Consider the following 72,089-nt stretch of genomic DNA (forward strand, 5'->3'; position numbering starts at 1 on the left):
GATAATTAGATTCTGGGTATGCATTCTCAGCCAGAATTACACACAAGTGACAATATTTCCTTCTCAAGTTATCTCACCCAAAAGCAGACATCCATTTGCACCCATCGATCTTTTTTTTAGGTGGTCAGGGTACTATCTAGTTCCTGTTCTTTATAAAGTTACTATTCTTCTTTAGCAATTGATTAGCCAACTGAGGAGAGATAACTCTCAGACTACAGAAGTATCCTGCTCTGATTTAAACTTCTCTTTAGATTTTAGTATGCATTGCTGCTTCATACCTGATCCAATCTTTACTAAGATGGTTGAGAATGATTTTTTTTTTTTCCAATCGCATGCTGTTGATGTTTATAGATTGATCTTCTATCCAGCAACTTTACTTATTTTTTAGTTCTGCTGGTGTGGAATGCCTCATGGATATTTCCAAATTAATAGTCCTATTGTGGAATGTGTATTAATTCAGATCTTCCTCTGGGTCATTGAGGGGTAAATTCCTAACTCAGTTTTAAGTTCCTCGTGCCCATTTTTTTTTCCTCTTTCAAGCTTAACTGTGCTTTAATTACATTTTACCCTGTGTGTCAAGACGTCTCTAGCAGGGAGACAGTCTGTAATAGTTCACTTCACCCAGATGCAAAAAACAAAAATCTAGACCAGAGTTACTAAAAAGGGCTGGTCCTAGGCAAAAAAGAAAAAGAAAAAAAAGTTTCTAACAGAATATAAATCATATACTTCTTTCTTTATTGAGACAGTCTTACCAAGAAAAAAAAAGTCACCTTATCTAAAAAGCATACCTAGGAATGGGATTGATTTACATTCTTGTGTAAGCTCCTTATATCAACAGTCCATAGGCCATAGTTTGAGTAGCAAAGTCTGGATAGTTCATTTGACAGATGAAGCAATGTTTCCATCCTGAACAATTCTGTGTGGTTCAAGAGTTGCCCCATGTGTAGAGAAGCAATTAGTCAATATTTATTAATGATTTAATGCTATGCAAAGAGTGGCAGATGAACTGCTCCTGAGATAAATCCAAGATAAGCTCTTATAATTGAAGGCAAAATGTATTTTCTACACAATACTTCTATTTAGGAGTACAGGCTCCATCTACTCTAATACTGTCCTGTATATGATTTTCAACTTCCTGTCCTACCAGAGCTGAAATTTCAACCATCAGAATGAGAGGAAGGTGATTTTTTTCCCCATGCATTACAACTGAACCATTTGGTAAAGAGATTTTTTAAATGCATAAAGCAATTTAACTTATCGTTAAAGTAGAGAGATTTCTAGGTACCTTTAATTAAGGAAAAGAGAGCATTTAAATCAATAAATACAAAAGGTTTTATATTTTTTGAAATTTCACCAGGTAAAATAAACATGAATTATTTTATTAGAAAATATACCTGTTACAAAAATTTTAAATAAATAAGTTGCTGCCACAAAATTGCAACATAATACACAGTTTACTTTTTCTGTTACCCTCAGTAAAGGGAAATAATGTAAGAGTGATGATATGGGTAAAAGTAAACAGAGCAAAGAGGAGTGAAAAAAGATATGAGGGAAAGGAGATTTAGAGAGAGTAATAGAAAAAGTGCTTTCTTAAATGAGTTAGTCATATGAGGTCACCAAGAGGAACATCTTCTTCGACTAAGTTTCTACAATGAGAACCACATCATTTGGATGACTTCATTGTCTTGGTGTCTTCAAGCCAGGGGTACAGGAGATGCTCATATTCTCGACACAAAGGCACCATCAGCAAGGTTTCGCTGTCCCACACTGGACCAGAAGAATCATGGAGTGATGGTCTTAACCCTGGATGGAGGAGTGCTCCCTCCCACTTGTCTACACTGGGACAGCAGGGAGCCAAAACGCTGGCATCTGGCGGCCAGCTTCAACTGCTACCAAGAAGGCTCAAAGACAATGGTCAACTCAGGCTTTTCTTCTTGAAGTATTTCTAATGCACATTTTGTATCATAATTGAAATACATTCCACACAACCTGTAAAAAGCAAAAGAGAGCCTTGGGTTCTACTCTTCAAATAACACTCTCAGAGTTGTTTTGTTTTGTTTTGTTTTGTTTGTTTGTTTGTTTTTGCCTAATAAATCTCATCTCCTTACTTCCCTTAACCTAACACACTTCTAAGGTCTCTGATGCTACACTTCATGCCAAATATTGTTTCTGTTATATTTTTAACCTTCAAGTTTGGAAATGTTTCAACATATGTAAATTTAGAGAAAATAGTATAAGGGATCCCCATATGCCTATTACCCAGATTTGACAATTAATAACTCATGGCCAATCTTGTTTTATCTATTGCCCCCCTACTCCTCACATCAATGGATATTACAAACACAGCATTTCATACATCTATAAATATTTAACTATGTGACACTAAATGAAGCCTTTTTAAAACACAACCACAATGCCATTTTCACACTGTAAAAAGTTAACAATTGGGTGTCTCAGTGGGTTAAGCACCCAACTCTTGATTTTGGCTCAGGTCAGGATCTCACAGTTCATGAGTTTGAGCCCCGTGTCAGGCTCTGTGTTGACAGTGTGGAGCCTACTTGGGATTCTCACCCTCTCCCTGCCCCTCCCTGGCTCAAGCTCTCTCTTTCTCTCTCAAAATAAATAAACTTAAAAAAATTTTTTTTTACGTTAACAATTTCTTATTATCAACATATGTCCAATCAGTGTTTAAATTTCCTCAACTGACTGATACACTTTTATATGTTCATTGAATCAGGAGCCATATGAAGCTCACACATTGCAGCCTCTAAAGTGTTCTTTGATACATTCTTCCCCCTTTTTATTTTTGTAAGTTTCCCTTGCAACTTAGCTAAGAAATCATACCATTTGTCCTGCATCATTTCTAACAACCTTGATTTGGTTGTGTTATGAACTCGATGTTTGTATTTCTCCAAAATTCATACACGGAAGCCCTAATTCTCAATGTGATGGTATTTGGAAATAGGGCCGTTGGGATATAATTAGGGTTAGATAAGGTCATGGGGGTAGGCCCTCATGATGGTATCACTGCCTTTATGATAAGAGATGCACACACTCTGTCTCCCTGTCCCTGCCTTGCTCTCTTTCTGCCATATAAGGACACAGGAAGAAGGCAGCCCTCTGTAAGCCTAGAAGAAAGCTCTCACTAGAAGTGGAATTACTTGGCACTGTGATCTTAGATTTTCCATATTCTAAAACTGTGAGAAATAAATGCCTGTTTGTTTAAGGCAGCCTGAGCTAATGAGATAGGTTGATTGGATCCATGGGCTTTTCAGCCTATTTGAAGCTTGTCCCTTACCTCCAGAGTGTCCTTCTGGGGTGGGTCAGGACTCCACATACAGTAATGTCCCTGGCTTCATCCTGACATATCCTACACTTTGTTCCTCTATTTATCTTAGCTCTGAGAATGTTGGCTTTCCTTCAGTAAACATGCTCCACTGTGTCTGCATAAGGATGTAATGCTGATCCAAACTTCTGTTTATTCAAACTTGCATTCCAGTTGGTTCTTAGCCTTGAGGTCATGAACAAGAACAGAAGTCCTTGTTATAATATAGAATTTATATTACTTGGTAAGATATAGATAATAAATGAAAAAGAAAATGATATAGCATGTAAGTATTCTGCTGAAATGATATAGCGTGTATGTATGCTGCTGATTAATACTACAGAGGAAAATAAGAAAAAAAAGGCAAAAACAAGAAGGATATGCTGATCTGTTCTTTTCATTAGGATGGTCAGAGACAGACACGTAGAAGACCTTTAGGCAGAGAATTTAAGGATACATGGAAACAAGACATGTGGATATCAAAGGAGAGAGAGTTCTAGGCAGAAGATGCAGCACATGAAAAGGTGACAGTATTTTTTCAAAACTGCAAAGATATCAGTGGAGCACAAAGAACAAGTATTAGGAGAAGATGAATTTGCAGAAGCAACAGGAGCCGGATCACATGAGGCCTTACACAATACCATGAGTTTGTGGATCTTGAAATGTGATAGGAAGTCACTAGAGCATGTTGGTAGGAATGATATGATCACTGATTCATTTTTTTTAATGTTTGTTTGTTTGTTTAGAGACAGAGAAAGAGAGCAAGCAAGCAAGGGAGGTGCAGAGAGAGGGAGGGAGAGAGAATCCCAAGCAGGTTCCACACTGTCAGCACAGAGCCTGAGGTGGGGCTTGATCCCACAAACCATGAGATCATGACCTGGGCCAAAATCAAGAGTCAGATGCTTAACTGACTGAGCCACCCAGGTGCCCCTGACTCATGTTTTAGTTGCACCCTCCAACTGCCATGGTAAGAATACTACATGCAGAGGAGCCTGGCAGAATGCCACCAAAACAATCCAGATAAGAGGGGACAATGGCTTGAACCAGGGTACAAGTCATGAAGTTGGCAAGAAGAGATCAACAAGCAGGTATGTTATGAAAGAAGAGCTATTAGGACATGCCAACACGTTGGACATGTGCATAAGAAAAAGGTGTCAAAGGTGACACAAGATTTCTTTTTTGGCCTGAGCAATTCACAATGAGTAAGCGTTGGTGGAGATGGGAAAGAAGCAGGTGTTAGATGGGGTGGGAGGTATAATGCAGGTTTGAATTTGGACATGTAAAGTTTAGGTTTATTAGACAAATGGAAAGTCAGACTAGCGTTTGGACATGGAATTCATGCAGGTATAAATTGGGTGACACAGGACATATACGATAAAGCCAGAAGACTAGATGATGCAAACACAAGATAGAGTTTAGAGAAGAAAAATTAGCTCAATGATTGCATCCTGGGGATGCAGCATGTGCAGGTCAGGTTGATAAAGAGAATCCGCAAAGGAGACTGAGCAGAAACAGCTCATGAAGTAGAAGAAAATCCAGGGTGTTGCCTCTAAAGCAAAGTGAGGGAAATGTCTTCAGTGGAGACTGTGATTGTCCTGACTGACCAAGGTAGGAGACTCACTAGGGAGTTCTTACTCAAGAGGTAATGAGTGATATTACTAATAAGGAAACCCAACACAATGCAGATGAACTGACGTCTGTGGAATTTCCAATCTTGCTGATTCTGAAACTCTCTTTCCATTTGGAAGTCTTCAGAAACAAGACCTACAACACCCCACTGTGCAAAGACCTTGGCAATTACAGTGAACCATGGACTCCTCCAGTTCTGCAAAGTCCAGTCCCTTGCATAGCCATGTAATTCTATTTGGCAACTTTCATTGGGGCTTGGGTTTCTTTCAGGAAAATGAATGGAAACTCTTTTCACACTGAACTGAAACTTGATTTTCAAAGTTAATGTCTGCATAAAGTCTGGATGAAGTTAAATATGTGATTCATGACTCACATGCCTTATGAAAAAAAAAAACCTCAGTCTGAGTACAAATGAAGTCCTCCCAGGTTTTGATAACTGGTCAACCTGTCCTTTGTACTCTGAACCCCACCACATGAATCCCTGAAGAGCACACTTACTTCAGGCGTTTCAGGAGGCAGCCCTGCTGCCTCAGCACCTCACAGAGTAGCATGACTCCCAGATCACCAAGGTCATTGTTGCCTAGGCTCAGGTCCCGCAGGCTCTGGTTGGAGGTCAGAAGTGTGGAAAGGTCCCAGCAACAGTGTGAGGTGAGACTACAGTTGTCCAATCTGCAAGAAACAGGGTGATTTAAAGAAAATGTCCCCTTAGCCATCCCAGCAGGTGCCCCAGATCTCAGCCTGAAATGTTTCAAATGCACAAAAAGCACAGGATTAACAAACTTAGAATAATCTTCTGTGCCTGTGGTTATTCTTCTTTCCTTTTCAGATGATAGTATTTTTTTCCAGTCTACTGGATTGTGCAGATCAAATTAGGAATAGTAGTTTGTGAATTGATTTTTCCCCAATTCTATGCCTCTCCCTAAATTTCCCTAAAACACAAGTGTCATATCTTTCTATTCTTTTGTGGTGAAATCCACAAATCCAAATCCAGTATTTACCTTTACAGCACTGAGAAGTAGAATTCTTCCCAGGTGCATGATCCTGTAACAAGCCAAACCTTAGGAGAACATCATTACTTCTCAGGTACAAATCATTCTATCATTACCCCCCCCACACACACACATACACACCTTAGCCACCATGCATCCACATCATTGTAATAAGCTAAGGGACTGGGGCACCTGGGTGGCTCAGTTGCTTAAGCCGCCCTTTGTTTCAGCTCAGGTCATGATCTCACAGTGTGTGAGTTCAAGTCCCACATTGGGAGTTCAAGCTGCACTGGCAGTGCAAAGCCTGCTTGTGATCCTTTCTCTCCCTCTCTTTCTGCCTTTCTCTCACTCAAAAATAAATAAGCAAAAATTAAAAAAAAAAAAAAAAGCTAAGGGACTTACTCCAATATCTGAAGCTTGCAGCTGGGGTGCAAGAGGCCCTCACAGAGTAGCTTCACCCCCGTGTCTCCAAGAGCATTGCCCCTTAGGTAAAGGTGTGTGAGTTTCTGGTTAGTGCTGAGCACTGAAGACAGAGCTGGACAGCAACCTGATGTAAGTCCAGAATTCATCAACCTGGAGAAGGAACAAGGAAAAGAGTCATCAGTGTTCAGACTTCCTTGAACATTGCACAGCTACCTCACCAGAGGAATCTCTTCTTATCTAAAAAGCTACATCCTTCAACTTCAAGATGAGGAGCCAGCATCTTGGATACAATCTGAGGAGCACATGACTCTTTGTCTCTGGCCCCATAAAAGAGAGAAATAATAGTCTCAGCAGATGCTTGGCTGGGACCAGTAGAAGAGACAGAGCAAAAGCAAATTAATCCAGATTCCTTCCACATCCTTCTTCCTTCTTATGCATATTCCCTCTGCCATGCATGCTCCCTACCACCACATCTTCAAGAAATACATCCCAGGTTGTCTGTCACTGATAATTCCTACCACATTGCACAGACTTGCCTTATTTGACTCTCACATTAACTGAGCAAGTTAGCAGTGCCACAGTAACCATTATGTATCTGTTACAGATCAGAAATCTTAGGTTTATCAAAGCATATGTTTCTCTTAGGGTCAAAGAGCAAGCGTTCAGTGGATGGGGGACCTAGACTTAAGCCTTCTAGTGCCATCTCACCTCTGTTGCCCCTTCTGTCCATATTCTTCTTACTTCTGATTTGGAAGGAGTCTCTCAGAGAATAAAGCTCTAAATTTGCATTACACTCAGTGGGATTAAGATTTTTGGTGTACTACACTTGGGTCAAGTTGAACATATTCTATCACCAACACAAGCATGAGGGCTTTGAAGTAGAGAGCTACATCACTCCAGCATAGAAGCTCAGAGGGTGGTATACAGTATACAGAAAGCCACATATGCTAGGGCCTCAACAAAACCTTGACTTAAGAACATCTCATGCAATCATATTCTTTCCTTCCACAATCCTTAACAATGACATGCCTTTAAGCTCCAAGATGTCTTAGAATCAGGAAAAATAGAAACATATAAAGTAGCATGAGCAGGTGATCAAAAGAAAACAGAAGTACTTGTTTTCCCAGTCAAGGATGAATCATAATTTTTTTTTAATTTTTTTTTCAATGTTTATTTATTTTTGGGACAGAGAGAGACAGAGCATGAACAGGGGAGGGGCAGAGAAAGAGGGAGACACAGAATCAGAAACAGGCTCCGAGCCATCAGCCCAGAGCCTGACGCGGGGCTCGAACTCACGGAGTGCGAGATCGTGACCTGGCTGAAGTCGGACGCTTAACCGACTGTGCCACCCAGGCGCCCCAAGGATGAATCATAATTTAAAAAATAGAATAAGCAAGACAAAGAAGGGAATGAAGCCCAAAATGGAGGAGTAAAAACAAAACAAAACAAACAAACAAACAAAAGGCAAGTTCTGAGGGGCTTCTAGTGAGTTAAGAATGGCCAGTTAAGAATAATTTTATCAGATGGACTCTATTTAACATGTACAAGGGATTTGCAGGATTATTGGCTGTTCTGAACTGAATGTTTGTGTCATCTCAGAATCATATGTTGAAATCTTAATCCTCAATGTGATAGTATTAGAAAGTATGGCCTTTAAGGGGTAAATAGGTCTTGAGGGTATAGTCTTCATGATGGGATTAGCACCTTTGTAAAACAGACCCCAGAGAGTTCCCATGCCTCTACTGCCATGTGAGGACACACCAGGAAGGTGGCTGTCTGAAAGCCAGGAAGAGAGCTCTTACCAGAAATCAGATGATCTACAAGCACCTTGATCTTGGGCTTCCAGGATCCAGAACTTTGAACATAAATGTTTGTTGTTTGAGTCACCCAGAAAATGGTATTTTTGTTACAGTAGCCTGAACAGACTAAGACACTGGAAAAGATGAACAACATTCCAGAAGACTGAAGATAGTCATCCAAAAAGAAAGGAAAGACCATTTGAAAGTTACAAAATGGCAAGCTTTGCCATCCTCCCCAGAAAAGGATTAGAAAAGATATGAAACAGATGTTTGAGGAGCAGTGCACCATGAAGTGACAACAGTTACAAGCACAGGATGATTTTGTTGAGAATGAGTCACATATGAATTGTCAAAACATTGATAATATTGGTAACATTGAGACTGAGTGATGGGTACGTGGAGTGCATAATAAAATGTTTAGTCAATTGAACACCCAATTCTACCAACCAATCCACTTGATTCAACAGATGTAACAAACTTTGTATGTACATCTTGGTATCAAGCAATCCATTCAACTAAGTTCTACATTCACTGGGCACAGATATTTTGCCATGTACTATATTGTTAAATTATTGGGTTTTTTTAAATTTTTTTAAAAACATTTATTTTTCACGGAAAGAGAGAGAGACAAAGTGTAAGTGGGGGAAGTGCAGACAGAGATGGAGACACAGAATCCGAAGCAAGCTCCAGGCTCTGGGCTGTCAGCACAGAGCCTGATTCAGGGCTCAAACCCACAAACTATGAGATCATGACCTGAGCCGAAGTCTGACACTCAACCAACTGAACCACCCAGGTGCTCCTGTCTTTTTTTTTTTTTTAATTTACTAATGATATGCCTTAGGTTATAAATATGTGTTCCAAAAAATATTGAAGTAAATTTAACATTTATTGAGGGTTTACTATATGTTTTGCCAAGACAATGACTTTAAACAGGATTATCACATTGAATTACTACAAAACCAAGATACAGGTATTGTTTTTATCCTTATTTTTAAATGGAAAAGCTGAGTAACAGGGAAATTACTTGAAGAATAAGAAGAAGCTTCTTAGATGGACTGTGAGGGTGGGAGGGTATTTTGCATACAGGCAAAAGGAAGGCAGTAAGCAAGAGGAGGAAGGGTGGAAGAGGCCAGGTTCCTAAAACTAAAAACAAATTCAATATGACTCAAAATGGAGTGAACGGTGTGTTAGGTGAAAGGGCAGAAACAGTGATCTAGAGCTGGTCACAGATAGTTTCGTGTACCATGCAAAGAAACACAAACTTTGGAGGTTTTTGCTTTTGTTTTTGTTTTAAATAAATGACTCAATATTAGCAAATCTGTATTTTAGAAAACTCCTCTGGTGTTTGTCAAAAGAAAAAAGAAGGCAGAAGGAACTGAAAGTAAAGAAAATTGAGGATTTTCCTCTGTTTATTGGCTGATCAGCCTCTGGAAAGTGCCACTGTTCAACAAGGCAGTAAAGAAAGGACAGGCAGGCGACAAAGGGATGAGGGTGGGGAGTAAGTAATAAAAATTAAAGAATTTTGCAAATGCTTACCTTGTGGCAGTTGTGTAATATTGGGGGTAGGGGGTGCAAAATGCAACCAGAGATAAAGTTCTAAAGTTCAAGATATTTGGCTATGCCTAACAAAATATAAAATGCCTACAAGTGTTCCCTCATTAATTACACGTATAGGTATCCATCACAAAAGAAATATCTACACATACATAAAGTTATATAAACAAGTATTTTTTTCAGGGACGCCTGGGTGGCTAAGTCAGTGAAGCATCCGACTTTGGCTCAGGTCGTGTCTCACAGTTTGTGTGTTTGGGCCCCGTGGGGGCCTCTATGCTGACAGCTCAGAGCTTGGAGCCTGCTTCAGATTATGTGTCTCCCTCTCTCTCTGCCCTTCCCCTGCTCATGCTCTGTCTCTCTCTCTCTCAAAAATAAATTGAAAACATATTTTAAAAAATTTTAAAAAACAAATATGTTTTTCATAGTTACTTGTAATAGTAAAAAGGGAAAAATTCATCCAAAGGTTCACTATTCAATAAGAACTTAAATAAATCACTATAATGAATATTATGTAATATTATGCCCAAATCTATAGATCTGTATATACCAGCATGGCAATAAATCCCTGATAAATTTAAGAAGAAATAATAAGAAACCATTCATATTATGATTCTGGTTTTGACAGATAGTATTATGGGTTGAATTATGTTCCCCAAAACCTTATATGCTGGAGTGTGAACCCCCAGTACCTCAGAATGTGACCTTATTTTAAAATAAGGTCATTGAAGATGCAATTGGTTAAGAGGAAGTCAAGAAAGTGAGCCATATTTCAACCTGACTGGTACCTTCTATATCTATAACAGGGAAATTTGGATACAAAGACACACACCAACACAGAGACAATACCATGTAGAGATGAAAGCTAAGAGGTGATGCATTTGTAAGCCCAGGATGTGGAACATTGCCAGCAAACCAGCAGAAACTGAAAGAGATGTATGAAATTGATTCTTCATCACAGCCCTAGGAGGAACAAACTCTGCCAACATTGGGATCTTGGACTAGTAGCCTATACTGCTGGAAGACAATAGATTGTGGTTGGAACATTCACACCAACTACAGCAGAATACACATTCTTTTCACATGTACACAGAGCATTTTCTAAAATAGATCATATGTTAGGCCACAAAACAAGTCTTAGCAAATTCAAAAAGACTGAAATAATGCCAAGTATCTTTTCTGACCACAATGGTATGAAAGTACAAATCAGTAACAGGAGAACAACTGAAAATCCAAGAATACAAGGAAATCAAATAACACTCTCCTGAACAGCCAACAGGTTTAAAAAATTTGCTGGAGAAATTTAAAAAAAAATAAGAAGAAAGAAAAACAAAACAAGAAAAACAAAAATGGAAACACAACATACCAAAACTTACAAAATATGGCAAAATCTGTTCTATTCCAAAAGTTTTTAGCTATAAATGAATATATCAAGAAAATTGAGTGATCCTAAAAAAATTTAACTTCACATATCAAGGAACTAGAATAAGAACAAACTGAATCCAAAGTTACCAAGAGGTGGGGCACCTGGGTGGCTCAGTTGGTTAGGCGACAGACTTCGGCTCAGGTCATGATCTCACAGTTTGTGAGTTCAAGCCCCGCGTTGGGCTCTGTGCTGACAGCTCAGAATCTGGAGCCTGCTTCAGATTCTGTGTGCCTTCCCCTCTCTCCACCCCTCCTCTGCTCATGCTCTGTGTCTCAATAATAAATAAATGTTAAAAAAATTTAAAAAAAAATTAAACTTCAAAGTTACCAAGAGGAATAAAATAAAAAGATTAGAGAGAAATAAAAAAAAATAGAAAACAGGAAAACAATAAAAAAAGATGAACAAAACAAGAGTTGGTTCTTTGAAAAGATAAACAAAATTGATAAACCTTTAGCTAGACAAACCAAGAAAAAATGAGAGAACCCAAATCAACAGCATTATAATTGAAAGAGGAGACATTACAACTGACACCACAGAAATATAAAGGAGCATTAGAGGCTACTATGAAAAACTATACCCAATAAAATGGACAACTTAGAAGAAATGGAAAAATTCTTGAAACATCCAACTTACCAAAACTGAACCAAGAAGAAATAGAAAATCTGAACAGATCAGCTACTACTAAGGAGATTGAAATAGTAATCAAAAAACTCCCAACAAAAAAAGGCTTAGGACCAGATAGCTGCATTGATGAATTTTGTCATCATTTAAAGAATTAGCAGCAATCCTTCTCAAACTTTCCCAATCAGAGAAACTCATTTTTGACGCTAGTATTACCCTGATACCAAACTACATAGGATACTACAAGAAAACCACAAGCCAATATTCTTCATGAATTTAGATGCAAAAATTCTCAACAAAATAATAGTAAACTGAATTCAGCAGCACATGTAAAGTATTATTCACCAAGTCAAGTGGAATTTATCCCTGGGATGACAGAATGGTTTCACATATGCAAATCAATAAATGTGATAAATTAGAGCAATAAAATAAGAGACAATTTGATTTTCTCAATAGAAGAAAAAACATTTAACAAAATTCAACATCCATTCAAGATTAAAAAACTTTTGCCAAATTAGGCATATAAGAAATGTATCACAACATAATAAAGGCTATATATAACAAGCCCATAGCTAACATCATAGTCAATGGTGAAAAATTGAAACCCTTTCCACTGTGATCAGGGACAAGAAAAGAGTGCCCACTCTTTGCATTCTTATTCACCTAATACTCAAAATCCTAGTCAGAACAAGCAGACAACAAAAATAAATAGAAGGTATCAGAATTAGAAAGGAAAAGAGAGATTTTACTCTATTTACATATGATGTGATTTTATATATATATATATATATATATATATATATATATATAAAACAAAAGATTCAACCAAAAAAAAAAATTAGACCTAACCAAAGTTGCAGGGTAGAAAATTTACATACAGAAAAAATAACCCAGAGGACCGGGAAGATGGTGGTGTAGGAGGATGCTGGGCTCACCACATCCTGCTGATCACTGAGATTCCACCCACATCTGCCGAATTTACCCAGAAAATCACCAGAAGACTAGCAGAACAGACTCTCTGGAGCCAAGCTTAGATGGGAGGCCCAAGGAAGAGGGGCCCCTCCGGAAGCAGACCACCAAAGGCAAAGTGAGCTGAGGCTGCTCCTCCCACCACTGTGCCCCTTGCAGATCCACCCCAGATAATAGGCCAGATCCCAGCTAAGCAGCACCACAAGACTGGCAGTGTGCAAGCAGCCCAGACAGAGGCCTCACCACCCCACAGTGAGTCCTGCCCCTGGGAGAGGGGAAGATAAGGTACACACCAGTCTGACAGTGACCCTAGCGGTGAGCTGGGGGCAGACATCAGGTCTGACTATGGCCCCGCCCACCAACCAACACAAGTTACTCCAGACAGCATGGGGGAAGAGCCCTGCAGTTCCCCGCCACTCCAGGGACTATCCAAAATGACAAAACAGAAGACTATTCCTCAAAAGAAATTCCAGGAACTAGCGACAGCTAACGAACTGATCAAAAACGATTTAAGCAATGTAACAGAAAATGAATTTAAAATAATAGTCATAAAATTAATCGCTGGGCTTGAAAAAAGTATAGAGGACAGCAGAGAATCTATTACTACAGAGATCAAGAGACTAAGAAACAGTCAGGAGGAGCTAAAAAATGCTATAAATGAGCTGCAAAATAAAACAGAGGCAAGCACAGCTCGGATTGAAGAGGCAGAGGAGAGAATAGGTGAATTAGAAGATAAAACTATGGAAAAAGAAGAAGCTGAGAAAAAAAGAGATAAAAAAAATCCAGGAGTATGAGGGGAGACTTAGAGAACTAAGTGACATAATTAAACAAAATAATATATGCATAATTGGGATTCCAGAGGACGAAAAGAGAGGGAAAGGTGTTGATGGTGTACTTGAAGAAATCATAGCTGAGAACTTCCCTGATCTGGGGAAGGAAAAAGGCATTGAAATCCAAGAGGCACAGAAAACTCCCTTCAGACGTAACTTGAATCGATCTTCTGCATGACATATCATAGTGAAACTGGCAAAATACAAGGATAAAGAGAGAATTCTGAAAGCAGCTAGGGATAAACATGCTCTAACATATAAAGGGAGACTGATAACACTCGTGACGGATCTGTCTACTGAAATGTGGCAGGCCAGAAAGGAATGGCAGGAAATCTTCAATGTGATGAACAGAAAAATATATGCAGCCAAGAATCCTTTATCCAGCAAGGCTGTCATTCAGAATAGAGGATAGATAAAGGTCTTCCCAAACAAACAAAAACTGAAGGAATTCATCACCACTAAACCAGCCTTACAAGAGATCCTAAGGGGGATCCTGTGAGACAAAGTACCAGAGACATCACTGCAAGCATGAAACCTGCAGACATCACAATGACTCTAAACCCATATCTTTCTATAATAACACTGAATGTAAATGGACTAAATGTGCCAACCAAAAGACATAGGGTATCAGAATAGATAAAAAAAACAAGACCCATCTATTTGCTGTCTACAAGAGACTCATTTTAGACCTGAGGACACCTTCAGATTCAAAGTGTGGGGATGGAGAACTATCTATCATGCCACTAAAAGTCAAAAGAAAGCTGGAGTAGCTATACTTATATCAGACAAACTAGACTTTAAATTAAAGGCTGTAACAAGAGATGAAGAAGGGCATTATAGAATAATCACAGGGTCTATCCATCAGGAAGAGCTAACAATTATAAATGTCTATGCGCCGAATACCAGAGCCCCCAACTATATAAAACAATTACTCATAAACATAAGCAACCTTATTGATAAGAATGTGGTCATTGCAGGCTATTTTGCTACTTCAATTACAACATTGAATAGACCATCTAGACAGAGGATCAATTAAGAAACAAGGGCCCTGAATGATACACTGGATCAGAAGGACATGTTAGATATATTTAGAACTCTGCATCCCAAAGCAACAGAATATACTTTCTTCTTGAGTGCACATGGAACATTCTCCAGGATAGATCACATACTGGGTCACAAAACAGCCCTTCATAAGCATACAAGAATTGAGATCATACCGTGCATACTTTCAGACCACAATGCTATGAAGCTTGAAATCAACCACAGGAAAAAGTCTGGAAAACCTCCAAAAGCATGGAGGTTAAAGAACACCCTACAAAAGAATGAGGGCATTAACCAGGCAATTAGAGAAGAAGTTAAGAAATATATGCAAACAAATGAAAATGAAAATACAACAATCCAAACGCTTTGGGATGCAGCGAAGGCAGTCCTGAGATGAAACTACATTGCAATCCAGGCCTATCTCCAGAAACAAGAAAAATCCCAAATACAAAATCTAACAGCATACCTAAAGGAAATAGAAGCAGAACAACAAAGACACCCCAAACCCAGCAGAAGAAGAGAAATAATAAAGATTAGACCAGAAACAATGTAGAATAAAAAAAAAAAAACAACTGTAGAGCAGATCAATGAAACCAAGAGTTGGTTTTTTGAAAAAATAAACAAATTTGATAAACTTCTAGCCAGGCTTCTCAGAAATAAAAGGGAGATGACCCAAATAGATAAAATCATGAATGAAAATGGAATTATTACAACCAATCCCTCATATATACAAGCAATTATCAGGGAATACTATGAAAAATTATATGCCAACAAACTGGACAACCTGGAAGAAATGGACAAATTCCTAAACACACACACACTTCCAAAACTCAAACAGGAAGAAATAGAAAGCTTGAACAGACCCATAACCAGCGAAGAAATGGAATCAGATATCAAAAATTTCCCAACAAATAAGAGTCTGGGACCAGATGGCTTCCCAGGGGAGTTCTACCAGACATTTATAGCAGAGATAATACCTATCCTTCTCAAGCTATTCCAAAAAAATAGAAAGGGAAGGAAAGCTTCCAGACTCATTCTATGAAGCCAGCATTACTTTGATTCCTAAACCAGATAGAGACCCAGTAACAAAAGAGAACTACAGGCCAATATCCCTGATGAAGATGGATGCAAAAATTCTCAATAAGATACTAGCAAATCGAATTCAACAGCATATAAAAGGAATTATTCACCATGATCAAATGGGATTCATTCCTGGGATGCAGGGCTGCCTTAACATTTGCAAATCAATCAACGTGATACATCACATTAATAACAGAAAAGATAAGAACCATATGATCCTGTCAATCAATGCAGAAAAAGCATTTGACAAAATTCAGCATCCTTTCTTAGTAAAAACTCTCGAGAAAGTTGGGATAAAAGGAAAATACTTAAACATCATAAAAGCCATTTATGAAAAGCCCACAGCTAATATGATCCTCCATGGGGAAAAACTGAGAGGTTTCTCCCTGAGATCAGGAACATGACAGAGGTGTCCACTCTCACCGCTGTTGTTTAACATAGTGTTGGAAGTTCTAGAATAAGTAGTCAGACAACAGAATTAAATCAAAGGCATCAAAATCAACAAAGATGAAATCAAGCTTTCACTTTTTGCAGATGACATGATAGTATACATGGAAAACCTGATAGACTCCACGAAAAGTCTGCTAGAACTGATACATGAATTCAGCAAAGTCGCAGGATACAAAATCAATGTACAGAAATCAGTTGCATTCTTATCACTAATAATGAAGCAAGAGAAAGACAAATAAAGAAAGTGATCCCATTCACAATTGCACCAAGAAGCATAAAATACCTAGGAATAAGCCTAACCAAAGATGTAAAAGATCTGTATGCTGAAAACTATAGGAAGCTTAGGAAGGAAATTGAAGAAGATACAAAGAAAAGGAAAAACATTCCGTGCTCATGGATTGGAAGAATAAATATTGTCAAGATGTCAATACTACCCAAAGCTATCTACACATTCAATGCAATCCCAATCAAAATTGCACCAGCATTCTTATCGAAGCTAGAACAAGCAATCCTAAAATTCATATGGAACCACAAAAGCCCCCGAATAGCCAAAGTAATTTTGAAGAAGAAGACCAAAGCAGGAGGCATCACAATCCCAGACTTTAGCCTCTACTACAAAGCTGTCATCATCAAAACAGCATGGTATTGGCACAAAAACAGACACATAGACCAATGGAATAGAATAGAAACCCCAGAACTAGGCCCACACAAGTATGGCCAACTAATCTTTGACAAAGCAGGAAAGAATATACAATGAAAAAAGACAGTCTATTTAACAAATGGTGCTGGGAGAACTGGACAGCAACATGCAGAAGAATGAAACTAGACCACTTTCTTACACCATTCACACAAACAAACTCAAAATGGATGAAGGACCTGAATGTGACACAGGAAACCATCAAAACCCTAGAGGAAAAAGCAGGAAAAAACCTCTCTGACCTCAACCGCAGCAATTTCTTACTTGACACATCTCCAAAGGCAAGGGAATTAAAAGCAAAAATGAACTATTGGGACCTCATCAAGATAAAACCTTCTGCACTGCAAAGGAAACAACCAACAAACTAAAATGTGGAATGGGAAAAGATGTTTGCAAATGACATATCAGACAGTGTTAGAATCCAAAATCTATAAAGAGCTCACCAAACTCCATACCCGAAAAACAAATAATCCAGTGAAGAAATGGGAAGAAGACATGAATAGGCATTTCTCTAAAGAAGACATCCGGATGGCCAACAGGCACATGAAAAGATGCTCAACGTCACTCTTCATCAGGGTAATACAAATCAAAAGCACACTCAGATACCACTTCACGCAAGTCAGAGTGGCTAAAATGAACAAATCAGGAGACTATAGATGCCGGCGAGGATGTGGAGAAAGGGGAACCCTCTTGCACTGTTGGTGAGAATGCAAACTGGTGCAGCCAGTCTGGAAATCAGTGTTGAGTTTCCTCAAAAAATTAAAAATAGGTCTACACTATGTCCCAGCAGTAGCACTGATAGGAATTTACCCAAGCGATACAGAAGTACTGATGCATAGGGGCACTTGTACCCCAATGTTTATAGCAGCACTCTCAACAATAGCTAAATTATGGAAAAAGCCTAAATGTCCATCAACTGACGAATGGATAAAGAAATTGTGATTTATATACACAATGGAATACTACATGGCAATGAGATAGAATGAAGTATGGCCTTTTGTAGCAACATGGGTGGAACTGGAGAGTGTTATGCTAAGTGATATGAGTCATACAGAGAAGGACAGATTCCATGTTTTCACTCCTATGTGGATCCTGAGAAATTTAACAGAAGACCATGGGGGAGGGGAAGGAAAAAAATGGTTAGAGAGGAAGGGAGCCAAAACATAAGAGACTCTTAAAAACTGAGAACAAACTGAAGGTTTATGGGGAGTGGGAGGGAGGGGTGGGTGGGTGATGGGTATTGAGGAGGGCACCTTTTGGGATGAGCACTGGGTGTTGTATGGAAACCAATTTGACAGTAAATTTCATAATAAAAAAAAAGAAACTAAAAACAAAACAAAACAAAAGCCAAACAACAATAAAACAATAGAGCAGATCAATGAAACCAGGAGCTGTTTCTTTGAAAACATTATTAAAACTGATAAACCTATAGCCATACCTACCTAAAAAAAAGAAAAGAAAGAGAAAATACCCCAATAAATAAAATCACAAATGCAAGAGGAGAAATAGCAACAACACCACTGGAATAGAAACAATCATAAGAGAATATTATGAAAAACTATATGCCAACAAATTGGACAACCTGGAAGAAATGTTTAAATTCCTACAAAAATATAAATTACCAAAGTTGAAACAAGAAGAAATAGAAAACTTGAACAGACCCATAACCAGCAAAGAAAATCTATCAGTTGCCAAAAATCCCCCAACAAACGAAAGTCCTGAGTCAAGTGGCATCACAGAGGAATTCTACCAAACACTTAAAGAATTGATACCTATTCTTGACAAACTATTCCAAAAAATAGAAAAGGAAGACGTAACTCATTCTATAAGGCCAGCATTATCCTGATACCAACATCAGACAAAGACTCACTAAAAAAGGCAATTATAGGTCAATATCCTTGATGAACATGGATGCAAAAATTCTCAGTCAAATACTAGCAAACAGTATATAACAGTATATTTTAAAAAATCATTTCAGGGAGTAGTTAAGTAGGGAGACTATGATTCTCTTCCCTCAAACACAGCTATATTGAGGTCTGATTACTTAGAACACCCAGGAAATCAATCTGCAAAGGGGCAGAAGGATCTCTACAGTTGGTGGGAGACAGCATGGCAGGTGCAAGGATGTGATTTAGGGGGAGAGAAAAATGGCAGTGCCACAGAGAGGATGGAAACTTTTCCATGGAGAGATGAAAGAAGAAAAAGAGAAAGGGGTGGAGAAAGTGCAGTATCGAGTTAGCACAAGAGGAAAACTTCTCTGGACCACAGACTGGGGATCAAAAAGTATTGAGTTCTCCAGTTCTTTTTTGAAAATAGCATTTGGAGCTCAAATCCTGAGGTTTTGGAAGTCCATGACTTTTTCTGGAATGGAGCTGAGGCTCGTGCTCCTAGGGTGGAAGAAGCTGGCTCCAGAGTGCATAGTATGGTGTAGAGAACTCTGGGATGAACTGGGAGAGAAAAGTCCTCTCCCTTGACTACTTTTGGAAAAGAGTTTATTGCCTCCACAAGGACAAAAGACCCTTCAGATTCCAGCCAAAGGCCTTTCATCAGCAGGATGGAGAGGCTCTACTCTCCATCCTGGAGAGGAAAGGAGTGGATCCGTGCTGTGTCAGGTCCTTTAAGACTTTAGGTTTTGAATCCCAGCTGCACACCCAAGAATAAAAGCAAGAGAGCTTTGGCACAGGGAAAGCTGACTTCCCTTGCTCTTCTATGATGGCTGTCTGGACAGCGGGGGTTGAGATCCCCACTCCAAGGTCAAGAGATTGGGGTGGTGCCACTTTCCCCCCAACACCAAAATAGTGGGGCTTCAGAGAGCAACACATGGACCGCCAATGGAAGCAGGACCTGCTTACACCAACCCTGCCCCTCTGTGCCTGGAAACTGCTTATTTACTGGGCAGGACTGATTCTGAGCCAACATGGCCAGCCTCTCCTCCAGACCAGCATGGCTGGCCACTATCCCCCACTCCCCAGGAACCAACAGACAACTTTTTGTTCTTTTTTCCTCCCTGTTCTCTTTTTCTTTTAGAATCAGGCTCATAGTTCCTTTTTTTTCCCCATTTCCTTTTTTTTTTTCTTTTTCTTTGATCAGGCTTTTTTATTCTTTTCTTTTTTATTCTGTTTTCTTTTCTCCTGCTTTTTTCTATTTTTTTTTCATTTCTCTTCCTTTGAAATCAGTCTTTTGGTTGTTTGATTCTCTGTTGGGTTTCTTTTGTTTCTTTTCCTTTTCTCTATTTTTGGAATAAGCCTTTCCCCCTTGCTTTTTACCCCCAGGGTTATTTTAACGAACAAATCAAAGCACACTTAGGTAAAGGACTTAACACTTCACTACTGCAAGCAAGGAAGAGATCTTCAGAGGACCCGCCAGTGGGATAGACCAGCCAAAACACAATAGCAGAGTGCACACAGCATACACCAGAAACAATGCCTGGAGTTCCAAGCCCTGGACAGTGTATAACCCATTTTTATATAGTAGTACTCTCAGGAGCAGGACACATAACATGCTTTTAAAACATGCAAAAAACAGAAATTTAGCCAAAATGACAAGACAGAGGAATTGTTCCCAAAGAAAGGTCAAGAAGAAATCACATCCAGCTTGTATCTTGCTCAAAACAGATATAAGCAATATAGATGAACAAGATTTAGAACAACAGTCATAAGGGGAGCCTGGGTGGCTCCGTTGGTTAGGTGTCTGACTTCAGCTCAGGTCGTGATCTCACAGTTTATGAGTTCAAGCCCGCATCAAGCTCTGTGCTGACAGCTCAGAGCCTGGAACCTGCTTCAGATTCTGTTTCTCCCTCTTTCTCTGCCTCTCCCCTTCTCACACTCTGTCTCTTTCACTCTCTCTCAAAAATAAATAAAAATTTAAAAAAAAAGAACAACAGTCATAAGATTCATACCTGGGCATAGAAGACACCAGAGAAATCCTTGATACAGAAATTGAAGGCCTAAGAATTAGTCAGGATGAATTTAAAAATGCTATAGCTGAGATGCAAAATAAACTAGATACAGTGACAGTGAGGATTGAAGAAGCAGAGGAGACAATAGGTGAAATAGAAGTTAAAATTAGGAAAAAATAATGAAGCTGGAAAAAAGAGGGAAAAGAAATTATTAGATCATGAGGGGAAAATTAGAGAACTAAGTGATTCTATGAAATGAAAAAATACCTGTATCATAGGAGTCCCAGAAGAATGAGAAAAGGGGTCAGAAGGTTTATTTGAACAAATAATAGCTGAGAACTTCCCTAATCTGGGGAAGGGAACAGGCATCCAAGTCCAAGAGGCACAGAGAACTTCCTTCAAAATCAACAAAAACAGGCCAACACCATGACATATCATAGTGAAACTTGCAAAATATAAGGATAAAGAGAGAATTCTGAAAGCAGGTAAGGATAATAAGTCCATAACCTACAAGGATAGACACATAAAGTTCGTAGCAGACCTGTCCACTGAAATTTGGCAGGCCAAAGGGGAGTGGCAGGAAATATTCAATGTGCTGACTGGAAATTATGCTGCCAAGAATACTTTATCCAGTAAAGCTGTCATTCAGAATATAAGGATAGATAGCAACTTTCTGAGACAAAAACTAAAGGAGCTCCTGACAACTAAACCAGCCCTGCAGGAAATCCTAAGGGGGACTCTGAGAGATAAAAAGAAAAGAACCAAAGCAGCAAATACTTCAAAGGACCAGAGACCATCACCAGAAACACCACATCTACAGATAATGCAATGGCACTAAATTCATATCTTTCAGTAATCACTCTGAATGTAAATATACTAAATTCTTCAATCAAAAGATATAGGTTATCAGAATGGGTTAAAAAAATATCCATCTTATGCTGCCCACAAGAGACTCATTTTAGACCTATAGTCACCTGCAGATTCAAAGTGAGGGAATGGAGAACCATCTAGCATGCTAATGGAGGTCAAAAGAAAGGGAGAGCAGCTACATTAATATCAGCCAAGCTACATTTTAAAAGAAAGACTGTAATGAGAGATGAAGAAGGACATTATATCATAATTAAGGGGTCTATCCATTAAGAAGAGCTAACATTTGTCAATATTTATGCCCCCAATGTGAAAGGCAAATATATAAATCAATTAATCACATACATAATAATACCCCAATTACAACAATGGACAGATTATCTAAGCAGAAAATCAACAAGAAAATAATGACTTTGAATGACACATTGGACTGGATGGACTTCACAGATATATTCAGAACATTTCATCCTAAGCAGCAGAAAACACATTCTTTTCGAGTAAACATGGAACATTCTCCAGAATACATCATACACTGGGTCACAAATCAGCCCTCAACAGGTACAAAAAGACTGAGATCATAGCATGCATATTTTCAGATCACAATGCTATGAAACTTGAAATCAACCCACAAGAAAAAGTGTTGGAAATACCTCAAATACATGGAGGAGGTTAAAGAACATCCTTAAAGAATGAATGGGTTAACCAGGAAATTAAAGAAGAAATTTAAAAAATACATGGAAGCAAGTGAAAATGAAACACAGTCCAAACACTTTGGGATGCAGCAAAGGCAAGTCCTAAGAGGAAAATACATTGCAATCTAGATATATCTCAAGAAACAAGAAAGCTCCCAAATACAAACCTAAACTTACACCTAAAGTAGCTAGAAAAGGAGCAATAAATAAAGCCCAAAGCCTGCAGAAGGGAAATAATAAAGATCAGAACAGAAATAAACAATATAGAGAAACAAACACACAAACAAAAAAAAAAAACACAGTAGACTAGATCAATGGAACTAAAACCTGTTTTTTGTATTTGAAAGAATAAACAAAACTGATAAACCCCTAGCCAGACTTCTCAAAAAGAAAAGAGAGTGGACCCCAATAGATAAAATCACGAATGAAAGAAGAGAGATTATGGGGCGCCTAGGTAGCTCAGTCAGTGAAGCATCCAACTTCAGCTCAAGTCATGATCTCAGAGTTCGTGGGTTCGAGCCCCATGTCAGGCTCTGTGCTGACAGCTGGGAGTCTGGAGCCTGCTTCATATTCTGTGTCTCCCTCTCTCTCTGCCCTTCCCTCACTCATGCTTTGTATCTCTCAAAGATAAATAAACATTTAAAAATAAAAAAAAAAGAAAGAAAGAGAAGGGATCACAACCAACATCACAGAAAGACAATTATAAGAGAATACTATAAAAAATTATATGCCAAAAAACTGGACAATTGGGAAGAAATGTACAAGTTCCTAGACATTCACACACTACAAAACTCAATCAGGAAACAGAAAATTTGAACAGACCCATAACCAGCAAAGAAATTGAATTAGGTATCAAAAATCTCCCAGTAAATAAAAATCCTGGGCCACATGGTTTCCCAGGGGAATTTTACCAGACATTTAGAGTTAATACCTATTCCTCTCAAGATGTTCCAAAAAATAGAAATGGAAGAAAAGCTTTCAAACCCATTCTATTAAGCCAGAATTACCCTTTTTCCAAAACCAAAGACCCCATTAAAAAGGAAAATTACAGGCCAATATCCCTAATGGACATGAATGCCAAAATTCTGAACAAGATAATAGCAAATCAAACTCAAGAGTACATTAAAAGAATTATTCATCATGATCAGGCAGGATTTATTCCTGGGCAGCAGTGATGGTTTAATATGCACAAATCAATCAATGTGATATACCAAATAAATAAAAGAAAGGCTAAGAACCATATGATCTTTTCAATATATGCAGAAAAAGCATTTAACAAAGTGTAACATCCATTCATAATAAAATTACTTAACAAAATAGGTTTGGAAGGAACATACTGCAACATAGTAAAGGCTGTATATGAAAAACCCACAGCTAATATCATTCTCTATGGGGACACAGTGAGAACTTTTCCTCTACAGATGTGACAGAACAAGGATATCCACTCTCACCACTGTTATTTAATGTAGTACTGGAAATCCAGTACTATGCCAATTGTCTCAGCAATCAGACAACACAAAGAAATAAAAGGTATCCAAACCAGCAAGGAAGAAGTAAAACTTTCACTATTTGCAGATAACATGATATTCTATAAGAAACCTGAAAGACTCCACCAAAAAGTTGCTATAACTGATATATAAATTCAAAAAAGTCACATGATACAAGATAAATGTACAGAATTTTTTTGAATTTCTATACACCAATAATGAATCAGCAGAAAAAGAAATTAAGCAATCGCCCCACTTACAATAGCACAAAAATAAATAAATAAATAAATAAATAAATAAATAAATAAGATACCTAGGAATAAACCTAATCAAAGAGGTGAAAGACCTGTATTTTGAAAGTTATAAAACACTGATGAAATAAATTGAAGAGGATGAAAGAAATGGAAAGACATTCCATGCTCATGGATTGGAAGAGCAAATATAATTAAAATGTCTGTACTACCCAAAGCAATTGACACATTTAACACAATCCCTGTCAAAATACCACCATATTTTTTCACAAAGCCAAAACAATCCTGAAGTTTGTATGGAACCACACACACACACACACACACACACACACACACACAAATGCCAAAGCAAACTTGAAAAGAAAAGGAAAGCTATAGGCATCACAATACCAGATTTCAAGTTACATTACAAAGTTGTAGTGATCAAAACCATATGGTACTAGCACAAAAAAGAGAGATACATAAATCAATAGAACAGAATGGAAAACCTAGAAATGAGCCCACCACTATATGGTCAATTAATCTTTAAGAAAGCAGGAAAGAATATCCAAAGGGAAAAAGTCTCTTCAACAAATGGTGTTGGGAAAACTGGACAATAACATGCAAAAGAACACTGGTCCACTTCTTACTCCACACACAAAAACAAATTCAAAATGGATGAAAGACCTAAATATGAGACCTGAAATCATACAAATCCTAGAGAAGAGCATAGACAGTAAACTCTTTGACATTGGCTGTAGCAACTTCTTTCTAGTTATGTCTTCTGAGTCAAGGTAAGCAAAAGCAAAAATAAGCTATTGGGATTTCATCAAAATAAAAAGCTTTTGTACAGCAAAGGAAACAACCAACAAAATTAAGAGGCAACCTATGGAATAGGAGAAGATATTTGTAAATGACATATGTGATAAAGGATTAGTATCCAAAATACATTTAAAAACTTATAAAACTCAACACCCAATAAACAAAGAATCCAGTTAAGAATAAGGCAGAAGACATGAATAGACATTTTACAAATAAGGCATACAGAAGGCTAACAGGCATGTGAAAAGATGGTCAACATCTATCATTATCAGGGCAATATAAAACCATGATGAGATACCACCTCACATCTGTCAGAATGGCTAAAAATAATAATTCAGGGAACAAGGGGTGTTAGCGAAGATGCAGAGAAAGGGGAACACTCCTGCATTGCTGGTGGGAATGCAAACTGTGCAGCCACTCTGAAAAACAGTATGGAGTTTTCTCAAAAAGTTAAAAATAGAACCACCCTATGATCCAGAAATTGCACTACTAGGTATTTTCCCATGAAATACAATATTGCTAATTCAAAGGCATACATGCACCCCAGTGTTTATAGCAGATTATCTACAATAACCAAATGATGGAAATAGTCTCTAAGTGTCTATTAACTGATGAATAGGTAAAGAAGTGATATATATAATGAAATACCATTCACCTGTCAAAAAGAATGAAATCTTGCCATTTGCAATGACCTGGATGGAGCTAAAGAGTATTATACTAAGTGAAATAAGTCAGTTAGAGAAAGACAAATACCACATGATTTCACTCATATGTGGAATTTAAGAACAAAACTAATAAGCAAAGGAAAAGAGAGAGTTAAACAAACCAAGAAGCTGACTCCTAACTATAGAGAATAAACTGATGGATACCAGAGGGGAGGTGGGTAGGGGGATGGGCTAAATATGTGACGGGTATTACGGAGTACATTTGTTGTGATGAGCACTGGGTGTTGTACATAAGTGCCAAATCACTATATTGTACACCTGACACTAATATTATAGTGTATGTTAACTAACTGGAATTGAAATAAAACCTTTATTTATTTATTTATTTATTTATTTATTTATTTATTTAGAGGGAGTGACAGAGACAGAAGGAGATAGAGGAATCCCAAATAGGATCCACACTGTCAGCACAGAGCCCAACACAGGGCTTGAACTCGCAAACTGTGAGATCATGACCTGAGCTGAAATCAAGAGTCTGACACTTAACTGACAGAACCACCCAGGCACCCCTAAATAAAATCGTTTTAAAAATGTGATGGAGTAGGATGATTCTGAATTCATCTTGTCCCACAGACACAGCAACAGCTTCATCTATGCACCCAAAACTCTGAAAACTGGCAGAAAAGACATTCCATAGAGAGGAGGCCACATGGAAATGGATAGCAGACATGGAGGCCTAGTTAAGAAGGAAATTCCTGACAAATCTAACTACAAATGAGAGGGATACTACAAACATGGAAAAGGAAGAGAAGCAGACTTCACACCAGTCACCCCAAGCATGGAAGACCCACACTGGGAAAACAAGTCACCACAAACTCTGGCTTTGAAAGTCAGTGTGACTTAACTCTGGGTATTTTAAAAATCAGTTGACCAGAGGGCAAGGGTAAATTTAATCCATACCGTAGAATAGACAGAATAATAGGGGTGCTTGGCTGGCTCAGTTGAAAGAATGTGTGACTGTTGACCTCAGGTTTGTTAGTTCAAGCCCCACATTGGGTGTAGAGATTACTAAAAAAAATAAACTTAAATTAAAAAAAAATAGCCAGCATAATAAACAATTTTGCCCAAGCACAAAAGCAGCAGTTGAAAAGTGTCTTGGGAATATGTGACAGAAATTTATTTACTAATCTCAAAACATGTGTTGGAGGTGCAGGGGTCTTCAGATTTCTCTGAGAACAAAAGTGCTAGTAGGCACCATTTCTCTTTTTTTTCCCAAGCCTAAATAGCTGGAAACGTGCAAGAGTCAGCATTAACATTATGGTGGATAGTATCCACCTATCTTGGTAATACTTCATGCCCTGCTGTGTTCTTCTGCAGACTCACCACATCCAAATCACCCACCTCAGTAAGTGTCCATCCAAAGTGGCTCCTGCCCCACCACAAACAACAAGCAGCCCCAGCAAGTAGTCCCACTACTCCAAGGTGACTCCTGCCCTGGGAAGATAGGGAAATAACCCACACACACCAGCATGCCCACAGTTTTAGCAACTAAACCTTTTAGCTGACTACACAGGAAGAATGCCCTGCCACTTCATAAACGTACATTTGTCGCAGAGAGGCTAAGTACAAACAGCTAATCTGACTGCAGACCTCACCTACCTATGAGACTGTGGCAGCCTCAGAAGGCCCTTCAACAGAGCAAGAACCAAACTCTGCTCACTTCACCCACAGCAGCCACAAGATGGTGTGTGCAGCCCACGTAGGAGAACATCCCTGGAATGCCTGGTTCTGTTGACCAGGGACATTGCATCATAGGGAACCACAGGATCTCTTCTACACAAGGTCACTGCTTTCAAGACCAGGAGATATAGCCGACCTCCTTAATACATAGAAACAAACACAAAGAGTCAGACAAAATGAGGAGGAAGAGGAATATGTTCCAAATGAAAGAACAAGACAAAGTTACAGCAAAAGAGCTAAGTAAAACATAGATAAGCAATATGCCTGATAAAGAATTCAAAGTAATGGTCATAAAGATACTTACTGGACTTAAGAGTGGATGAACCTCAACAGAAAGATAGAAAATATAAAAAAGAACCAGCCAGAATAAAGAATCCAATACAATCCAATACAAATACAATAGATCCAATCCAATAAAAGATACACTAGAGGGAATCAACAGCAGATTTAAGGATATAGAGGAATGGATCAACCATCTAAAAGATAACGTAACAGAAAGCAAGCAAGCTGAACAGCAAGAAGAAAAAAGAAGAATAAAATATTACAATAGGTTAAGAAAACTCAGTGATATTGTCAAGCATAACATTCACATCCTAGGGATCCCAGAAGGAGAAGAGACAGAACATATTTGAAGAAATAATAGTTGAAAAATTCCCTAATCTGGGGAAGGAAATAGATCCAGGTCCAGGAAGCCCAGAGAGTTCCTAACAAGATGAACCTAAAGAGGTTCACACAAGGACACATAATAATTTAAATGACAACAAAGTAATGATCAAAAGAATTCTAAAAATTTTCAGCAAAAGTATTGCATGCCAGAAGGGACTGGTATGACATATTCAAATCAAAATGCTGGAAAGAAAAACTCTGGAACCAAGAATATTCTATCCAGCAAGATCATCATTCAGAATAGAGAGATACAATATTTCCCATATGAACAAAAGTTAAAGGAGTTCATCACTACTATACCAGCTTTACAAGAAATGTTAAAGGGGATGTCTTCAGTGGAAAGAAAACACATAACTACCAGTAAGAACATTATAAAAGGAAAAAAATTCACCGGTGAAAGCAAACATTCAGTAATGGTAGTAGATTAATCATTTACAAAGCCAGTGTGAAGGTTAAAACACAAAAGTAGTAAAATCAATTATATCTACACACCTCAGTCAAGAGATACACAAAATTTAAAATAAGATATAAAATATGGCATCGTGTACATACAACATGGGAGGGGAGTAAAAATGTAGTGCTTTTAGAATGTGTTCAAGCAACCATCAACTTAACATAGACTGTTATATCCATAAGATGCTATATATGAACCTCATGGTAACCACAAATCAAAAACCAAAATAAACACACACACACACACACACACACACACATACACAAAAAGAAAGGAATCAAAGCACAACACTAAAGAATGCCATCAAACAACAAAGGAAGAGAGCAAGAGGACAAGAAAGGAACTACAAAAACTACCAGAATACAATTAACAAAATGGAAATAAATAATGCTTATCAATAATTACTTTAAATATAAATAGGCTATGTATTCTGATCAAACATATAGGCTGACTGAATGGATTAAAAAAAAAAAATAGACCCATCTATATGCTGCCTGAAACGACTCACTTCTGACCTAAAGACACACACAGACTGAAAGTGAAAAGATGAACATATACCATACAAGTAGAAAAAGAAGAAAAAAAAAAAAAAACAGGGCTGCAATACTTATATCTGAAAAAACAAACTTTAAAACAAAGACTGTAACAAGAGACAAAGAAAGGCACTATGTAATGATAAAGGGAACAATTGAAAAGGAGGATATAACAATTATAAATATCTATGCACCGAACATAGGAACACCTAAAACATAAAGAAGTTATTAGCAGACACAGTGGGAGAACATGACAGTAATACAATAATAAGGGATTTTAACACCCCAATTACATCAGTGGATAGATCATCCAGACAGAAAATCAAAAAGAAAATAGTGGCTTTGAACAACACATAGGCCAGATGACCTAACAGATATACATAGAACATTCCAACGAGAAATAGGAAAATACACATTCTTTTCAAGTGCATATAAAACGTTCTCCAGGAAAGATCACATGTTAGGCCACAAGACAATTGTCAGTAACTTTAAGAAGTTTAAAGTGATATCAAGCATCTTTTCTGACCTCAACAATATAAAATTAGAAATCAATTACAAGAAAAAATCTGGAAAGATCACCAATACATGGAGGTTAAACAACATGCTACTAAACGATGAATGGCTCAACCAAGAAATCAAAGAGGGAGTTTAAAAAAAAAACATGGAGACATATGGAAATGAAAATACAACAATCCAAAATTTTCGGGATGCAGCAAAAGCTTTTCTAAGAGAAAACTTAGTAGCAATACAGGTCTACCTCAAGAAACAAGGAAAATTTCAAATAAACAACCTAACCTAACACGGGAAAGAGAAAAATAAAAAAGATGAACTAACAAAACCAAAAGCTAGTAGAAATAAGGAAATAATAAAGATTAGAGCATAGATGAATGAAATAGAGATTAAAGAAACAATGAAAAAGATCAATGAAATCAGGAGCTGGTTCTTTGAATTTACAAACAAAATTGATAAACCTTTAGCCAGACTCATCAAGAAAGAAAGAGGACTCAGAAAAGTAAAATAAGAAATGAATGAGGATAAATAACAACCAACCTCACAGAAGTACAAATGAGTATAAAAGAATATTATTAAAATGTATATGCCAACAAACTGGACAACTTAGGAAAAAAATAGATAAATTATTAGAAACATAATTTTCCAAAACTGGATCAGGAAAAGATAGAAAATTTGAAGAGACCAATTAAAGAAATTGGATTGATAATCAAAAAACTACAAACAAACAAAATTCCAGGGCCAGATGTCTTCACATAAATTCTACCAAACATTTAAAGAAAAGTAATACCTATCCCTCTCAACTATTCCCAATAGAAGAGGAAGGAAAATCTCCAAATTCATTCCATGAAGCCAGCATTACACTGATACCAAAACCAGTCAGACACAACAAAAAGAAAACTACAGGACAATATCCCTGATGAGCACACATGAAAAAATTCTCAAAAAAATATTCAACAATACTTAAAAAGTCATTCATCATGATCAAGGAGGATTTATTCCAGGGATGCAAGAGTAGCTCAATATTTGTAAACCAATGTGTAAATCACACAAACCAATTTGTAAATCAATGACCAATTGATTGGTTTGTAAGTCACAAACCAATTTGTAAATCAATGTGATACATCACTTTAACAAGAGAAAGGATAAAAACCATATGACCGGGCGCCTGGGTGGCGCAGTCCGTTAAGCGTCCGACTTCAGCCAGGTCACGATCTCGCGGTCCGTGAGTTCGAGCCCCGCGTCGGGCTCTGGGCTGATGGCTCAGAGCCTGGAGCCTGTTTCCGATTCTGTGTCTCCCTCTCTCTCTGCCCCTCCCCCGTTCATGCTCTGTCTCTCTCTGTCCCAAAAATAAATAAACGTTGAAAAAAAAAAATTAAAAAAAAAAAACCATATGACCATCTCAATACATGCAGAGAAATTATTTGACAAAATACAGCATCCATTCATGATAAAAACTCTTAACAAAGTGGCTTTAGAGGGAACATACCTCAACATAATAAAGGCCATTTGTGAACAAGCCACAACTAACATTATATTCAATGGTTAAAAACTGAGAACTTTTCCTCTAAGATCAGGAACATGACAGGATGTCAACTCTCACCACTTTTATTCAACATAGTACTGGAAGTCCTAGCTGCAGCAATCAGATGATGACAACAACAAAAGGAACCCAGAGTAGTAAGGAAGAAGGAAACTCACTATTTGCCAATCACATGGTACTATATATAGAAAACCCTAAAGAATCCACCACAAAAACTATTAGAACTGATAAATGAATTCAGTAAAGTTGCAGGATACAAAATTAATATACAGAAAGCTGTTGCATTTCTACATACTAATAATGAAGTAGAAGAAAAAGAAACTAAGAAAACTATCCCATTTACAAATACCATATATTTCATTTATATGTGGAATCTAAAAAACAAAACAAATGAACAAGCCAACAACAACAACAACAGCAACAACAACAACAAAACAGAATCAAAAATACAAAAGAACAAAGTGGTGGTTCCCAGAGGGTAGGGGAGTGAGTGAAATAGGTAAAGGGGATTAAGAGGTACAAACTTCCAGTTATAAAATAAATTAGTTATGAGGATGAAAAGTACAGTATACGGAATATAGTCAATAAGATTGTAATAACGTTGTATGGTGACAGAGGGTAACTACACTGATCTTGGTGAGCATAGCATAATGTATAGAATTGCCAAATCAGTTTGTTGCACACCTAAAATTAACATAACATTGTATGTTTACTTCAATTAAAAAGCAAAAACAGTGGTTGCTAGGGATGAGCAAAAAGGAAGGATGAATAGTGCAAACACAGAGGATATGGGGACAGTGAAACCACTTTCTGTGATACTATAGTAGTAGACACATGTCATTATACACTTGTCCAAACTCATATAATGTACATAACTAGGAGTGAATTCTGATGTAAACTGTGGACTTTGGGTGATTATGATGTGTCAGCCATTAGTTATAACAAATGTATCACTCTAATTATGTTGATAATGGGGGACACTATGTATGGTGGGGACAGAAGGTATGTGGGAAGTCTCAGCACCTTCCTTCAAACCCTGCTATGAATCTAAAAGTGCTCTAAGATATAAAAATCTACTTTTTAAAGGCTAATAAGCAATAAAGCAATATATAAGTTTAAGACCTGTTTTCTGATCCATCTCTATACATGTTGTTTTTGAAACTAAGGGGCATATGAAAGTTCCCAGAGAGTGTAAAAATATCAGTAAAAAAACGAAAAAGAAAACCAGTGGTGAAATCCCCAGACCACAGGAAGCGAAGTCAATGCAGGACCCAAAGAAGAGGAAGCTATAAAATTAGCAGGAAAGACTGAGTAGCACCCTAAAAACAAGAGAGAAGAGTTTCAGGAAGAAGATGAGTGGAATTAAAGGCAACAGATGTCAACTAAAATAAAAACCGGGAAAGATGTACAAAGTTACAGTCAGGACCGCAGAGGGCCACCAGAGAGTCTATGCTCTGGGCCTCTTCCCTTCTGTTCTTTTCCTGGAGTATTTCTTCTCCCCTGGCTTCTGCATGGCTCATACTTTCACTTCATGTAGTACCTGATCCAATGGCACCTGATCTGAAGGTGGGCAAGAAAGTAGCCCTCATCATGAATACAGTTTTTATTATACTATTTACGTGTGTTGTATATTGTCTGACTGTCTAGAGTCTAGTGTCTGTAGCCCCCATAAGAATGTCTGTAAAAACAGACTCTTGATCTCTTACTCACTGCCACTGTCAGCACCTACAAGTGACCAGAAACAAAGTAGCCAAAAGATATCTGTCGAACAAACCAAGAGCAGCAGAAGCCAAATTGCTGAGGTAGACCAATAAGGAGAGGATATGGAGGCATTCAATAAAGATCTCTTCAAGGAAAGAGATACGGTGATATGTGAGGTTGGTCTGATGTGGCAGGTAGGAGACATCAGAGTGTTATGAACATATAGAGGCTTTAATTATGGATTAATGGATTATTCCTCAGTAAAGAACCTTCTTGCTCTATTTTGCCTTGGTGCTGATCTGATTGGTATTTACATCAGTAATGTGAATGAAGACATTTACAATTTGCTTGTTGTAGGTAGAGGTAACATGGACAGAATCACAATTCAAAGATGCCTAAACAATCAGTCAAAACAAAGACAAGATGGAATTTAGCAGAGCTAAATGTGAGGTCCACACAGGTCGGAGAGAGCAGGATGTAGAAGCCCTCTAGAAGTGCAGCAGCAACACATCATGAGACAGTGTTTACTGGAGTTAAGGGAGCAGACAGTGGGTTCCACAGCCATCCAGCTGGATGTCCCAAGGCAAAGGTCCTAAGCGCTCTTAGTCTCACTTTCTCCTATTTAAATTGGAGACACTGATACCTACCTACTTGGCATAATTTTTATGAGGCCGCTGAGATAACTGATGTTAAGATCATGGAAGAGCAATGATACATGTTTCAGTACGTGATTATCAGTAAATATTTTTGTGCCATTATAAGAAATATGTTTGGTCTTTGTCCCCATTTCCTGGCACAGAGCTTCTAAAACTCTTGAAATATCCTAAATGTGTTTTTTTAATCCCCCTAAGTGGAAATTAAAGAATTTCCTATCTGTCTATTTTGCTATTCAAAGAAACCCCTTTTTAAAAATTTTTATTTGTTGTTTTGAGAGAGAGAGAGAGAGCAGGGGCTGGGGAGGGGCAGACAGAGAGGGAGAGAGAGAATCCCAAGAAGGCTTCCCACTGTCAGTGCAAAACCCAACACAGGGCTTGAACTCACAAACCGTGAGATAATGACCTAGCCAAAATCAAGAGTTGGAGGCTTAAGTGACTGAGCCACCCAGGCACCCCTCAGAGAAGCCCTTTTTGATCACATCTGAGTTTATACTAATGAGACGACTAAAGGGAGGCCATAGGTGGCCTTAGGATGGGGTGGGTCACCAGAATGACAAAGTGATTAGAGAATTGGAACTTTCAGCCCTACCCACCAACTTCAAGGAAGGAGAAAGGAGGAAGGCTGGAGATTAAACTCTATAAAATGTCTTGGAAAATAAGATTTAGAGCCTTCTGGGCTGGTGAATGCATCCATGTACCAGGAGGGTAGACTGTCCCAACCACATGGGGACAGAAGTTCCTGTGTTCCAGACCCTTCTGGGCCTCACCATATGTGACTCTTCATCTGGCTGTTTATTTGTATTTTTCATAATATCTTTCATCATTAATGTAAATGTAAGTTTTGTTTCTCTGGCTTCTGTGAACTATTCTAGCAAATTTTCAAACCTGAGGAGGGGATCATGGAAACCACCAATTCATAGCTGAGTCAGAAGGAAGTGCAAGTAACCTGTGCCCACTACTTGCAATCGGTATCTAGCATTGCCAGTGTGTGGAACATGTATGACTGAGCCCTGAAGGGGTGGGGGTCTGCACTAACTCTGAGTATATAGTGTCAAAATGGAATTGACTTACAAGACACCCAGTTGGTGTCTGCAGATATTTGGTTACCAGAATTTCACATTATTATTTACACATGTGAACTTGTGATCTGATATGACTGCCAAAAACAAGGAAATAACAATTTCCCCCTGAGACAGTACAGTACCCTGCCATGGGAGGTGAGAATTCCACCATACATCATTAAGAGTATCAGTTTCAGATCTGAGCAATGTACTTCAGATAGAAACAATAACAGAACAGCTCTTACCTAGGACAGCATGACTACATAGGTAAAGATGTGAAGCCACATCCTACCTGAGCATTTAGAGTCATCCAGGCAAGAGATGAGAAGACCTAGAGTGTGAGTATTGTCTCTGGAGAATTGAGATCAGCATCTCTCAGCAGAACCCAGTGGAAGTGCAGGGGGGAGGGGGGGGAGGTGGTGCAGAACAGGGAACAATGCACAGAAACCGAAGAAGGTGCTGCATAGAAATAAGAACTCTCTGCTCTGCAGTGGCCACATTGTGCAGCAATGACTGGTGTGCTTGGAAGTGTTCACACACAAAGCCGGTGACTATCCATGTGAACGTCTTAGAAAAAAGTGTTTCACTCGGTGGATAATTGGGCTGCACAATCCCTAAGGTTTCTTTCAACTCTAAGAGTTTCCAATTCTGTAGTCATAAATACCTTACTAGCAGAAGGTAGTATCTAGTCTGTCTCCTCCATTCTCTACCCTCAACTCCATCGTATAGTCTTTTATACTGCAACCCCCATCCACATTTTCCAAACATACATCCATGGAGAGAACATGCTTTTCTGCTGAGACACCCATGAAGACTTACCCCAGTTTCTGCAGCTTACATTGTGGATTCTTTGCTTTTTCACATAGAACTCCAACTCCTGAGTCTCCCAGTGCATTTTCCCCCAAGTAGAGTCTGGTCAGGGACTGGCTGGTGCTCAAGACGGATGCCAGGTCCTCACAACATGCTGATGTGAGACAGCAACTGACCAACCTTCCATAAAGATGGCAGAATATCATAAACCTTCTCTTACCTCTGTGAGTGAAGGATGCACGTGATCTGATGCTACCTCTACTCCCGTCCATACATGGGAAAAGTGGGCCCAAACTCTATGCTAACTTTTTATTTCATTTTATTTGGTGTAATAGAAAGTACCATCCAAGCCCATGCCAACTCCACATCTTTTCAGCTCCCTATACTTACTTTTATTGTGTTAAAATATACATGTGAAATAAAATTTACTCTCTTTAAGTGCACAATTCAGTAGCATTTAAGTATATGCACATTGTTGTGTGACCATGACCACCATCCATCTCCAGAAGTTTTTCATCTTTCCAAACTGAAACTTGGTATCCACTAAACACAAATTCCCTGTTCCTCCCTCCCCCAGCCCCTGGGACTCACTATTTGGATTCCTGCCTCTATGAATCTGACTATTTTAGGTACTTCCTATAAGCCAGATCATATGTATTTGCACTTTTTAAACTGGATCATTTTAATGAGTATAATGTCCTCAAGATTCATCTAAATTCCTTTTAAGGCTGTATGCATGTATATACCACATTCCTCCACCCCAAATCCCACCCCCAACCCCACCCTATACCACATTTTTTAATCCATTCATCCATGGGTATTGAGGTGTTTCCACCTTCCAACTATTGTGAATAATGCTGCTATAGACACAGGTGTACTGATACATGTTTGGGTGCCTGATTTCAGCTCTTTCCTATATATAGCCAGAAGTGAAATTGCTGGATCATATAGCAATTCTATGTCCAATTTTTTGAGGAACTGATGTACTGTTTTCCAAACCAGCTGTACCAGTTTACATTCCCATCAGCAATGTGTGATGGTTCCTAATTCTCCATATCCTCACCAACACCAGTTTTTCGTTTTGTTTTATTTTTTTAATTGTATTTTAGAGAGAGAGAGAGAGAAAGCAGGAGTGGAGACGAAAAGAGAGGGAGAGAGAGAGAGAATCTTAAGCAGTTTCCATACTCAGCGTGGAACCGACCTGGGACTCCATCCCATGGCCCTGGAATCCTGAATGGAGCTGAAATCAAGAGGTGACATTCAATGGACTGAGCCACCCAAGCGCCCAAAAGTTCATGCTGGATTACTTTTTTTTATAATTGCCATTATAATGGGTATAAATTGGCCTTACCATTTTGAAGTGTTTTCTCTTCTTCAAAATTCAAGTCTCCCAGAATCATTTAGTGAGAGCTGCATAAAATATCAAGTGTCTGCCACTCTTGTGTTAGCATCTCTTTTCCTATTTAGTGTGGAGACTAAGGGCTTGTAATAAAGTCCCAAAACCCTTCTGGAACAATGTATTATGGGGGGTTTATTTTCTCAGCTAGACTATAAATACCTTAAAGGCAAGCATGATATATTTGATTATTTAACTTCCTTTCTAAGGTTTGGTATGTGGCTCTTCCCACAGGAAACACTAACTGACTGAATTATTGAGAAACACTGGGAAATCTTCTGAGCAGTGAAGGTCATTCTCATGCTAAAATCTCCCATCTTTGGGTTGCAGAGTTCTAAATTCTGCATCCCAAAGCAGGAGAATATACTTTCTTCTCAAGTGCACATGGAACCTTCTCCAAGATAGATCACATACTGGGTCACATTTTATACATAAGTATAAAAGAATTGAGACCATACCATGCATACTTTCAGACCACAATGCTATGAAGCTTGAAATCAACCACAGGAAAAGTCTCAAAAACCTCCAAAGGCATGGAGGTTGAAGAACATCCTACTAAAGAATGAGTGGGTCAACCAGGCAATTAGAGAAGAAATTTAAAAATACATGGAAACAAATGAAAATAAAAATACAACAATCCAAATGCTTTGGAATGCAGCGAAGGCAGTCCTGAGAGGAAAATACATTGCAATTCAGGCCTATCTCAAGAAACAAGAAAAATCCCAAATACAAAATCTAAGAGCACACCTAAAGGAAATAGAAGCAGAACAGCAAAGACACCCCAAATCCAGCAGAAGAAGAGAAATAATAAATATCAGAACAGAAATACACAATATAAAATCTTAAAAAACTATTGAACAGATCAATGAAAGTAAGAGTGGTTTTTTGAAAAAATAAACAAAATTGATAAATCTCTAGCCAGGCTTCTCAGAAATAAAAGGGAGATGACCCAAATAGATAAAATCATGAATGAAAAGGAAATTATTACACGCAATCCCTCAGAAATACAAGCAATTATCAGGGAATACTATGAAAAATTATATGCCAACAAATTGGACAACCTGGAGGAAATGAACAAATTCCTAAGCACACACACATTTCCAAAACTCAAACAGGAAGAAATAGAAACTTGAACAGACCCATAACCAGCGAAGAAATGGAATCAGTTATCATAAATGTCCCAACAAATAAGAGTCCAGGACCAGATGGCTTCCCAGGGGAATTCTACCAGACATTTAAAGCAGAGATAATACCTATCCTTCTCAAGCTGTTCCAAAAAATAGAAAGGGAAGGAAAACTTCCTGACTCATTCTATGAAGCCAGCATTACTTTGATTCTTAAACCAGATAGAGACCCAGAAAAAAAAAGACAACTACAGGCCAATATCCCTGATGAATATGGATGCAAAATTCTCAATAAGATACTAGCAAATCGAATTCAACAGCATATAAAAAGAATTATACACCATGATCAAATGAGATTCATTCCTGGGCTGCAGGGCTGGTTCAACATTCACAAATCAATGTGATACATCACATTAATAAAAGAAAAGATAAGAACCATATGATCCTGTCAATCGATGCAGAAAAAGCTTTTGACAAAATTCAGCATCTTTCTTAATCAAAACCCTCGAGATAGTCGGGATAGAAGGAACGTACTTAAACATCATAAAAGTCATTTATGAAAAGCCCACAGCTAATATCATCCTCCATGGGGAAAACTGAGAGTTTTCTCCCTGAGATCAGGAACACGACAGGGATGTCCACTCTCACCGCTGTTGTTTAACATAGTGTTGGAAGTTCTAGCATCAGCAATCAGACAACAAAAGGAAATCAAAGGCATCAAAATTGGCAAAGATGAAGTCAAGCTTTCGCTTTTTGCAGATGACATGATATTATACATGGAAAACCCGATAGACTCCACCAAAAGTCTGCTAGAACTGATACATGAATTTAGCAAAGTCGCAGGATACAAAATCAATGTACATAAATCAGTTGCATTCTTATACACTAATAATGAAGCAACAGAAAGACAAATAAAGAAAGTGATCCCATTCACAACTGCACCAAGAAGCATAAAATACCTAGGAATAAACCTAACCAAAGATGTAAAAGATCTGTATGCTGAAAACTATAGAAAACTTAGGAAGGAAATTGAAGAAGATACAAAGAAAAAGAAAAACATCCCGTGCTCATGGATTGGAAGAATAAATAATGTCAAAATGTCAATACTACCCAAAGCTATCTACACATTCAATGCAATTGCAATCAAAACTGCACCAGCATTTTTCTCGAATCTAGAACAAGGAATCCTACAATTTGTATGGAACCATAAAAGGCCCCGAATAGCCAAACTAATTTTGAAGAAGAAGACCAAACTTTAGCCTCTACTACAAAGCTATCATCATCAAGACAGCATGGTATTGGCACAAAAACAGACACATAGACTAATGGAATAGAATAGAAACCCCAGAACTAGGCCCACACAAGTATGGCCAACTAATCTTTGACAAAGCAGGAAAGAATATCCAACAGAAAAAACACAGTCTATTTAACAAATGGTGCTGGGAGAAGTGGACAGCAGCATGCAGAAGGATGAAACTAGACCACTTTCTTATACCATTCACACAAACAAACTCAAAATGGATGAAGGACCTGAATGTGAGACAGGAAACCATCAAAACCTTAGAGGAGAAAGCAGGAAAAAAACCTCTCTGACCTCAGCTGCAGCAATTTCTTACTTGACACATCTCCAAAGACAAGGGAATTAAAAGCAAAAATGAACTATTGGGACCTCATGAAGGTAAAAACCTTCTGCACTGCAAAGGAAACAACCAACAAAACTAAAAGGCAACCAATGGAATGGGAAAAGATATTTGCAAATGACATATTGGACAAAGGGCTAGCATCCAAAATCTATAAAGAGCTCACCGAACTCCACACCCAAAAAACAAATAATCCAATGAAGAAATGGGCAGAAAACATGAATAGACACTTCTCTAAAGAAGACATCCAGATGGCCAACAGGCACATGAAAAGATGCTCAATGTCACTCCTCATCAGGGAAATACAAATCAAAACCACACTCAGATATCACCTCACGCTAGTTAGAGTGGCTAAAATGAACAAAACAGGAGACTATAGATGCTGGTGAGGATGTGGAGAAACGGGAACCTTCTTGCACTGTTGGTGAGAATGCAAACTGGTGCAGTTGCTCTGGAAAACAGTGTGGAGGTTCCTCAAAAAATTAAAATAGACCTACCCTATGACCCAGCAGTAGCACTGCTAGGAATTTACCCAAGGGATACAGGAGTGCTGATGCCTAGGGGGACTTGTACCCCAATGTTTATAGCAGCACTCTCAACAATAGCCAAATTATGGAAAGAGCCTAAATGTCCATCAACTGATGAATGGATAAAGAAATTGTGGTTTATATACACAATGCAATACTACGTGGCAATGAGAAATAATGAAATATGGCCTTTTGTAGCAACGTGGATGAATCTGGAGAGTGTTATGCTAAGTGAAATAAGTCATACAGAGAAAGATAGATACCAAATGTTTTCACTCTTATGTGGATCCTGAGAAACTTAACAGATGACCATAGGGGAGGCAAAGGAAAAAAAAAAAAGAGGTTAGAGAGGGAGGGATCCAAACCATAAGAGACTTTTAAAATCTGAGAGCAAACTGAGGGATTGATGGGGGTGGGAGGGAGGGGAGGGTGGGTGATGGATACTGAGTAGGGCACCTGTTGGGATGAGCACTGGGTGTTGTATGGAAACCAATTTGACAATAAATTTCATATTTAAAAAAATAAAATAAATAAAATAAAATAAAATAAAATTGCTCATCTTGGCTCATTGAAGCCATAGTTCCTGCTTGCCTCACGAAGGAAAATATCTCAGACTCACCGGAGCTTCTTCAGATTGCAGAATAGATGCCTCAGTCCCACACAAAGAAGTCTGATTCCAAGATCTCCCAAGCTGTTGTGGCTCAGATCCAATTCTACCAGCTTCTGATTGCTGCTCAGGACCGAGGAGATGTTGAAGCAGCACTGATAGGAAAGGCAACATCGCCCCAACCTTCATGCCAAGTACAGAAACAGAAAGCATCAGAACACAGGCTGCTTATCTCATCACTGCCTTCCAGTCTAAGCTTGTTTTCAGCACCAGACAGGGGCACTTGTGGTCTCATGTCACAAAGGGAAAATCTTAACCAAACTTATGTAAAGTGTCATCCTATCAGAACTCTTGCACACAGCCTGAGACTTACTGTGAAGTTCGTCCCCAAGCTCACTAACTCACAGACCGAGACCACAACTGCTGAGTGCATCAGTGAACTCCCTCTATAAATAATGGTCAGCTCTCCAATGTATACATGGCACGTCCCTGTTTTATGCATGAAAAAGGTGGTGAACCTATGTGTTTCACTTCTTTAGCACATGTCCCTAACTGTAAAAATCCCTCATGTGGGCACTACTCTAGGGCTTTACCCATCTACTTCTCTTTGCTAATCTTGTCCCCATTGTTCTGTTTGATGATTAAATCCCAGCCTTCCACCTACACTGAAATAGCAGGAAGCTCTAATTCTTGACTTGTTTTACAACCACACACACACACACACACACACACACACCGCTATCACCATCACCACCGACAACAACTATGTGTCCCTGTCAGAGGAGCAAGAATAACATTCTCCTTTCCAGGACAATAGTTCATCATCCTAGAACCGCTAATCTTCCTTTCTGCCCCCATTTCCACACCAACTAGAAGTAAATGTATGACTAAATCACTGTGGTAAAATAAATCATTATCACCCATGTCTCCTGGTTTGTGTCTCACTCTCTGGAATCACACAGGGACACCCACCAGGGAGGTGGGGAGAATGGTGTGGGATAGATATAGAGAGGCAGGTAAAGAGCCAAAAACAGAGCTTGAAGGCAAGAAGGGGATTTGTAATTTATCAAAAGAGCAGAGAGAAGCAAAAGAATGGCATGATCAAAGTAGAATTTTCTAAATAACCTTCTGACTTCTATATAGAGACTAGAATTGTAGGTGGTGAAAGTGAATGTGGGGAGACCAGTCAATATTCATTAAGTATGTATTTTTGAGCACTAATGTTTGCTGAGACACTTATCCTGACATTTCAGGGACAATGGAAAGATAAACATGAATCCTGACCCATGAAGCTGATGGTCTTGGAGGCCATTACAAAATCCAGGCAAGTAATCATGGTTGCTGGACCTGGGCTAGTGATTTGTATAGGAGGTAAAATTGATAAGTATGATGTTGGGGTGGGTATGGTGATCAAGAGAGGGATTTATGAAAACACCCGGGAGTGGTAGACTCTAACACTGGCTGTGTAGCTCATCCAAAATGCAGATGTGTTATGGAAGAGAGTTTGGGAGATGGCTCAGACACCTGTGTGCTCCTCTTGAGGCATGTAAGTCTGACTCACAGTTTGGGCTCAGAGCAACCACTCTTTATTAAGAAAGCTAAAGGAGAGTCCCTGTGACATTTCAATGTATACAAAATGTTTTGATGGGGTCCAGCCTAGGTAGCCGTTATACATGATGAAATTCTCTGATTCTCATCTAAGAGGATGGCTGGTGAGAAAATGGAAAACCTTGAAGGTCAGGCACTTTTTGTCACATCACCAACAAATGACTTAATTTCATTTCTCCTTCATTCTTCCCCATTTGAAACTTCCTGAACAACTGGCCTCCAATTCATTCTGCCTTCCCACCTCTTATAGGCTGAATTGTGTCCACCATTCCTTCCAAAAATTATACATTGAAGTCTTAATCCTAGGATTTCAGAATTGTGACTCTATTTGGCGATCAGGCTTTAAAGAGTTAAATGTGGTCATTAAATTGACCCCCATCCAATGCAACTGGTGTCTTTGAGGATATCAGACATGAATACAGGGACCGTGTGAAGACACAGGGAGAAGACCACCATCTGTAAGCCAATGAGGGAAGCCTCAGAAGAAACCAGCCCTGCTGACATCTTCATCTTGGACTTCTGGTACTGTGAAAAAATGAATTTCTGTTGTTTAAGCCTCTGGGTTTGTGGCACTTTGTTATAGCAGCCCTAGAAAACTAATAAACCACTTATCTGGACCCTGAGGTCTTCCTCCAGTCCTCCCTATATCTCATTCACACACACACACACACACACACACACACGCAGGTTCTTACCACAATCTCTGAACATTACAGCCAGGACGCTGGAGCATCTCACATAACACCATCATCCCTGGGTCCCCCAGAGCATTGTCACTGAGGTTCAGTTCTGTGAGGTTCCAGCTAGTGCTTAGGACTGAGAAGAGTCCCTGCCAAAGGCTAACAGTGAGATGGCAGTTCACCAACCTAGAAATTGTAAGGAAGGAAGAAAGAGAGAAAGGAAAATCAGGAGTGGCTTGGCACCAGACCAAGACTTCCCAAGCATTATAAAATGACTTACAGAGGTTGCCTGGATGGCTCAGTCAGTTAAGCATCTGACTCTTGATTTCAGCTAAAGTTATGATCTCACAGTTCATGGGATTGAGCCCTGAATATAGCTCTGTGCTGACAGGGTGGAGCCTACTTGGGATTCTCTTTCCCTCCTTCTGTCTCTGCCCCTCCCCTGCTCTCTCTCTCTCAAAATAAATAAATAAACTTAGAGAAAAAAAAAGAAATGACTCACAGAAACAAAGATTGCATACTGAGGAATAACAAAGGCTAAGGGGCCCTGGTACGACTGTCCTACACACCTTATTATGGAAATGGCTTGAGCCTGTGACTGGCTGACTTTGTGCACCCCTTATCCCCTCTGTCAGATGTCCTTCTCCTCCCCTCTCATTGGTCAGCTGTCCTGCCCAAGGCCATGGACACTCTGGAAGTGATTCAGAGCCTAGTTCTGATACTGGCTACATAACAGCATCTGTGATGCTCTCAAAAACCCCTAGGCCAGTCCTCTCCATAGGAATAAGTCAGAATCTCTGAGATGGGACCAAGCATATCAATGTTTTTAAGACTTCCAGTGCTTCCAATGTGTAGCTCATGTTGAAATGCAGATTCTGACTTTGTGGGTCTAGGACTGGGCCTGCAATTCTGCACTTCTAACAAGCATGAGGTGGATGCCCATGCTGCTGGCTTCAGAAGGTTCCAGAACACACAAAGCAAGCTCCTACCCTCTGAGGAACATAACTTTCATCTAGCAAGATGGGTGTCAGGCTTTTTATCAGGACTTTTATTCTAAGTCTCTGCAAGCCTTCTCCACGGCTGTGTAACCATGGTCAGGTCTCTTCTCAGACTAGTTTTTAGGGCCCTAATGAGCAGGTATTCCTCCTTCCCTCACTTCCTGTCTCTTTCTCCCCCCCCCCCCATCCCCCTGCAGCTATTCTGAACTATTTCCCACCATAGAGACATATCCTGCTTCCCCAACTCCTGCCTTATGAACCCACTATTCCCTCTGTTTGAGCTGCCTTTGCCCATGCTTGGCTCCTCATGATCCATCCTTCAGAGTCCAGCTGCTCAAGGGCTCCCCACGGTGGGCTTCTGGTGCATCCTGCAGGTGTTCTTGCCATAGCTGATTCCTCCCTATAGTCCATTCTTGTGTCCCAACTATCCCCACAACCAAACCTTACATCACTGTGAGCAGGGCCTGGGTCTCAGCAACACTGAAGCCCCAGTGAGTGGTCCTTGATGACCAAATGATAAATAAATATCATCCTGGAAGTGCTGCCAAGAGGGAGAGAGGGAGATGAAAATTCATTGCTCCTAGTAGAAGGGCCAGCCCCCTATCTCTTTAATTTTGTCTCATGTCAAGTGTTTTTTTTGGGGGGGTTGTTTTTTTTTTGTTTTTGTTTTGTTTTGTTTTGTTTTGTTTTTGCAGGTTAAACTCAAGCACATGCAGAGCATCTACCTTCCCACCGTAGCTGTGGCCATGTCCAAGCAGGGATTTCAGAGGTCAGGGAACTGAGTTGCTTTGCTGTACAGACACAGAAACTGGCTTCCAATCCCCTACAAAGTCGGTGAACAGACCTTGAAGAGGGTGCTCTTGAAGAGGAAGACCTTGGTGACTTCCTTGTTATAAACACAGTGTGAAAGCTTAAAAGTACCTTCTCCTTTCCAGCCCTATTTCCTTCAGTTTCTCTCATTATGTTCGTTCCAATGAAGTCACGTCAGTCCCCCATAGTCTCCTACATACACTGCTCCTCAGACCATATTTATACTTTGTTACACAGACACCACTGCCAAAATCCCTTTACCTTCTCCTACACTCACTCACATCCTACAGATCCTTCATGGCAAGCTCCAACATCACTCCTCTGAGAAACTTCTCCCTCCAGCACCGAAGGCCCTCTATCCTCTCTGTTCCTGGGACAGTCACTGTGATTGTTTTGCTGCTTGGGAATTGACTGGATACTATGCACTAGAGCCCCAAGTAGATTACAAGCAATTTGAGTTCACAACACTTGCATTCAACTCTCTTCCCCACGTAATACCTTGCACTGAGTTCACATCCACCAAACGTTTATTTTGTTGTTGGTGGTGGTGGTGTTGGCTTTTTTCTCATCCATTTGTCCACCTACCTTTCCTCTACTAGTCAATCTCTGCCGCTGAAGGAGTCTGGTAGAAATGGGTGGTGGTGGCATTATGTAGCTGTTGCAACCACATTTTTTAAATGCTTATTTATTTATTTTGAGAGAGCATGCACATTAGCAGGGGAGGGTCAGAGAGAGAGGAAGAGACAGAATCCCAACCAGGATCCATGCTGTCAGTGCAGAACCCGATGTGGGGCTCGATTTCATGAACTATGTCATCATGACCCGAGCTAAAATCAAGAGGCTGATGCTTAACTGACTGACCCACCCAGGTGCCTCTGTTGCAACCACATTTTAAAGACAATTGAGAAGTGGGAAGAGAGAAAGTGCCCAGAGAAAGGTGACTAGAAAGTGAAGGCAACACTACCATTCTACCACCTGCCTGAAGCCAAATTGTCTTACCGGTGAGTATAGGCAGCATGAGGATCTAGGAGGACACAGTGGTCCACCTCACAGTGTTGCACTTCCTCCTCCTCTTCCTCCTCCTCTTCCTTTGGAGAGTTATGAAGCAACCTCAGGGAAAGTGATTCCACACCTTGACAGTTCTCAATACAAAAAGAAGAAACTACATGGTCCATTCTGGTAGAGAGATTGATGTCAATTTGGGGGAAATGGCCCATGGCCTTTTGCACAAAGTCCTCCTCTTGCATCTCATATAGACAGTAGAACAACTCCAACTGGCTGGGCTGGATCTGCAGATTCTTGGCCTTGGCTTTCTTTTCAATCCATTTTAGCAGCTCCAGCCTGATTTGCTGAGAGATCTTGCAACTCAGTTTTTTCTCCAAGTAGGAGGTTCTCTCCTGGTTTACAAGGCCAAAGAGGAAACGGACAACGAAAATCAGATACCCCTTTTCAAACTTGCCATAGTTTTCCAGAAGGACTGTCACATCTCGGTTGGGAAGCTTGGAACCACTCAACAGCAAGCTCCCTGTGTCTCCCTGTCCCTCCTCTTCCAGCAAGTAGTACATGGCAGCAAAGAATTCCTGGAAGGTCATGTGGATGAAGCTGTAGAATTTCTCACAGTCCACTTCCTTCTGGAATAGGTTGATCCTCAAGAAAGCAGATACATCTGCCTTCTGAAGGCCATGATTCCTAAGGTCACACTCTTCAAACAGGATTTTCTGGTTCCAGATTCCATCTGCGGCCAAGGAACAGAGACCCCGGAGGTTAGTAGAGACATCGTGGTTCTGGTTCCCTCTGCGGGATTGCAACAAAGTGGAGAGGAAGAAGATGTACACTGCAGTGGTGGTCTTGGATGTCTGGGCAAGACTCTTGCCACTGTCCATCTGCTGCTTCAACCCAGTGCACACAATCCAGCAGACCAAGGGGATAAAGCACATGGTGAAGAGGATCTCATTCTCCTGAATCAGCCTGAAGGCCTCCCTGGCTTGCTGCTCATCTGAGAAATACTTGAAAAAGTATTCCTTTCTTTTGGCCTCTGAGAAACCCAGGATCTCCACATGACGGGGCCGGTCCAGCAAATGCTGTAGTTTCTCCAGAGCCACAGGTCTCGTGGTGATAAGTAAAGAGGCCTCGGGAAGCAGCCTCTTTCTGATGAGGCTGCTCAGGAGAATGTCTCCCCGCTCTACCTTCTGCCAGTTTGTACAGAGCGCCTCTGTGTGCTCATCAAAGGCACCCTGAAGTTCATCGAAGCCATCCATGAGGAAGAGAATCCGAGAAGGCTTGCTCACAATCTTGCATATGGGTGGGTTTGGATCCGGGCAGCAGCTGACAATCAGGTCTCCCAGGCTCCTCCGTGTCCCGAGACTCACTTCCCGACAGTGGATATAAAACAAATAGTCAAACCTGTCCTGGTAAATTTTCTCTGATGCCCAGTCCAACATGATCTTCCTTGCCAGTATTGTTTTCCCAATGCCTGCTGCTCCCTGGAATACCACCGTGTGAACAGGCTCAGAGTGTTGGTCGTCAGGCTCAAACAGTAATTCCACATTCAGGGAGCTCACAGGGCTGTCCAGCATCTTGGCTGAAGTCCTGCCGATGGCCAGGAGCTCATGTTCCCTCTCTTGCTGGTTCTTGTGTTCCTTGACAAGACGCAGCCTGGTATAGCGTTTGTTGAGGTTCACGCTCTCACCCAGACGAGCATTCCTATCTTTGATACACTGGAATCTGCTCCTCACATGTTTTTTGTACTTCTTACAGTAATCTGAGGCAAAACAGAAAGGTAGACTTTGGGAGAAGCCCAAGCACATGAAAGCTCTCAACAAGGGTCTCTGGTCCATAGGGAGTGATGACCAAAGCTAAGAAATGGAAAGTGCAGGTTCTCTTCACTGCACAGGTACAGACGGTCCCAGAAAATCTAGGATGTCAAAATCTTCCTATACACAGCTGAGCAGAAGAACAGCAAAGTGCCACAGGCACTGTCACCTACCAGAAAATCCTTTTCTACAATGTTTATTTGTTTATTTTTTTTTCAACGTTTATTTATTTTTGGGACAGAGAGAGACAGAGCATGAACGGGGGAGGGGCAGAGAGAGAGGGAGACACAGAATCGGAAACAGGCTCCAGGCTCCGAGCCATCAGCCCAGAGCCCGACGCGGGGCTCGAACTCACGGACCGCGAGATCGTGACCTGGCTGAAGTCGGACGCTTAACCGACTGCGCCACCCAGGCGCCCCTATTTGTTTATTTTTGAAAGATAGAAAGAGAGAGAGTACAGGGAAGGGGCAGAGAGAGAGAGAGAGAGGGAGAGAGAGAGAGAGAGAGAGAGAGAGAGAGAGAGACTCCCAAGCAGGCTCTTCACAGTCAGCTCAGAGCCTGCTGCAGGGCTGGAACTTATGAACCATGAGATCATGACCTAACCCAAAATCAACTTTACCAATGAGCCACCCAGGTGCCCCCAGAAAGTCATTTATTTTTCTTCTATCTTATTCCTTTAGGTCACCATCCCATACCTTTTAAAACCTGAAACACTCAATCACCTCCCCTTGGTGACTTCCCTTGGGACTACAAGGAGCCATGTGAACACTGATCTGTTTCTTCAGCTCTAGTGAATTTCCTGAAATGGGCCTCTGTACCCCCAAGGAGCAGGAACATATAGGATGAACAAGCTTCCCAGCCTCCAAAGCAGGATTTCCAAACCCAATGGGAAGCACTATTCCCATTGCTTACCCTTCTTTTTTTTACAAATAGAGATTCTGGATAGGTACCCGAATAAACCCATCCACTCTTCTTCAAGGCTTTCTTCCCGGTATACCACATGTGCATTATCTGAAAACAAAAGGAAAAAGAAATACAAATTTAAAAGCCAGGACTCCTGACTAAGGTGACATAATTCAGACCCAGTACCCAACAGCTGGCACAGCTCAAAGTCCCCTGTTCCAGATCTCTCCCAAACAAAAACAGAGCTCAGAGCTGCGAATGACAGGTGTGCAGCTGGACATCCACTTCGTGGCATTCATGCACTTTTAAATGTCTAAATATCCCCAAGATGGCTATGGACCAGCAGGATTATCCTTCCCTGCCCCCAAATGTCTGACTCTGAGGTGCACCTGGTAGCCTAAGTTGGTTGAGTGTCAGACTCTTCATTTTGACTCAGGTAATGATCTCATGGTTTAGAAGTTCCAGTCCCATGTCAGGTTCTGTGCTGACTCCTGGAAGCTGCTTAGGATTCTCTCTCTCCTGCTCTCTCTTCCCTGCCCCTGATTGCTCCCCCTCTCTATCTCAAAATAAATAAAAACATATTTTAAAATACTGATTCTTGGACTCCACCCGCAGTGATTATTTTTCAATTTATCTGAGGTAGTGTCCAGCACCGTTGTGTATAATAATAAATAAATATAAAATAAAAGTTATATATATATATATATATATATATTTTAATATAATTTATTGTCAGTGGGGCGCCTGGGTGGCTCAGTCGGTTAAACTTCCAACTTCGGCTCAGGTCATGATCTCACAATTCATGGGTTCAAGCCCTGTGCCAGGCTCTGTGCTGACAGCTCAGAGCCTGGAGCCTGCTTCAAATTCTGTGACTCCTTCTCTCTCTGTCCCTCCCCTGCTCATGTGCTCTCTCACTCTCTCTCAAAACTAAATAAACAGGGGCGCCTGGGTGGCGCAGTCGGTTAAGCGTCCGACTTCAGCCAGGTCACGATCTCACGGTCCGTGGGTTCGAGCCCCGCGTCGGGCTCTGGGCTGATGGCCCAGAGCCTGGAGCCTGTTTCCGATTCTGTGTCTCCCTCTCTCTCTGCCCCTCCCCCATTCATGCTCTGTCTCGCTCTGTCCCAAAAATAAATAAAAAACGTTTAAAAAAAAAAAAACCTAAATAAACAGATTTTATATATATATATATGTAATTTATTGTCAAGTTAGCTAACATTCATTGTATATAGTGTATAGTGTGCTCCTGGTTGGGGGTTAGATTCCCATGATTCATCACTTACACACAACACCCAGTGCTCATCCCAACAAATGCCCTCCTCAGTGTCCATCACCCATTTTCCCCTCTCCCCCATCCACCCCCATCAACTTTCAGTTTGTTCTCTGTATTTAAGAGTCTCTTATGTGTTTTCCCCCTCTCTGTTTGAAACTAATTTTTCCCTTTCCCTTCCCCCATGGTCTTGTGTTAAGTTTTTCAAGATCCACATATGAGTGAAAACATGTTATCTGTCTTTCTGTGACTTATTTCACTCAAGATAATACCCTCCAGTTCCATCCATGTTGTCATAAATGGCAGGATTTCATTCTTTCTCATTGTCAAGTAGTATTCCATTGTGTATATAAACCACATCTTCTTTATCCATTCATCAGTTGATGGACATTTGGGCTTTTCCCATAATTTGGCTATTGTTGAAAGTGCTTCTATAAACATTGGGGTATATGCACCACTTTGAATCATCACTCCTGTATCCTTTGGATAAATTCCTAGTAGTGCTATTGCTAGGTTATAGGGTAGTTCTAGTTTTAATTTTTTGAGGAACCTTCACACTGTTTTCCAGATCAGCTGCACCAGTTTGCATTTCCCCACCAACAGTGAAAGAAGGTTCCCATTTCTCCACATCCTCACCAGCATCTGTTGTTTTCTAAGTTGTTAATTTTAGCCACTGTGACAAGTGTGGGGTGATATCTCAGTGTGATTTCGATTTGTATTTCCCTGATGATGAGTGATGAGCGTCTTTTCATGTGTTTGTTAGCAATCTGGATGTGTTCTTCGGAAAAGTGTCTACTCAAGTCTTATGCCCATTTCTTCACTGGATTATTTGTTTTTTGGGTGTTGAGTTTGGTAAGTTCTTTAAATAGTTTGGATAAAAACCCTTTATCTGATATGTTATTTGCAAATATCTTCTCCTATTCTGTCAACTGCCTTTTAGTTTTCTTGATTGTTTCCTTTGCAGTGCAGAAGCTTTTTATCTTGATGAAGTCCCAATAGCTCATTTTTGTTTTTAAATTCCCTTGCTTTTGGAGATGTGTTGAGCAAGAAATTGCTGTGGCTGAGGTCAAAGAGGTTGTTGCCTGATTTCTCCTCTAGGGTTTTGATGCTTTCCTGTCTCACACTTAGGTCTTTCATTTATTTTGAGTTTATTTTTGTGAATGGTGTAAGAAAATGGTCCAGTTTCATTCTTCTGTTTGTAGCACCCAATATATTTTGAAAGCTCCAACATGCATCTACAGTTGAGAATCATAGATCTAAACAGTCACTAAATTAGACATCCCAAAGAAGCATTTCATCAGAGAAATTAAAGTACAATAGAACAAGTGCTAAGCCACCAGGGGAAATATTTGAGAGATAATTTTAGATGAGCAGGAACCCAAGAGCAACATAAAAGATTCCTGGTAAAGGGGCATCTGGGTGGCTCAGCTGGTTTACTGTCCAACTTCAGCTCAGGTCATAATCTCACAGTTCGTGAATTCAAGCCTCACGTTGGGCTCTGTGCTGACAGCTCAGAGCCTATAGCCTGCTTCCGATTCTGTGTCTCCCTGTCTCTCTGCCCCTCCCATGCTGCACTCTGTCTCTCTCAAAAATAAATAACCATTAAAAAAAATTTTTTAAAGCTTCTACGTAGGTGTCTACTTATTCTGAATGCAAATGCTATTGATAACTCGGTCACACAACAAAATCTAAACATTAACTCAAACCAAAACCATGACTTAATTCTTAATCTAAAACCTAACCCTACAATCTTCTCCCCCTCAACAACAACAAAAACAAAAACAGACTTCTAACCCTAGTTATAATTCTTCCATCTCAGAGCCCAGTTACAGAAGCCAAGATAGCATAGTAGTTAAGAGCCAGGATCCAGCCCAAGGCACACCTGGCACTGAATCCAGGTCTTGGATCTGACTGAAACAGAGTCTCAGGCAACCAGAATCTCTTTCAGACTCACTTCAAGTTGTTGGCCAACCTCCAGAATGATCTTCTATTTGCAAAACTGAAACTCTAACCATTAAACAATTCCCCATTCCCCACTGCCTGCAGCTCCTAGCAACCACTTTCTGTCTCTATAAATTTAACCACTGTAGTAGCTCTTATAAATGGAATCATACTGTGTTTGTCTTTTTGTGTCTGGAGTGTCTTATTTAGTAATGAAACTGAAAGTTCATTTGAAAGTGCCAGCCTCATGGCGCCTGGCTGGCTCAGTTGGTAGAGCATGCAACTCTTGATCTAGGGGTTGTGAGTTCAAGACCTATGTTGGGTGTAGAGCCTACAAATAAAATTAAAAAAAAAAAATGCCAGCCTCATGGAGTTCTTATAAGGAATTACCAAAATCCATAAAAACTGCTTAAGTGAACCACTTCTGCCACTATGATTATTACACCTTAATTTGGTTAATTAGTATATAAGTAAGGACACAATTTTAATTATATTATTATATGCATTTTTTATAACATCCCGCTGCTGTGCATCCCCACCTCATGCCCCCATTATCATGTTTCTGTCCCTCATTATGTCCATATCTCTGACCCATTCGCCATACTTCTCCTGATCTGCTGATTCATTTTTATTCCTCCTTTCTACTAGCTCAACATCATCATCCTGTGATCTTCTAGGTTCCTTTGAGCCCTTTCTTGTACCCTTCCCTTGTTCAAAACATCAAGCCAGAAAGAAAAACTCTACCCCCAACATGTTCACAGTTCCTAGGGGATAGATGAGCCATGAGTTGGATTTTTAAAGGAGCTAGAAGGAAACCAAACTGCTTTCCTCCAATGTCTCATGGCAGTATCATAAGAGGAAGAAAGAGGATAAAGCCAAGATGATAAATGGAATTATTAAAAAACAAAGGTTAACTTTATTGCATCAAAAGATACCATCAACAAGTGAAAAGGCAATCCATGGAATGGAAGAAAATATTTGCAAATCATATATTTGATAAATAGTTAATATCCAGGACATAAAAAGAGTCTTCACAAGTCAACAACAGCAACAATAAATACCCCAATTAAAATATGGGAAAAGGGAGTTGAATAGACATTTCTCCAAAGATAAACAAATGGCTAAAAACCACATGAAAAGTCATTCAGTATCAGTAGCCAATCAGGAAATGCAACTCAAAACTGCAATAAGATATCATCTCACAGCCATTAGAATAGCTACTATCAAAACAAAAATAAAATAAGTGTTGGGGATGAGGAAAAATTAGAACCCTTGTACACTGTTGATGTGAGTGCAAAATGGTGCAGCCACTGTGGAAAACATTATGGGAGTTCCTCAAAGAATTGGACCTAGAATTACCATATCATCCAATAATTCCACTTCTGAACATACACCCAAAGGAACTGAAAGCAGGGTCTCAAAGAAACTTGTACCCACATGTTCCTACCAGCATTAGTCACAAGAATCAAAAGCTAGAAGCAATCTGAATGTCCATTGATGGATGAATAGGTGAACAAAATGTGGTATACATATACCAGGGGATATTATTACACCTTAAAAAGGAATGAAATCATGTCATGTGTGACAACATGGATGAAGCTCAAGGACTTTATCTTAAATAAAATAAGCCACATACAAACACTTTATGATTCAATTTATAAGAGGTACAAAGAGTAGTCAGATTCATAGAGACAGAAAGTGGTGGCTCAAGAGGCTGAGGGGAAGGGAATGGAGAATTGTTATTTAATGGGTACAGAGTTTTGTAAGATGAAAAAAAGTTCTGGAGATTGATTGCACAACATGACTCTGCTTAACACTACTGAACCATATGTTTAGAAATGGTAAGAGGGTAAATTTTATGTTATGTGTATTTTATCACAATTTTTAAAAATGTTGTCTTCCTTCCACTCACCCCACTGTGGCTCATCCCTCTTAGCTTTTTCATAAAGGTCTCTCCTGTTGATTGCAGCAAAAATCCACACTGCCATGGCCCATGCCTTCTCCTCACCATTGAAGTCAATCATCAAAGTAGCTAGATCCATGTGGTCTGCCTTCTCTGTCTGACTCCGAGGGAGTGGGCTGAACCCCTTTTGAGAAGGGTAGTCTTCTAAGTGCATCTTGAATTTCTTAAAGTCTGTGTCCCCCAAATCCTCCAGGTAACGGGCCAACTTGCAGCGGACACTTGCCATGTTCATCCGTGGCTCTGGTCAGGGTCTTTGGGCATAGGTCCACACTGGGAAGCTGGAACAGTGGAAACAGACAGGTAAGGAGAGTCATTTTTAAATTCTGCCCTCTTTAGAGAGAATTAAACTATGAAAAATCCAGAATACAAAACAAAAACTATAACCCAACTGTGAGTTGTCATCTTTAATTTTAAGAAGTGAACCAGGGGCACCTGGGTGGCTCAGTCAGTTAAGTGCCCAACTTTGGATTTCAGCTCAGGTCATGATCTAGGGGTCATGGGACTGGGCCCCACATCGGGCTCCATGCTGAGCCTGGAGCTTGCTTGGGTTTCTCTCTCTCCCTGTCTCTGCCCCTCCCCTGCTCATTCGCATTCTCTTTCTCTCTCAAAATAAATAAATAAATAAACATCAAAAAGAAAAAAGAAGTGAACCAAATACCTACCAGAATGTTCTCCTGTTATCTTGACTCAGGAGTGTGTCCTGAGCCATGGAAGAAAGGTGTCCCTGTGAACAGAAACAGTAATTAAACCCACAAACGCAACTGCATTAACAGCCTTATATATGCGCAAACCAACTGCTCTGTGATGTCACTTCCAAATGTCACCAAGAGAATTTTGTTCTCACCAATTACTGGGCTATGGCCTACGATAAACTCTTCATTACTCCTCACCTTCACTTTCCTCATCTATAAAATGACAGAGTGGAAAATATGGCTCTTAAGTTCCTTCTAACTGAAAGGCTCTGGTTCCCCGTTTTTGCTTTGACCCAGGAAATGAGTAACTATGATGGTAACAGAGCAGCACATGGCTGGACAGAGAAAGAGCACAGAGAAGGGGATGGTCTTCTAGTGCACGTCTATTGATCCACTGATTGATAGAAACAAATGAAATGAAACTTAGGTACCGCAGGGGTGGGGTGGGTAGAATAAACACATAACATCTCTTTAAGGTCTCCTTGCAAAATTCACAATTATAATTGTTAGAACTGACATTTATTGAGAGTCTCTTGTGGGCTAAGGCCCTGCACTAATCCTTTTTCTTATCTAAGTCTCACAAAGCTGTATGACATGAGTATATTTCTAAGCCCGTTTTGTGGAAGAGGAACTTAGTCTTTTTTTTTTTTTTTTTTTTTTTTTTTGAACTCAGTCTTAGAAACTAGGGGGTTTGTCCAAGGTTTCACAAAAAGAAAAAAAAAATGGTTCAAAGCCAGGATTTAGATCAGGGTCACTGATTTCTCACATCCCTAACACTGCACTGTTCACAGAGTGGAAAGGTGTGTAACTATCTCTTCCATCACTTAACTAGGTTTGTCAGTCAGATACCAAACAAAAAAAGATCAAAGACTGTAAAATAGATGGTTAAAAAGCAAAAAACATTTTCCCAGCATTTGCCACACACAGCCGTGTATTACAGAGCTCACTGAGCTCAGTTTCCCTACGTAAATTTAGGGTTCCACAAAGAGCAGAGGTCAGCTGCTACAACTTTTTCTCTTCCACCTTTCCCAGATTTTGGATAGATGAATGCGCTCATTGTGTTTGGGATTGGTCCCTTCACAATGAATTTGGAAAAGCACAGCATCAACCTAAAGGCATAAATGATGCTGATGGGAGGGAGAGAGCCTGTGGAGCTATGGGACACTTTAAATTAGAATTTAGAATGACCACAGATTAGTGTGCAAGACACAGAGACAAGCTCACCTCTCTCTGTATCTCACTCCTGGCTCCACGCACCTGCCAAGTCTACTCCTTATGCATTTGAGGGGTGGTGGGCCGCCTCCAGATGGATCCATCCCTGGTCCCCCTCCACCAATCTTCTCATCCACACCCAGACTGTCTGTACCTGTCCTTGGTGCCCCCCTTTCCCTAACCCTAGTGCACCCTATCCCAACCTTTATCTCCTATGTCCCTGCTGTCTAGGATGTTCATTTCCTCATACACATCCTCTCCATCCAGCCTCTGGGGGACTGCTCGGCAAATCCCCCAGAGTCGTGGGTCTAAGCTGTGTCTGCTGCCCTGGCCCTCACCCCTGCCCCTAGGCACACACTTGCACAAACACATAAAGCCCAATAATGAGAAACATCAGAGTACATTCCAAATCCTCGTTGAAGGACAAACTTTCAAGCTGGCCTAAGAATCCCTAGTGCATTAACAAAGAGAAATCTGGCCCTTGACATCCCCTCCCCATTTCTCCCCAGTCCCTTGCATCCACACAGTGTCACAGAGCTGGACTCACCCAGATGCAGGCCTCAGAAACAGCCCAAGAGGAAACTTGATGAATTTATAGTGGCCACAGCCCAGCATGGGCAGGAAGGATGTGGCCTAGCATGGAGTGAACAAGCTTGCATCACAGACAAAGTTAGAGACTAATGTTTACTCATATTGCTGGATTTTCCAAACCAAACGAGTGGTGTTCTTATCTCTGGTTGCTGCCAGAGATGTCTGCACTCTTCTGAGTGTCCCACTGGGGAGGGGAGTTGGGGGAAACTAAGCTGGTGCTCAGTGGATGTGCCCTCTGGCTCTCACAGCTGCTGTTTGAGTGTTGTGATGACAAATAGGAGGGTAGAATGGAGGATCCACCAGAGCTGGCAAGTGGAGAATCAGGAGCAGGACTGCCCATCACACTATAGATCCTTGCTCTCTCAAGCCACCACATGGAGGCAGTCGGCAGGCAGCGTAGGGTCTGCTCATCACCAGCTGGTCTGTTTTAACCACTTTCTTGAAGGAAGAATACACCTGTGAAGGGGCGCCTGGGTGCCTCAGTCGGTTGAGTGTCCGACTTCAGCTCAGTTCATGATCTCATGGTTCTGAGTTCGAGCTCTCTGCTGTCAGAACAGAGCCCACTTCAGATCCTCTGTCCTTCTTTCTCTGCCCCTCTTCCACTCATTCTCTCTCTCTCCCTCAAAAATAAACATTAAAAAAAGGACTGAAACCAATGTTGCCCTGTATATTAACTAACTAGAATTTGAATAAAAATTTTAAAAGAAAAAAAAAAACACACCTGTGAAACTGTCACTGCCATCAAATCCACCTGTTTATCACCCCCCAAACTTCCCTCCCACTCCTTTATTATTGTTCTTGTTGCTGCTGCTGTTGTTGTTATTTTATTGTTAATATTTTGTGTCTATAGGAAGAAGACTTCATACAAAATCTACCCTTTAAATAAATATTTAAATAAATAAATAATAATTGGTAAATAAATATTTAATAAATATTTTAATAAACACAACACAGAATGATTAACTGTAGGCACTGTGCTGTACAGCAGATCTCCAGGACTTAGTCATCCTGCATAACAGAAATTTTACACCCTTGACTAATACCTCTCCACTTTCCCTCTCCCCAGCCCCTGGCAACTACCATTCCACTCTCTGTTTCTATGATTTTGACTATTCTAGATTCCACATATGAGTGATGTCATACAGTATTTGTCTTGCTCTGTCTGACTTATGTCACCTTGCATAATGTCTTTGAGGTCCAACCATGTTATGAATGGCAGGATTTCCATTATTTTTTTTAATGTTTATTTATTTTGAGAGAGGAAGAGAAAGAGAGAATCCCAAGCAGTTTCCACAATTTCAGCACAGAGCCTGACGCAGGGCTCAATCTCACAAGCCGTGAGATCATGACCTGAGCCGAAATCAAGAGTCAGATGTTTAACTGACTGAGCCACCCAGGTGCCCCCAGGATTTCCTATTTTCATGTGGCTGAATAATATCCATCATGTGATATAGATAGATAGATAGATAGATAGATAGATGATAGATACATAGACAGATAACAGATAATGAAAGATAATAGATGATAGATAATAGATGACGATAGATAATAGATGATAGATAATAGATGATGATGATAGCTAGATAATACATAATAAATGATGATAGATAGATGATAAATAGATAATAGATAACAGACGATGATGGATAGATGATAGATGATAGATTGATAGTTAGATAGAGTATATCTTTTTTTCTCATTATTTACTTATTTATTTATTTATTTATTTAAATATGAAATCTATTATCGAATTGGTTTCCATACAACACCCAATGCCCATCCCAACAGGTGTCCTCCTCAATACCCCTCACCCACCTATATAGAGTATATCTTTATCCATTCTTCCATTTATGGTCACTTAGGGTGTTTCCATATCTCAACTATCATGGGTGATGCTGCCATGGGCGTGTGAGTGCAAGCATCTCTTCGAGATCCTGGTTTCAATTCCTCTGGATAGGCACTCTACTCCCTGACTCACTTAGGCACTTGTTCTCCTAACACTTATGAAGCACCTGGTGCATACCAGGCAATAACACAAAGTTGAAAAGCACCTTGCCTTACCCAAGAGGACCTTGGAGGATAAACACCCAGACCACCTTCTCCAGTACTTGCAGTGGCTGCAGAACCAGTGACAATGACATGGGTTTAACAGAGCGTAAAGAATGAGAGGTGCTCAGCACCCCAGGCAAGTTCAGGGACCCTGGTGCAAGAAGGACAAGAGTCCAAATCCAGAGGAGAGCCACTGGCCAATGACTTTGTCTCTCTGTGCCTCAGTTTCTTCACCTGTAAAATGAGGGAAACAATGGCACCAATTGTAGAGGGTTTTTGTAAGGATTGTAAGGATTGAACAAATGAATAAATGTGAGGCCTCTTGAACAGAACCTGATTTGGAGAAGCTGGTGTTAGTGGTTAACACCTGTTACTACCGTTGTTATAATTATGTGCAGAATGCTCTGAGAGAGGAAAGAGTGGTATATATTACTATATCCTGCAAGGGAAGAATGGCAGACCTGAGCTTCAAGCTCTGCCTGTCATAAGGGGCATCAAGGGCTTCAGACACTCAGGCTACACAGCTCAATCATGCTCAAACAGATAAGGCTGAACCAGGAACAGGAGTGTGTGTGTGTGTGTGTGTGTGTGTGTGTGTGTGTGTGTGTATGAATGAGCTTTTCATTTTTTTTTAATTTTTTTTAACATTTATTTATTTTTTGAGAGACAGCATGAGTGGGGGAGGAGCAGAGAGACAGGAGACACAGAATCTGAAGCAGGCTGCAGGCTTTGAGCTGTCAGCACAGAGCCCAATGTGGGGCTTGAACTCATGAACTACGAGATCATGTCCTGAGTCTTAGATGCTTAACCAACTGAGCCACCCAGGTGCCCCTCCTTTTTCCTTTAATTCTTTCTGTACTATTTGAATTTTATTTTGTTGCCATAAACATTACTCATGAGTAAGAAATAAATAAGCTAAATACTACTTCTTCATAATACACCTAAAAGAAGCCTTCACATTTATTATTTTAATGTTTATTTACTTATTTATTTTGAAAGAGAGAGAGAGAGGGGGAAAGCGTCAGCAGGGGAGAGGGGCAGAGGGAGAGAGAGCATCCCAAGCATGCTCTGTGCCCAGTGCAGGGGTTTGACCCAAGGCTCAATGTGGGATTGGACTATGGGCTCAATCCCACCACCATGAAATCACAACCTGAGTCAATATCAAGAGTCAGATGCTTAATGGACTGAGCCACCCAGAAGCCCCAGGAAACCTTCACATTTAAATGATTATCAGAACCTGCCTGTGAAAGAGGCAGACAAGTTAAATATAGTTTTACAGATAAAGGAATAGTAACAGGGTGGATTTAGGCATTTTTAAACATACAGCCAAGGTGGGATTGATACTGAACTTGAGATTTCTGACTTCTAGGACAAGAACATTTTTTTTTTGTTTTGAATCACTGGATTCTACTCCTGAAATCATCATTGCACTATATGCTAACTAACTTGTATGTAAATTTTAAAATAAATTAATTAAATAAGTAAATAAATAAAATTTAAAAATAACTCAGAAAGAAAAAAAAACATTTTTCATTTTAGGGTGATGAAAACAGCTAATTGTGAATATTTCCCTCCTTGAATAATTATGTACTTTTCATGCTTTCCTGTCAGTGTTTTATGTATCTGTATATGTATATATGTAGGTGTGTATATATATAGATATAGATATAGATATAGATATATAGATATATAGATATATAGATATATACATAAAGATATAGATATATAAAGATTTTTTTCTGACATAACAAATGGTTAGGCGATATTGAATTGTAGTTTATTCTTTAGATCTGTTGACTGAGGATTTTTTCCTTTGTTTTATTCACATAAATTGAGTGAGTGAATCAGGTTAATTTACATATGGTAAAAACGCATGCTTTCTTCTTGTAAAAGGCTGTGAGGGCTGACAGGCACGTGTGGTCCCATCACCCCCACCATAGCGGTCACTCAGAACACTTCCAACATCTGCCATCCTTCTTGTGCCACTTCTTTTTTTTTTTTTTAATTTTTTTTTTCAACGTTTATTTATTTTTGGGACAGAGAGAGAGACAGAGCATGAACGGGGGAGGGCCAGAGAGAGAGGGAGACACAGAATGGGAAACAGGCTCCAGGCTCTGAGCCATCAGCCCAGAGCCTGACGCGGGGCTCGAACTCACAGACCGCGAGATCGTGACCTGGCTGAAGTCGGACGCTTAACCGACTGCGCCACCCAGGCGCCCCTCTTGTGCCACTTCTTAATCAACCTGTGTCCCCACCCACAGACCCTGGCATCCCCTGGCCTGCTTTCTATAGCTAAAGCTGAGCCTTTTCGACAGCGTCACATAAACAGAACCCCAGGGCACGCAGCCTTCTGTATCCAGGTCCTTCCACGCACTGGAACACATGTGAGATTCGCTTCTGTTGCTGTGTCCTCTTTCCCTTTTACTGAGGGGATGTATTCCATGCTGTGCACAAACCACCCTGTGTTTATTCTTTTCCCACACAAAGCACATGTGGGTCGTTTCCAGTTTGGGCAATTGTTAATAAAACCACTAAAACATTCACATACAGGTTTTTGTGTATGTTTTCATTTCTTTTGAGTGAGTATCTAGGAGTGGAATGGCTGGATTGTGTGACAAGACTGTGTCCAACCTCATGAGAAACTTCAAAACTGTCTTCCAAAGAGGTTATGCCACTAGCAATCCATGAGGGTTCCAGTTCCTTTGCCTCCCTCCCAGCACTTGCCAGAATCAGTTGCATTTTACTTCTTTAAGCCATTGTAACAGGTGTGTAATGCACTAAGGAAATTAACAAAGAGGTATTTTGAAAATCCTTGCCGTTGAACCACTTACAATGATTTAAGGACATTAGTCACCAAGAAGCTCAAGAAGAACAGATATGATTTCTAGACTTCACCACTCTGACGCTCAGTTCATGCTGTACCTCTGAGCTGGCCCATGCTCTTTGCTGTGAGGCTCAAAAACACAACACCTGAAAGAGAAATGCAAAGTACATTGTTCAACTATTATTCCAGAATTTTGGAAAGATACTTTAATCATAAATTAAAACTAGACAAGAAAAATATCACTGTGCTCTGAGCATTATTCTGCATTCTGAAAAAAATTCTCATCCCCAGTTTCACTTCTACATGGATGATGAGAGAGCACTTTGCTTTCCTGGAAGAGATATTGTCTTAGTCTGCAGCGACTGTGCTACTTTTCATTTGTCAGCTCTCCACTGATCATTCTAGTGGCCACTAGCCACCTGTGTCTACTGAAATTCAAAAGGTTTCCCTACTTTCCTGAGCATGTTTTTTTTTTAAGTTTTATTTACAGTTAATGTACTATGTTCTATTACTTTCAGGTGTACAATACAGTGATTCAACACCTACATACAACACCCGGTGCTCATTACAAGTGCACTCCTTAACCCATCACCTAGTTACCCCATCCCCCACCCACCTCCCCTCTGGTGACCATCAGTGTGTTCTCTACAGTTAAGAGTCTGTTTCTTGGTCTCTCTCTCTCTCATTTTTTTTCCTTTGCTAGTTTGTTTTATTCTTAAATTCCACAAAGGAGTGAAATCATATGGTATTTTTCTCTAACTTATTTCGCTGAGCATAATACTCTACCTCCATCCACGTCTTTGCAAATTGCAAGATTTTATTCTTTTTTATGACTGAATGATATTCCATTGTATATACATACCACCTTTTTTTATCCATTCATCAGTTGATAAATATTTGGGCTGTTTCCATAATTTGGCTATTGTTGATAGCATTACTATAAATATCGGGGTGCCCCTTCAAATCAGCATCTTTGTATCCTTTGGGTAAATACCTAGTAGTGCTATTGCTAGGTCATAGGGTAGTTTTATTTTTAACTTTTTGAGGAACCTCCATACTGTTTCCCAGAGTGGCTGCAACAGTTTGCATTCCCATCAACAGTGCAACAGGTTCCCCTTTCTCCACACCCTCGCCAACACCTATTGTCTCCTCTGTTGTTAATTTTTGCCATTCTGACAGGTGTGAGGTGGTATCTCATTGTAGTTTTGACTTATATTTCCCTAATGATGAGTGATGTTGAGCACTTTTTCTTTTCTTTTCTTTTCTTTCCTTTTCTTTTCTTTACTTTTCTTTTCTTTTCTTTTCTTTTTTTATTCTCAAGTTAGCTAACGTACAGCTTAGCCTTGGCTTCAGTAGTAGATTCCAGTGAATCATGACTTCCATATAACACCCAGTGCTCATCCCAACAAGTGCCCTTCTTACTGTCATTGCCCATTTAGCCTATCCCCTGACTCACCTCCCTTCCAGCAACCATCAGTTTCTTTTTTGTATTTAAGAGTCTCTTATAGTTAGCCTCTCTGCTTTTATCTTATTTTTCCCCTCCCTTCCCCTATATTCATCTGTAGAGTTTCTCAAATTGCTCATATGAGTGCAATCACATATCTGTCTTTCTCTGACTGATTTTGCTTAGCATAATACCCTTGAGTTTCATCCACATTGTTGCAAATGGCAAGTTTTCATTCTTTTTCATCCCTGAGTAGTAGTCATATATATATACACACACACACACACACACACACACACACACACACACACCCCACACATCTTCTTTATCCATTCATCAGTTGATGGTCATTAGGGCTCTTTCCACAATTTGGCTATTGTTGATAGAGCTGCTATTAACACTGTGTAATAGCCACTTCAAATCAGCATTTTTGTATCTTTTGGAGAAATGCCTAATAGTGCAATTGCTGGATCACAGGATAGTTTGATTTTTAATTTTTTGAGAAACCTCCCTACTATTTTCCAGATTGACTGCACCAGTTTGCATTCCCACCAGCACTGCAAGAGGGTTCCCCTTTCTCTGCATCCTCACCAACATCTGTTGTTTCCTTAGTTGGTAACATTCTGACAGGTGTGAGGTGGTATCTCATTGTGGTGTTGATTTGCATGTCCCTGATGAGTGATGTTTAGCATCTTTTCATGTGTCTGTTCACCATCTGGATGTCTTCTTTGGAAAAGTGTCTATTCAAGTCTTTTGCACATTTCTTCACTGGATTATTTGTTTTTTTGGGTGTTGAGTTTGATAAGTTCTTTGTAGATTTTGGATACTAACCCTTTATCTGATATGTCATTTGCAAGTATCTTTTCCCATTCCGTCAGTTGCCTTTTAGTTTTGTTGATGTATCCTTCTCCATGCAGAAGCTTTTGATCTTGATGAGGTCCCAATAGTTCATGTTTGCTTTTATTTCCCCTACCTCTGAAGATATGTCAAGTAAGAATTTGCTATGACCAAGGTCAGAGAGGTTGCTGCCTGTTTTCTCCTGTAGGGTTTTGATGGTTTCCTGTCTCACATTTAGGTCTTTAATCCATTTTGAATTTACTGTTGTGTATGCTGTAGGAAAGTGATCCCCTTTCTTTCTTTTGCATATTGCTGTCCAGTTTTCCCAACAACACTTGTTGATAAGACTTTTTCCCATCGGATATTCTTTCCTGTTTTGTCAAAGATTAATTGATCATATCATTATGGGCTTCTTTCTGGATTTCTATTCTGTTCCATTGATCTATTTGTCTGTTTTTGTGTCAGTACCATACTATCTTGATCATGCTGAAGATTTATAGCTTGATGTCTGGAATTTTGATGCCTCCAGCTTTGCTTTTCATTTTTAAGATTTCTTTGACTATGCAGGGTCTTTTGTGGTTCCTACAAGGTTTAGAATTGTTTGTTCTAGCTCTGTGAAAAGTGCTGTTGGTATTTTGATAGGGATTGCATTGTGTAGATTGCTTTGGGTAGTACAGGGATTTTAACAATGTTTTTTTTCTTCTAAACCACGAGCATGGAATGTCTTTCCATTCCTTTGTGTTGTCTTTAATTTCTTTCATCAGTGTTTTACAGTTTTCAGGGTTTTGTTTATTACTAAGTATCTTATTATTTTTAGTGTGATTTTGTAAATGAGATTGATTTCATAATTTCTCTTTCTGCTGGTTCATTATTGGTGTATAGAAATGCACCAGGTTTCTGTGCATTGATTTTGTATCCTGCAACTTTACTGAATTCAGGTATTAATTCTAGCAGTTTTGGGGTGTAGTCTCTTGGATTTTCTACAGAGAGTACTATGGCATCTGCAAATAATGGAACTTTAACTTCTTCATTGCCGATTTGGATGCCTTTAATTTGTTGTTGTTGTGTCTGATTGATGAGGCTAGGACTTCCAATACTCTGGTAAATGACAATGGAGAGAGTGGACATCCCTGTCTTGTTCTTGAACTTATGGGGAAAGCTCTCAGTTTTTCCTTATTAAGAATGATAGTAGCAGTGGGTCTTTCATATACGGCTTTTATATATTGAGGCATGTTCCCACTAACCCTACTTTGTTGAGGATTTTTATCATGAATGGATGTTGTATTTCATCAAATGCTTTTTCTGCATCTATTGAAAGAATCATATGGAATATATCTTTTCCTTTATTAATATGGTGTTTCAAGTTGATTGATTTGAAAATACTGAACCAGCCCTATAGACCGAGAATAAATCTAACTTTATCATGGTGAATGATTCTTCTAATATACTATTGGATTAGATTTGCAAGTGTTTTGTCGAGAAATACCATGTCCATCAAGGATATTGGCCAATAATTGTCTTTTTTAGTGGAATTTTTGTCTCGGTTTGGTATCAAGGTAATGCTGGCATAATAGAATGAATTTGGAAGTTCTCCTTCCATTTCTATTTTTTGGAAAAGTTTGAGAATAGGTATAAACCCTTCTTTAAATGTTTGGTAGCGTACCCTGTGAAGCCATGTGGTTCTGGACTTTTCTTTCTTGGGAGTGTTTTTGCTTTTATTTATGTATTTATTTATTTATTTATTTATTTATGAATTTATTGTCAAATTGGTTTCCATAACACCCAGTGCTCATCCCAACAGGTGCCCTCAATACCCATCACTCACCCACCCCTTCCTCCCACCCCCCACAAACCCTCAGTTTGTTCTCCGTTTTTAGGAGACTCTTATGTTTTGGCTCCCTGCCTCTCTAACTTTTTTTTTCCTTCCCCTCCCTGATGGTCTTCTGTTAAGTTTCTCAGGATCCACATAGGAGTGAAAACATATGGAATTTGTCTTTCTCTGTATGACTTATTTCACTTAGCATAACACTCTCCAGTTCCATCCATGTTGCTACAAAAGTCCATATTTCATTCTTTCTCATTGCCACGTAGTATTCCATTATGTATAAAAACCACAATTTCTTTATCCATTCATCAGTTGATGGACATTTAGGCTCTTTCCATAATTCAGCTATTGTTGAGAGTGCTACTATAAACATTGGAGTACAAGTGCCCCATGCAGTAGTAATCCTGTATCCCTTGGGTAAATTCCTAGCAGTGCTATTGCTGGGTCATAGGGTAGGTTTATTTTTAATTTTTTGAGGAACCTCCACACTGTTTTCCAGAGCAGCTGCACCAGTTTTCATTCCCACGAACAGTGCAAGAGGGTTCCCAATTCTCCACATCCTCACCAACATCTATAGTCTCCTATTTTGTTCATTTTAACCACTCTGACTGGCATGAGGTGGTATGTGAGTGTGGTTTTGGTTTGTAGTTCCCTGATGAGGAGCGACATTGAGCATCTTTTCGTGTGCCTATTGGCCATCTGGATGTCTTCTTCAGAGAAGTGTCTATACATGTCTTCTGCCCATTTCTTCACTGTTTGTTTTCCTGGTGTGGAGTTTGGTGAACTCTTTACAGATTTTGGATACCAGCCCTTTGTCCCATATGTCATTTGCAAATATCTTTTCCCATTCCATTGGTTGCCTTTTAATTTTGTTGATTGTTTCCTTTGCAGTGCAGAAGGTTTTTATCTTCATGAGGTCCCAATAGTTCATTTTTGCTTTTAATTCCCTTGCCTTTGGGGGTGTGTAAAGTAAGAAATTGCTGCGGCTGAGGTCAGAGAGATTTTTTCCTGCTTTCTCCTCTAGGGTTTTGATGGTTTCCTGTCTCACATTCAGGTCCTTCATCCATTTTGAGTTTGTATGTGAATGGTGTAAGAAAGTGGTCTAGTTTCATCCTTCTACATGTTGCTGTCCACTTCTCCCAGCACCATTTGTTAAAGAGACTGTCTTTTTTCCATTGGATATTCTTTCCTGCTTTGTCAAAGATTAGTTGGCCATCCTTTTGTGGGTCTAGTTCTGGGGTTTCTATTCTATTCCATTGGTCTATGTGTCTGTTTTTGTGCCAATACCATGCTGTCTTGATGATGACAGCTTTGTAGTAGAGGCTAAAGTATGGGATTGTGATGCCTCCTGCTTTGGTCTTCTTCAAAATTACTTTGGCTATTTGGGGCCTTTTGTGGTTCCATACGAATTTTAGGATTGCTTGTTCTAGTTTCGAGAAGAATGCTGGTGCAATTTTGTTTGGGATTGCATTGAATGTGTAGATAGCTTTCAATAGTATTGACATTTTGACATTATTTATTCTTCCAATGCATGAGCACGGAATGTTTTTCCATTTCTTTTATATCTTCTTCAATTTCCTTCAGAAACTTTCTATAGTTTTCAGCATACAGATCTTTTACATCTTTGGTTAAGCTTATTCCTAGGTATTTTATGCTTCTTGGTGCAATGTGAATGGGATCAGTTTCTTTATTTGTCTTTCTGTTGCTTCATTATTAGTGTATCACAATGCAACTGATTTCTGTTCATTAATTTTGTATCCTGCAACTTTGCTGAATTCATGTATCAGTTCTAGCAGACTTTTGGTGGAGTCTATCGGATTTTCCATGTATAATATTATGTCATCTGCAAAAAGTGAAAGCTTAACTTCATCTTTGACAAGTTTGATGCCTTTGATTTCCTTTTGTTGTCTGATTGCTGATGCTAGAACTTCCAACACTATGTTAAACAACAGCGGTGAGAGTGGACATCCCTGTCGTGTTCCTGATCTCAGGGAGAAAGCTCTCAGTTTTTCCCCATGGAGGATGATGTTAGCTGTGGGCTTTTCATAAATGGCTTTTATGATATTTAAGTATGTTCCTTCTATCCCAACTTTCTCAAAGGTTTTTATTAAGAAACGTTGCTGAATTTTCTCAAAGGCTTTTTCTGCATCGATTGACAGGATCATATGGTTCTTATCTTTTCTGTTATTAATGTGATGTATCACGTTGATTGATTTTCGAATGTTGAACCAGCCCTGCAGCCCAGTAATGAATCCCACTTGATCATGGTGAATGATTCTTTGTATATGCTGTTGAATTCGATTTGCTAGTATCTTATTGAGAATTTTTGCATCCATATTCATCAGGGATATTGGCCTGTAGTTCTCTTTTTTTACTGGGTCTCTGTCTGGTTTAGGAATCAAAGTAATACTGGCTTCATAGAATGAGTCTGGAAGTTTTCCTTCCCTTTCCATTTTTTGGAATAGCTTGAGAAGGATAGGTATTATCTCTGCTTTAAATGTCTGGTAGAACTCCCCTGGGAAGCCATCTGGTCCTGGACTCTTATTTGTTGGGACATTTGACAACTGATTCAATTTCTTCGCTGGTTATGGGTCTGTTCAAGCTTTCTATTTCCTCCTGATTGAGTTTTGGAAGCGTGTGGGTGTTTAGGAATTTGTCCATTTCTTCCAGGTTGTCCAGTTTGTTGCCATATAATTTTTCATAGTATTCCCTGATAATTGCTTGTATTTCTGAGGGATTGGTTGTAATAATTTCCTTTCATTCATGATTTTATCTATTTGGGTCATCTCCCTTTTCTTTCTGAGAAGCCTGGCTAGAAGTTTATCAATTTTGTTTATTTTTTCAAAAAAACAACTCTTGGTTTCGTTGATCTGCTCTACAGTGTTTTAAGATTCTATATTGTTTGTTTCTGGTCTGATCTTTATTATTTCTCTTCTTCTCCTGGATTTGGGGTGTCTTTGTTGTTCTTCTTCTATTTCTTTTAGGTGTGCTGTTAGATTTTGTATTTGGGATTTTTCTTGTTTCTTGAGATAGGCCTGGATTGCAATGTAGTTTCCTCTCAGGACTGTCTTCGCTGCATCCCAAAGCGTTTGGATTGTTGTATTTTCATTTTTATTTGTTTCCATATATTTCTTCATTTCTTCTCTAATTGCCTGGTTGACCCATTCATTCTTTAGTAGGATGTTCTTTAACCTCCATGCTTTTGGAGGTTTTCCAGACTTTTTCCTGTGGTTGATTTCAAGCTCCGTCACATTGTGGTCTGAAAGTATGCATGGTATGATCTCAAATCTTGTATACTTATGAAGGGCTGTTTTGTGACCCAGTATGTGATCTATCCTGGAGAAGGTTCCATGTGCACTCAAGAAGAAAATATACTCTGTTGCTTTGGGATGCAGAGTTCTAAATATATCTGTCATGTCCATCTGATCTAATGTATCATTCAGGGTCCTTGTTTCTTTATTGATCCTGTTTCTAGATGATCTATACAATGTTGTAAGTGGAGTATTAAAGTTGCCTGCAATTACCACATTCTTATCAATAAGGTTCCTTATGTTTGTGATTGTTTTATATATTTGGGGGCTCCTGTATTCGGCGCATAGACATTTATAATTGTTAGCTCTTCCTGATGGATAGACCCTGTAATTATTCTATAATGCCCTTCTTCATCTCTTGTTACAGCCTTTAATTTAAAGTCTAGTTTTTCTGATATAAGTATGGCTACTCCAGCTTTCTTTTGACTTCCAGTAGCATGATAGATAGTTCTCCATCCCCTCACTTTGAATCTGAAGGTGTCCTCAGGTCTAAAATGAGTCTCTTGTAGACAGCGAATAGATGGGTCTTGTTTTTTTTTTATCCATTCTGATACCCTATGTCTTTTGGTTGGCGCATTTAGTCCATTTACATTCAGTGTTATTATTGAAAGATATGGGTTTAGAGTCATTGTGATGTCTGCAGGTTTCATGCTTACAGTGATGTCTCTGGTACTTTGTCTCACAGGATCCCCCTTAAGATCTCTTGTAGGGATGGTTTAGTGGTGATGAATTCCTTCAGTTTTTGTTTGTTTGGGAAGACCTTTATCTATCCTTCTATTCTGAATGACAGCCTTGCTGGATAAAGGATTCTTGGCTGCATATATTTTTCTGTTCATTACATTGAACATTTCCTGCCATTCCTTTCTGGCCTGCCACGTTTCAGTAGACAGCTCCGTCTCGAGTGTTATCAGTCTCCCTTCATATGTTAGAGCATGTTTATCCCTAGCTGCTTTCAGAATTCTCTCTTTATCCTTGTATTTTGACAGTTTCACTATGATATGTCATGCTGATCAATTCATGTCTGAAAGGAGTTCTCTGGGAGCCTCTTGGATTTCAATGCCTTTTTCCTTCCCCAGTTCAGGGAAGTTCTCACCTTATTTCTTCAAGTACACCTTCAGCACCTTTCCCTGTCTCTTCCTCCTCTTGAATCCCAATTATGCATATATTATTTTGTTTAATTATGTCACTTATTTCTCTATGTCTCCCCTCATACTCCTGGATTTTTTTTTATCTTTTTCTCAGCTTCTTCTTTTTCCATAATTTTATCTTCTAATTCACCTATTCTCTCCTCTGCCTCTTCAATCCGAGCTGTGGTCACCTCCATTTTATTTTGCAGCTCATTTATACATTTTTTAGCTCCTCCTTACTGTTTCTTAGTCCCTTGATCTCTGTAGTAATAGATTCTCTGCTGTCCTCTATACTTTTTTCAAGTCCAGCGATTAATTTTATGACTATTATTTTAAATTCGTTTTCTGCTATGTTGCTTAAATCATTTTTGATTAGTTCGTTAGCTGTCGCTAGTTCCTGGAATTTCTTTTGAGGAGTAATCTTCTGTTTTGTCATTTTGGATAGTCCCTGGAGTGGCAGGGTACTGCAGGGCTCTTCCTCTATGCTGTCTGGAGTAACTTGCATTGGTGGGCGGGGCTGCAGTCAGACCTGATGTCTGCCCCCAGCCCACCCCTGGGGCCACAGTGCAACTCGTGTGTACCTTATTTTCCCCTCTCCCAGGGGCAGAACTCACTGTGGAGTGGTGTGGCCTCTGTCTGGGCTACTTGCACACTGTCAGTCTTGTGGTACTGCTTCAATGGGATCTGGCATATTAGCTGGGGTGGATCCACAAGGTGCACAGGGGCGGGGGAGGGGCAGGCTCAACTCTCTTTGCCTTGGGTGGTCTGCTTTGGGAGGGGACCTGCCGCCCGGGTGGGAGGCAGACCCGTCAGAGGGATGGATCTGCAGAAGCACAGCATTAGGTGTTTGCACTGTGCAAGCAAGTTCTGTGACTGGAACTGGTTCCCTTTGGGATTTTGGCTGAGGGATGGGTGAGGGAGTAGACGCTTCCCAGCATCTTTGTTTCCCGCCAAGCTGACCTCTGTCCTCCAGGGCTCAACAACTCTCCCTCCCACTCTCTGAGCAGACTGTTGACTTACAACATTCCAGATGTTAAGTCCCGCTGGCTGTCAGAACACACTCTGGCCTCTCCATTTTTGCAAGCCAGACTCGGGGGCTCTGCCTTGCTGGGTGGGCTGGCTGCCCCTCCAACTGCCCTGGCTCCCTCCCATCAGTCCGTGTAGTGTGCACCACCTCTCTGCTCTTCCTACCCTCTTCTGTGGGACTCTCGTCTACACTTGGCTCTGGACAGTCTGTTTCGTTAGTCTTCTGGTGGTTATCAGGATAAATTAGGCAGATGTGATGGAATCTAAGTGATCAGCAGGACGCGGTGAGCCCAGCATCCTCCTATGCCACCATCTTCAGGAACTCTTTATTTTTGAGAGAGAGCATGAGCAGGGGAGTGTCATAGAGAGAGAGGAAGAGGGAGAATCCCACACAGGCTCCATGCTGTCAGCACAGAGCCCAGCACATGGCTGGATCTCACAAACCACGAGATCAAGACCTGGTCCAAAGTCAAGAGTCAGATGCTTAAGCAACTGAGCCACCCAGGTGCCTCTTGGGAGTGTTTTGACTACTGATTCAATTTCTTTGCTAGTTATGGGTCTGTACAAAATTTTCTATTTCTTCTTATTTCAGTTTTGATAGTCTATATGTTCTAGGAATTCATTTATTTTTTCTAGGTGGTGCAATTTGTTACATATAGGTTTTCATAATATTCTCTCATAATTGTATTCCTGTGGTATTGGTTGATTCAACTTTAAATTAATTAAAATTATCAGGTCAGTTCTAGCTGCACTAGTGGCATTTTGAGGACTCAATAAACACATGTCAGGAGAGCACAAAATAGGACATGTGCATCAACCACACAGATTTATTTGTTAGCCCTGGTCTGATTACTTGGAAGGGCTGCCTGGAACTTCTCTTGGTTGAGAACATTAAAAAATTAGATCCAGGGGTGCATCCAGCTCAGGTCATGATCTCATGTTTCATGAATTTAAGTCCCACATCAGTCTCTGTGCTGATAGTGTGGAGTCTGCTTTGGATTCTATCTCTTTCTGTTTCTGCCCCTCCCCAACTTGCACTTTCTCTCTCTCTCAAAATAACTAAAATTTTTAAAAACTTTAAAAAAAATTAGATGCATTAGAAGAACTGTAGAAATCTGCAACAGAAGGAACAATGATCCATGAGAGATGGAATTATTATTCTATCAGACACTAGGTAAATAGCTGAAAGTATATTTGGTACTACTTATTTTTTTTTAAATATAAACATGCACTTACTAGTACATGTGTAGACAAATCGGGAAGAACTATATTTGAAACTACAAACATGAAGTAAAATAACACAGAGGATATTTATTTTGCATGTTAATTGAGAATGCTGTTATTTTGTACATTTCTTTATTGTTTTTTTTCCCCAACAAGCATATATAACTTTGTAATTTAAAAAGAAAAAAAGAGCCCATATTGAACTTGAGTTGTAAAAGGTGAGTCTGGTCTCAAAATGGAAGTAAAATCACCACCCATTGGGACCCAGCTCAACTCCAGCCCTCAGAGGGAGGAGGACCATGATCCAAAGGAACCAGAGCAGTTGAGAAAACTGTTTATTAGTGGTTTGAGCTTTGAAATTATAGGTGATAGTTTAAAACAACATTTTGAAAAATGGAATACACTTACAGACTGTGTGGTGATGACAGGCCCCCAAACAAAACTTTCTAGGGGTTTTGGTTTTATGACTTACTCTTGTGTGGAAG

General features: G+C 39.7%; 2 protein-coding genes across 4 annotated transcripts in view; one reads left to right on the top strand and one right to left on the bottom strand.

Moving 5' to 3' along the window:
- Positions 1-714: 714 nt before the first annotated feature.
- On the bottom strand, positions 715-55,889 carry NLRP3 (NLR family pyrin domain containing 3). Of its 3 annotated transcripts, XM_030314918.2 has the most exons (11): positions 54,287-55,888; positions 54,105-54,166; positions 53,392-53,720; positions 48,281-48,379; positions 45,555-47,316; positions 42,763-42,933; positions 40,472-40,642; positions 35,175-35,345; positions 6,346-6,516; positions 5,453-5,623; positions 715-1,989 (listed from the first exon to the last, which is right to left on the bottom strand). In XM_030314918.2, the coding sequence occupies exons 3-11, from the start codon at positions 53,672-53,674 to the stop codon at positions 1,890-1,892; spliced, it is 3,099 nt and encodes a 1,032-aa protein (XP_030170778.1). In that variant the 5' UTR covers positions 53,675-53,720; positions 54,105-54,166; positions 54,287-55,888; the 3' UTR covers positions 715-1,889. The 3 variants fall into 3 exon arrangements, with proteins under 3 accessions (XP_030170778.1, XP_030170769.1, XP_030170791.1); XM_030314909.2 differs by having other exon boundaries at positions 54,105-55,888; XM_030314931.2 differs by lacking the exon at positions 35,175-35,345 and having other exon boundaries at positions 54,105-55,889.
- Positions 55,890-71,839: 15,950 nt separating this feature from the next.
- LOC115513642 (heterogeneous nuclear ribonucleoprotein A3-like) overlaps positions 71,840-72,089 on the top strand; it is a 1,060-nt gene continuing 810 nt past the window's right edge. The window contains 1 exon segment of the mRNA XM_032594842.1: positions 71,840-72,089. This exon segment is cut by the window's right edge and continues 66 nt beyond it. Within this exon segment, the coding sequence (XP_032450733.1) occupies positions 71,840-72,089 (250 nt within the window).

Source organism: Lynx canadensis, chromosome A1 (assembly GCF_007474595.2).
Source record: "Lynx canadensis isolate LIC74 chromosome A1, mLynCan4.pri.v2, whole genome shotgun sequence".
NCBI classification, from domain to species: Eukaryota; Metazoa; Chordata; class Mammalia; order Carnivora; family Felidae; genus Lynx; species Lynx canadensis.

What these genes read in the sequence shown, in the direction of transcription:
- NLRP3 (XM_030314918.2), bottom strand. Translation starts at nt 53,674, where the DNA reads ATGAACATGGCAAGTGTCCGCTGCAAGTTGGCCCGTTACCTGGAGGAT. An exon ending in TATTTGTAAAAAAAAGAAGG is followed by an intron (nt 47,317 to 48,280) that starts GTAAGCAATGGG and finishes GTTTTGCCTCAG; the next exon opens with ATTACTGTAAGAAGTACAAA. An exon ending in TGTAAGCTGCAGAAACTGGG is followed by an intron (nt 6,517 to 35,174) that starts GTAAGTCTTCAT and finishes TTCCTTCTCCAG; the next exon opens with GTTGATGAATTCTGGACTTA.